Source organism: Salmo salar, chromosome ssa02 (assembly GCF_905237065.1).
Source record: "Salmo salar chromosome ssa02, Ssal_v3.1, whole genome shotgun sequence".
Taxonomy (NCBI): Eukaryota; Metazoa; Chordata; class Actinopteri; order Salmoniformes; family Salmonidae; genus Salmo; species Salmo salar.
The window spans coordinates 35554698-35626786 of NC_059443.1; the positions used below are offsets into that span (position 1 = coordinate 35554698).

At 41.7% G+C, this 72089-nt stretch overlaps 2 protein-coding genes, 1 long non-coding RNA gene and 1 pseudogene across 12 annotated transcripts; all 4 read right to left on the reverse strand.

The window, feature by feature from the left end:
• Nucleotides 1-9597: 9597 nt before the first annotated feature.
• LOC106580622 (protein rapunzel) lies at nucleotides 9598-29904 on the reverse strand. Of its 9 annotated transcripts, none has more exons than XM_045703089.1 (4): nucleotides 29479-29855; nucleotides 13205-13325; nucleotides 12901-12930; nucleotides 9598-12782 (listed from the first exon to the last, which is right to left on the reverse strand). In XM_045703089.1, the coding sequence occupies exon 4, from the start codon at nucleotides 12730-12732 to the stop codon at nucleotides 11557-11559; it is 1176 nt and encodes a 391-aa protein (XP_045559045.1). In that variant the 5' UTR covers nucleotides 12733-12782; nucleotides 12901-12930; nucleotides 13205-13325; nucleotides 29479-29855; the 3' UTR covers nucleotides 9598-11556. The 9 variants fall into 9 exon arrangements, with proteins under 9 accessions (XP_045559045.1, XP_045559040.1, XP_014017381.1 ...); XM_045703084.1 differs by having other exon boundaries at nucleotides 13236-13325; nucleotides 29479-29848; XM_014161906.2 differs by lacking the exon at nucleotides 29479-29855 and adding an exon at nucleotides 24224-24364 and having other exon boundaries at nucleotides 13236-13325.
• Nucleotides 29905-38721: 8817 nt separating this feature from the next.
• LOC106581409 (uncharacterized) lies at nucleotides 38722-58458 on the reverse strand. Its single transcript, XR_006760885.1, has 3 exons — nucleotides 58321-58458; nucleotides 52107-52280; nucleotides 38722-38767 (listed from the first exon to the last, which is right to left on the reverse strand). It is a non-coding gene; the product is annotated as an uncharacterized lncRNA (long non-coding RNA).
• LOC123723691 (protein rapunzel-like) lies at nucleotides 40370-45498 on the reverse strand (annotated as a pseudogene).
• Nucleotides 58459-60093: 1635 nt separating the features above from the next.
• On the reverse strand, nucleotides 60094-68932 carry LOC106581398 (uncharacterized). 2 transcript variants are annotated; one of them, XM_014163443.2, is made up of 3 exons: nucleotides 68801-68932; nucleotides 68457-68495; nucleotides 60094-61827 (listed from the first exon to the last, which is right to left on the reverse strand). In XM_014163443.2, exon 3 carries the CDS (start codon nucleotides 61750-61752, stop codon nucleotides 60586-60588), a length of 1167 nt encoding a protein of 388 aa, XP_014018918.1. In that variant the 5' UTR covers nucleotides 61753-61827; nucleotides 68457-68495; nucleotides 68801-68932; the 3' UTR covers nucleotides 60094-60585. The 2 variants fall into 2 exon arrangements, with proteins under 2 accessions (XP_014018918.1, XP_014018925.1); XM_014163450.2 differs by lacking the exon at nucleotides 68801-68932 and adding an exon at nucleotides 68591-68736.
• Nucleotides 68933-72089: the final 3157 nt, after the last annotated feature.

Sequence of the window (72089 nt, forward strand, 5' to 3'; positions counted from 1 at the left end):
AGACTCCTCTGGTCTTCTAAAGCCTTCCTGAGACGTTGTGCATTATACTGTATGTCCATTGCGCTGCACACAATTGAAACTTAGTCTTGAATGATGCATGCCAAGATATACCAGAGATAAAGGACTGTTGATATTGCACCACACAACTCAAACACCGGTTCACCAGTATGAAGAAAATCGCAAACCAATTTTTTTATTTGTGCCCTCAACAACTGTTGTCCGCTGAAGAAGATAATCTGTTTGCATCTGCCAATTTATTGGTTCTCCAGTATCCAGATGACCTGTCCCTGAGCTTCCTATACAGTTAATCTCTTTCTGCAACGTGTTGAAGCCACAATTAAAGAGAATAAGAGGCTCTATTAAAGATGTTGCAGAACTGCTATATTTGAAGAACCACTCCCTTTTGCCCAGTTTACCTGATGTTGCTAAGGCAATAAAGCTGTTTTTAACCATCCCTGTAACTGTGGAGGGGTGTCCGGTACGCCAAAGGTCCTATATCTGAGAAATATAAGAAAACATATAAATAAAACAATCTGGACTCATGTTTGTTCATGTTATTCGTGGCACATTTTACCCCCTATGCACTTTGCCATTTTTACAGCCCTTGCACTGTATTGCACTGTACAAAACATCAACTGTTTAAACAACCATAATGCATATACAGTTGAAGTCGGAAGTTTACATACACTTAGGTTGGAGTCATTAAAACTAGTTTTTCAACCACTCCACAAATTTCTTGTTAACAAACTATAGTTTTGGAAAGTCGTTTAGGACATCTACGTTATTCATGACACAAGTCATTTTTCCAACAATTGGCACAATTGTGGAGGTCTCCAATTATTTTCTGAGGTCTTGGCTGATTTCTTTTGATTTTCCCATGATGTCAAGCAAAGAGGCACTGAGTTTGAAGGTAGGCCTTGAAATACATCCACAGGTACACCTCCAATTGACTCAAATGATGTCAATTAGCCTATCAGAAGCTTCTAAAGCCATGACATCATTTTCGGGAATTTTCCAAGCTGTTTAAAGTCACAGTCAACTTAGTGTATGTAAACTTCTGACCCACTGGAATTGTGATACAGTGAATTATAGGTGATATAATCTGTCTGTAAACAATTGTTGGAAAAATGACTTGTGTCATGCACAAAGTAGATGTCCTAACTGACTTGCCAAAACTATAGTTTGTTAACAAGAAACTTTGTGGAGTGGTTGAAAAATGAGTTTTAATGACTCCAACCTAAGTGTATGTAAACTTCCGACTTCAACTGTAGCTAGGGGCACACTCCAACACTCAGACATAATTTACAAACAAAGCATTTGTGCTTAGTGAGTCTGCCAGATCAGAGGCAGTAGGGATGACCAGGGATGTTCTACTGATAAGTGTGTGAATTGGACTATTTTCCTGTCAAAATATAACGAGTACTTTTGGGTGTCAGGGAAAATGTATGGAGTAAAAAGTACATTATTTAGGAATGTAGTGAAGTAAAAGTAAAAGTTGAGAAAACTATAAATAGTAAAGTAAAGTACAGATACCTAAAAAACTAGTACTTTACACCATCGGGGGTTTTACGGTAAGTGGTACGCTGTTCAGCTAAAATTGTGAAAACATCTTTAATCAATGTAATTACATTTGACATGATCACTTCAATTTGAACTCACAACCTCTGTATTTGTGGTACGCTTAGCATACTGAACTCCATTACATGGTGAATTAAATTTCTGATGAACTTCCCCAATGACGTGGAGCCGAGACCAGGCTTTGTGGAATCTAGCTCCGATTACATCGATTCAATACTTAAAAAACATGGATTTAATTTACTTATTTAAACAATTTGAGGGTTTTCTGTATAGTTGTCTAATGTTGCCCTTACAAAAAATGTAAAATATCTATTTTAACATGTTGAGCTTAAATTTCATGTATTACATTTAGAGTTCACTATAAATAGTAAAGAGAACAGGTCCCAATACTGACCCCTGCAGTACACCTTTTGTAATATCCAAGAAACTAGACTTGACACCATCAGAAATCATGCATTCTGTCCTATCTGACTGATAATTCTCAAACCACATGCAAGAAGCCTGATCCAGGCCTATTTCAGTCAGCCTTTGAATGAGAATGTAATGACCAACAGTGTCAAAGACCTTGGAAAGGTCTATGAATAAGGCAGCACAATGGTTTTTATGATCTAAGCTATTTAACACATAATCTAGAACAAGCGCAGCAGCTGAAACGGTGCTATCGCCAGGTCTAAAACTAGATTGGTGCACATTTAGAATAGAATGAGAAGAGAAAAAAGTTATTAGCTGAAACTTGACCAGGGATTCTAAAACTTTGGAAAGGCAAGATAACTTGGAAATTAGAAGGTAGTTATGTTGTTTCAGAGATTTGACTACTTTCCAGAAGTTCGCTGGATTCCCACCATTCTCAGATACACAGTTCAAAAAGTATATTGACTTTACTTTTCTAACCAGACATCTATTTCTCGAACGTCTGAAGGGCTGCCAGTCAGACATAGTATCACCCAATCTAGTCTTAGCCCAAGTGACATTTCTTTCCTGTAAATTTTTTGACAATTCATGCGTGAACCAAGGGTTTGATCTATCCGTTACTCTTAGTTTTTTTTATGGAGCATGTTTATCTGCAACAGTGTTAATAAACAAAGGGGCCTGATCTGAGTCAGAGATAGTAGATATTAAAATGTGAAAATGCACATGTTAAAGTGTAGCGGACATGAGTTGGCCATGGTTGCTCATGGTCATGTAATGAGGTAGCCCCACCTGCGAATAAAAAATGAGTGTAGGCCCTCTTGGTCTAATGATGCTGGCTTCTCCTGTGGGTGAAATGGGTTCTAATCCTGACAGTTACAAAAGCACACATGACATTTTTAATATCACAATGTAAATGTTGGGAAAGGACCTGATGTTTTTCACGTGATTTGTTTAAAAAATATTAATGTGAAACATCAAATGTGTCCGAAAACCACGTGTCTGACTTGTGAACATTTTCAGGTGATTTGTTCAAGTGTGTTCACATGTCTGAAAACTACTCGTTTTTTTACGTGTTCTTTTCAGATGTGATTTTTTTTAATGTTTTTTTTTTTTGTAACTGGGGTGGGCCTTTTTATTATGTTTTGATGTTACTCCTGAATCACTATGATAAATATAATACTGTATTTTTAACAAAGCTGGTATTTACTTTGAAGTCCAAAGTATAGGAATAGAGGTGAAATCAGTTATTGACACAGACATGGTAGCGTAGCAGGAAGATCAGAATGCCCTGAACCGAGAGGTTGTGAGTTCAAGACGAGAACATGTTGAATAATAATTACTGTATGAATAAACATGCATAATGTATGTCAAATATGTAATTTGAAGACTGTGTGACATTCCAGGGACCTCCTGGTGACTCCTTTTTGTGAAACTTCATGTGAAATATCCTCATATGTGAAGTGTTCCAAAACCCCATGGTTTCACATGATTTCACGTGAAAGGTTAAGTGATCACGTGAACATCCACATGTGAAACTTCATGTGAAATATCATCACATGTGAAGTGTTCCAAAATCACATGGTTTCACAAGTGAAATAAAATGTTACATGTGCAAATCATAACACTGAAACTCTGAAGATCTTCTTCAGTCCTTTTCAAATCAGGTGTGCAGAGTTAAATCACATTTTAAGTTTGATGACAACAACAGTTGCAAGCCTGAAAATATATGGACCTTGTGCAGAAAACATGCTGCACATCATTTTGCAAAACAATCTTACTACCTCAAAGAAGCATTGGCAGAAAAAGAGAGCAAAAAAAAGGAAAAAAGACCGCAATCAATGAGTGAAGGATTGGAGGATAATGACTCTATATTCTGTAAGCATGTTGTAATGTTCAAAGGATAGACTGTAACTTAGGTAAACTTACATTTAAATTAGTTCCCTTTGAAGCTTCTCACATGGATTATCCATAGATTATCTGTATTCCTCCTTACATAAATAGACTGTCAGGTTCCTCATAGTGAAAATTCAATATATTCTCTGCAAATGGTTTAAACCTGGCTGTACTTAGTCTCATAACCTTGTGATACATCTCAGAAATCCTTAACTTCCTAGTTTCTCTATGCAGTACCTCTGTGAGGGCCTTGTGATGCTGCCAGTGAATTTCTGGAGCCCACCATCTGATAACCATTCAGTTATTTCCTAGGAGACAAGATTAAACAAGAGACAGGCTGACATTAAGGTGATAAGTGCCAGTACAATGTATCCCTGCATGGCGGACATATCTTTTCGTTGCATCGTGATGTTTTTCTGCGTTCCTGAGGTCACCTGATGGGCCGACTGTGTGGACAAATCATATTTATGGAAGAGTACTTTTGGTCTGATTGAAAGCATCTCTCAGCCTATTCACCAGTCTTGCATGGTTAGCCCCCTCCTGAGTATAGACAAAGTCTAGCCTGAGAGTGGAGCCATCCCATGAATGCAAAGGACACTTTGTGTAAGGTCAGGGATGGGCAACTCCAGACCTCAGGGGCCTGATCGGTGTCACACTTTTGACCCAGCTAACACACTTGTCTCCAATAATCAGCTAATCATGATATTCAGTTTAGAATGCAATTAGTTTAATCAGTTGTGTTTGCTAGGGACGGGGGAAAAATCCACCACTCTGGCCCCCAAGGACTGTAGTTGCCCATCCCATTGTTACCTAAAGATTTTAAACCAAAAAAGAATGGCAGATGTCCGCAGAATATTGCGTCACAATTAAATTCAGATTGGTCAAAAAGTTGTTGAAGAAGCGATGACCATGGTGTCACAATATGGACACTGAAATCAAAAGGCAGGCATTAAGTCAGTCTAATCAACAATGTTCTTGATTTCAGATGGTTTATGACAAGGAGAAATGAACAATGAGTCTAGAGGTAGACACAAAACGGTCTCAAGACTGCTAGGACAGAAAGTAAAAAAGTCAAGTCTGATCAATAGAGAATAGTCAAAATTACTTTCTAACAGGTAAAAGAGAAATTAACCAGGATTCAGAGGGGAAAGAGATGGGCCTTCCACAGAACCCTGAGGGGCTCCAGAATCTCCATCATGATATTACATTAAGCAAATAATGATCATTCTGCACAATTCCCCCCATTTAGACAGGCCCACTGGCTTAAGATGAACCCGCCCATTTGGCATTTACCCAAACTGTCAGGTTCTGACACATACCCACATTTGGATTATTCCTATCAAAGAATTTCATGACCAAACGTCTTAATGTGTTCATTATTAGCCTGTCTGCAAGTCTGTCTCTGATTTGGCCAAAAACGTCAATGATGCTGTGAAGCATTGCTGAATTCTAGAGACTATTTGTACCCATGCTTAATCATGGAAATGTTTTAATGAAAATAAACTTCACAGCAAGGTTATTATACACTGCTCAAAAAAATAAAGGGAACACTTAAACAACACAATGTAACTCCAAGTCAATCACACTTCTGTGAAATCAAACTGTCCACTTAGGAAGCAACACTGATTGACAATAAATTTCACATGCTGTTGTGCAAATGGAACAGACAACAGGTGGAAATTATAGGCAATTAGCAAGACACCCCCAATAAAGGAGTGGTTCTGCAGGTGGGGACCACAGACCACTTCTCAGTTCCTATGCTTCCTGGCTGATGTTTTGGTCACTTTATAATGCTGCCGGTGCTTTCACTCTAGTGGTAGCATGAGACGAAGTCTACAACCCACACAAGTGGCTCAGGTAGTGCAGCTCATCCAGGATGGCACATCAATGCGAGCTGTGGCAAGAAGGTTTGCTGTATCTGTCAGCGTAGTGTCCAGGGCATGGAGGCGCTACCAGGAGACAGGCCAGTACATCAGGAGACGTGGAGGAGGCCGTAGGAGGGCAACAACCCAGCAGCAGGACCGCTACCTCTACCTTTGTGCAAGGAGGAGCAGGAGAAGCACTGCCAGAGCCCTGCAAAATGACCTCCAGCAGGCCACAAATGTGCATGTGTCTGCTCAAACGGTCAGAAACAGACTCCATGAGGGTGGTATGAGGGCCCGACGTCCACAGGTGGGGGTTGTGCTTACAGCCCAACACCTTGCAGGACGTTTGGCATTTGCCAGAGAACACCAAGATTGGCAAATTTGCCACTGGCGCCCTGTGCTCTTCACAGATGAAAGCAGGTTCACACTGAGCACGTGACAGACGTGACAGAGTCTGGAGACGCCGTGGAGAACGTTCTGCTGCCTGCAACATCCTCCAGCATGACCGGTTTGGCGGTGGGTCAGTCATGGTGTGGGGTGGCATTTCTTTGGGGGGCCGCACCATCCTCCATGTGCTCGCCAGAGGTAGCCTGACTGCCATTAGGTACCGAGATGAGATCCTTAGACCCCTTGTGAGACCATACGCTGGTGTGGTTGGCCCTGGGTTCCTCCTAATGCAAGACAATGCTAGACCTCATGTGGCTGGAGTGTGTCAGCAGTTCCTGCAAGAGGAAGGCATTGATGCTATGGACCGCCCGTTCCCCAGACCTGAATCCAATTGAGCACATCTGGGACATCATGTCTCACTCCATCTACCAACGCCACGTTGCACCACAGACTGTCCAGGAGTTGGCGGATGCTTTAGTCCAGGTCTGGGAGGAGATCCCTCAGGAGACCATCCGCCACCTCATCAGGAGCATGCCCAGGCGTTGTAGGGAGGTCATACAGGCACGTGGAGGCCACACACACTACTGAGCCTCATTTTGACTTGTTTTAAGGACATTACATCAAAGTTGGATCAGCCTGTAGTGTGGTTTTCCACTTTAATTTTGAGTGTGACTCCAAATCCAGACCTCCATGGGTTGATAAATTGGATTTGCATTGATTATTTTTGTGTGATTTTGTTGTCAGCACATTCAACTATGTAAAGAAAAAAGTATTTAATAAGATTATTTATTTCATTCAGATCTAGGATGTGTTGTTTAAGTGTTCCCTTAATTTTTTTGAGCAGTATAGTTTTGTGATTTTCTATGTTTTATTTCTATAAATTTTTAACATTTTAATTAGAAATTCTGTTTAGTTTCAGTTAGTTTTCAGACTTGGATTTACTAGTTTTTATTTAGTTTGAGTTTTATAAAATAACTTCTATTTTGTTTTGTATTATTTATTTTCAGTTTTAGTGTTAGGGACAGAAAATAGCCTTATGTGTGGGAGGCTAGGAGCCATTCATGTGTTGTAGGCCTATAGTTTGTGTTTTTTGGGGATGTCACTTCTTGCCACTGGGGATCAATAATACATAAGGTCAAGGCATAGGTTTGATTATGTGTAAATTATGAATCAATCTTAATATGACGTGGATTTAAAATGATAATCGTCAGTGCACCACTCAGATTCAGACATTTCTGTCGCGCCATTAAAGCTATTGCTAGCTCTGGTTGATGTTGGTCATGGATATTATCTTGCATGTTCTGTAACAGCTTGATAGCCTTGACTATGTTTGCCCCGTTGTCAGTTATCACGAGTAGGATCTTCTCTTCTCGTATGTCCCATGCGTCCATTTGCAAAGCAATCAACCCGTTTACTCTAGCAACGACAGGAGTTTTACATTTGGGATCAAGTGTTTGGTTGAATTTTCTGAAGGCTGGTTCATCGCACAGTCTCGTGGACTTGCCAGACTGAATGAATAAATTAACCAGTGCTGCTTCTCTTTTTCTTTACTCAATTAATTAGGTTGCCATATTTCTGCTCTTTTCATGAAAAACGCTAAAGTTGGTTGTCCTAGCAATGCCGTTGACGTGCAGCTACTAATAAGTGGTGGCTGTCTCACCTTGTCTTTATCCTGAAATTGTTTGTAGGATTCTTTGTGGGCGCTGTTCAGATGAACTTTGAGGTTGGTTGGGTTTTCCAATTCATCTCTGTTCCACACACGCTGCTGACACTACAATACATTTGCTTTTGTCTTTTCCAGCAATGAACTCAAAACAATCCCATACAGGGCTTTACCTTTTGCTGCCGCCATTGTTCACGCTCACAGTCAGCGATCGCCCTCTGATTTCTTCCCTGTTAGCTAGATAGCTAGTGATAGTGATGCACAAGCTAGGCCTATTTGAAACATCGCCCTATACTGGCAGCATTTATCCCCCAGATTCAAAGCTTGAAAACCCCATCAGAAAGAAACTTGAAGACCCCATTGTAGAAGGAATACAATTACAGCTAAAGATAATTGATGATGGTTTGTACTTTATTTTTGTTTGTCTTGCAGTCAAAGATAAGTTTCACTAAAGTTCACTAAAGTTTTTCAAATGTTTTTCTTAATTATTTTATTTCAGTTTACTACATAGTTTTTTATAGTTTTTATTTTAGTTTCAGTTTTTGTTTACTATAACAACCTTGCTTCACAGGATTTGCAAATATTAAACATAGAAAGTAAAACATTTTATGTGAGTTAGTTATTACACTATAGATATAGTAGTTTATATAACATAATAACAGTTTATGATACATTCGTTTCATAGTTATGCTAGGAAGATGTGAACTAGCTAGCTGGTGTGCTAGTAGTAGCCATTGTGCAATAACTTCACATCCCCTGAGACCTAAAGTGGTGTCGCTTCCAATCTACCACAACCATGGGTTGAGTGTACAAACATTAGGAACACCTTCCTAATATTGAGTTGCACCCCCCCTTTTCCCTCAGAACAGCCTCAATTCATCAAGGCATGGACTACAAGGTATCGAAAGTGTTCCACAGGGATGCTAGCCCATGTTGACTCCAATGCTTCCCACAGTTGTGTCAAGTTGGCTGGATGTCCTTTGGGTGGTGGACCATTCTTGATACACATGGATAACTGTTATGCGTGAAAAGCCCAGCAGCATTGCAGTTCTTGACACACTCAAACCGGTGCGCCTGGCACCTACTACCATACCCTGTTCAAAGGCACTTAAATCTTTTGTCTTGCCCATTCACCCACTGAATGGCACACATAAACAATCCATGTCTCAATTGTCTCGAGGCTTACAAATCGTTCTTTAACCTGTCTTCTCCCCTTCGTCTACACTGACAGCAGTGGAATTAACAGGTGACATCAATAAGGGATCATAGCTTTCACCTGGAGACACCTGGTCAGTCTATGTTATGGAAAGAGGTCGTGTTCCTAATGTTTTGTACAGTTAATGTTTCTACAGTCACTGTAGATTTGAGAGTACAAAGTGTAGTGTGAGCTTGCATCCCAGGTCGGTCAAACTAAAACTCCAATACAGTTTCCTAATAATATAGTCTAATTTTCATGTAGAACACATAATTTGTATCAACAAAACAGAAACATTTCTATCAGTTTATTCATCATGAGAATATTTAAGACCCTGCTCTTTCCAAAGAGGGGATGTGCAAGTTCTGTGCCTAAGATATTAAAGCCACATGGCCACAAAATTACAGAGCACGTTGGGTGTTTTCAAACTATAATGCCATAGCCACAGCTTCTGTCCCTCAGATAGCCCTGCCCTGTGACACCGATTGTTTTGCAATGTCATTGAATATATATATCACATTGAGTACAATTAATTTTTCCGATCTGTAACTCCTCACCTTTCCTCAAACATACTATACTGTGGTAACCAAAGACAGCAAACCAAATAAATCAAGATCATTTATTTTAACATAGTAATATCCATCTTTGTTTTTATTTGATTCAGTAAATTGTGTGATAAGAGTAAGGCATATTGACAGAGATACTAGAACAAAATAATAATTCCTTTAATATCAGAGAAAACATCTTGAACATTTTATTCCCCTCATTATCTAAAGAAAACCACACAAACATGCTACTCTGTATGATGCGATGATAGTGCCTTGTATATTAATTATATTATCATTTGTGTTGTTTAGGGCTCATATACTCCTATGTTGACAAAGTAATATAGACATGGTTTAAAATTATGCAATAAGGCCCAAGGGGGTGCAGTATATGGCCAATATACCATGGCTAAGGGCTGTTTTTTGCATGACGCAAAGCGGAGTGCCTGGATACAGCCCTTAGCCGTGGTATATTGGCCACATACCACCAACCCCTGAGGTGCCTTATTGCTATTATAAACTGGTTCTCAATGTAATTAGAGCAGTAAAAATGTATGTTTCGTCATACCCGTGGTATACTGTCTGATATACTGTAGCTGTCAGCCAATCAGCATTCAGGGCACAAACCACCCAGTTTATAATGTTGAATATGGAGTCCTTGTTACTTAGTTTAACAGGGTGCAATGACTTGTGTTCTTTTCATCCCCTTTAAAAAGGTTTAAGTTATTGCTAATGGCTAGTTTGTAATACGCAGGCCATAGACAACAAACCACCACTTCATAATCATTCATATATTGCATTTACAGTACCAGTCAAAAGTTGACTGGTACTGTATATAGCGCCTTTCCTGATGCTCAAAGCGCTGTAAGGAGGGTGTGGGGGGAACTCACCTCATCCACCACCAATGTGAAGCACCCACTTCAGATCAACATGTTTTGTAAAATAAAATATATAAAAGTAGTAAAATTACTCAGAAAATAAAAGGTGCAAACGAGAGTGAATGCAAGGAAAGTGGAATGGGTTAAACATTATGATAAATGTAAATAGGGTTGTGGAAATATGGACTGAGTCGAGATGACCTGTGATACCAACATTTCTGTTGCACATCACAACAGGTAAAGATGTGACGAGCATATCTATGCTAGGCATTCATGAGCACATCTTCACAGCAATAATATGTCTTAGCATGCCTTTGTAGAGGGTTGGTTGATCAAATTACATGGAATGGGAGCAGGTTCACTGAAGCAGTGTGTGCCAAAATAACAGAGACAGGAATAACAAAACACAATGTCAGATGAGTTGTTGTCATCACAGGAGGTTGGTGGCACCTTAATTGGGGAAAACAGGCTTGTGGTAATGGCTGGAATGGAATGAGTAGAATAGTGTCAAATACATTCCGTTTGCGCCGTTCCAGCCCTTTCTATGAGACGTCACCCCCTCGGCAGCCTCTACTATGTCATATGAATGTAAATTGCAGCAGCTGAAACTGAGTCAAAGGTGCTTTTTTTAAAATATATATATATATATATATAAAGTGGAAATACAATTATAGTTATGTAAACTATTGAGGGATTTTTTTTACAGACAAACATTAGGCTTTTATATTTACACACTTCATAAATATTATGCGATTTGGTCAATATAGAATATGTATCAAGACAAAGTTTAATTTATATTCTCAGAAGCATAGATCATGACTATCACAGTTATTATGTGTGGTTTATTTGAAAATGTAAAGCAGAAATTAGATTTTATTTACACTATTTTAGTAGGGTGGATACATAAAAGAAAAACATCACAAAGAATAGATTAACAGGTAAAACAGTCTTTGGTAAGTATCATGCTTTATAATAAATGTTAGCCTATGTTCCTCCTCATTAGTATAGCTGGGGATCAGAACTCAACTGAGAAAGAGGGAAAGTACTTGGCAATGTCAGTCTTAGTGTAAAGACCAAATTGGACTGAATATAACATTGGGAGCTATGGCTAATTATTCATACATTTTTAAGTAAGAAAACGTCAATTGTAGTGAACACAAACATAGAAGTTCTTGTGCTCCTCCCAGTAGTGTAGCTCTTCGGCAAAGCTCCAGACACAGGTCAGGTCTTTGCAAGTCTTGACCGTGTGGACTGCACAGGGACCTGGCAACTGCTCAAACAGGAGCTCAGCTGTACCCACTACAGTGAGTTTCTTCTGACCCTGGATCAGCTGCTGGATGTGGGCCTTGTTCAGAGGCTCGGGCGAGGCACTGTAGGACACCATGACGTTCAGCTTCTCATCTGTTGCTGCCACCTGAAAGCGATTTTTTCCTGTGGGGCACTGGATGTCTTTTTTGTTGGAGAACAGGCCCGAAGGGGAGCTGAATATACGGACAGACCAGCACACCCAGTCATACTTTCTTTTCAGCTTCTCCAAAATGGCGTCTGCCAGCTGCTGGTTGCTCAGGTCAGAGTGGTCCCTAACCAACCTCCGGGTATCCAGTTCAGCCTGCTTGGGGAAGCTGGTGATGCAGTCCTCAATGACAGCATTCATTTTCACCTGTACATCCTTCATCTTTTCTCCCCAGTCTTGAAGAAGCTTCTCTTCATCATCGCAGTCCTTTAGAGCAGTGTAGCCCATCAGAGAGATGAGGCCTATGCAAAAGAGTTTCTTCAACCTGGCACAGAAGTCTTCCATTGTGCGTCGACTTTTCTCCTCATAGTTAAGAGTAATTTCCAACACTGACTCTCCAGAGAAGTTGGCTCCCATCACGGCACTATAGAGGGTGTGTAGGTTTTTGTCACCACCTGTTTTGACAAAATGCTCCATGAACAGCTTCTTCTTGACCTCACGAAACTTGGGTTTGGCATTGAGGATGTCCATGTACTTGCGGAACTGGTTGGAGATGTTCTCCTCTACAGAAAAGTAGGCTGCGTCCGCTCCGCTCTTCTTGATCTCCTCGTTAATACGCTGCATCTCCTCTGAAACCACCTCCAGGCGTTCGCGAACTTTCAGGAACTGCTCCTTCATGAACGCAGCTTCCTTGCTCTCCACATTGTCGAGGGCCAATTTCACGATGGGAGCAGCGATGGCGAAAACAGGGAAGAGGTCACCTGCGATACTGGCCACCACCTCAGCTCCCTGTTCAAACACTTCCATTACAGTCTCTACCACGTTCTTCTTCTCTGCTACGATCTTCTGTAGCTGGCCGGCCATCTTTGCTGGTATTGATATTATTCAGTGCACAACAAATAACAGTATAAAATCTGAAAAAAAGAGCATAAGGACATGGTCAAAAGGATGTTTGAACTCTTTTATTTACATTAGACATGATAAAGTCTATGGTCTACAGAATGACTCGACTAAAATAAGAGCACAGTTTACCAAAGTCAGTCCTGGGGCAGCACTACACAGCTGAGGAAAAAAACAGAAAAAAAAAAAGTTGGTTATTTGAATCAGCGGTGTAGTGCTGATTCAAACTGAGTTTGTGAAACCCTGGTGTCTATAGAATTACTCTTGAGAAAGTAGAAAGGTTTCTGTCTGACACTTAACTAAAGCATTATTGAAGAACCATTTAAAATATAGACAACCAATCATCCCCCAGTTCAAGCCCTTAGTTAAAATGGAGGAAAAGTTCAACAGCAATACCAAAGTCTTAACAGTTAGGCCCATATAGTTATTTACCTACCTTCCTACAGTATATTAGTTTCTGAACTTACGTAGAGCTGTTCTGGTATTGTTGGACTGTGGTCTGCTTCCTTGCTCAAACTCTCAACTAGAGTGAATCCCTGCTGGCCTCACAGTGAGAACTGATAAAGAGAGAGAGAGAGAGAGGGAGCAGAGTAAATTGCAGTACACAAGCAAAGCCTACTGGGATTACAGCTGGACAAACCCAGTGAGCAATGAGGCAACAATGCAAAGAGAATTCATCAGTGAGGGAAGACACGTAGGGGTAGATACTCTATGGAATTTCAAATGTGTACTTCAAGGCAGTGTTTTAATGGTTTTATGGTATAGAAATGTTTTAAGTATTTACCATTTACTGTCTGCATTATACACTCAATTCAAGTGTGTTGTATATCACATCAACAAAGTGCCAAATGAGGAAAAAAACAACGAAGATCTGAAATACGGTATGAAGTATGCACAGCAAGCCAATTAGTAATTGTTACACAAGAAGTGACAGAACATTTATTATACCGCATTTAAAAAAAGAATATTATACAGTATAACGTATACACCTCTGCTGCAATAAATCATTGCAAATTGTATTTGACAACTGGCATGAAATTACTTTCAGGTCAAAGTACAATGTTATAAACTCAGTTTATTATTAAAAACCTAATCCATTCTCCCTTGGCCCTTCAACTACCACCACCATCCCCACCACGGTCGCTTGTCAGCCAGTCCAGTCAATGCCACGGAGAGTGTGGGAGTGATAAACTGTCTGTTGGAGATTAAACTTGCTGAGCAGGAGTGCATTTTCCACAGAAATGCAAGTAACCACAGCAACAAGACAACGGAAACTATTCTGTCAGCGTCTCAGTCTGCCTTTCTCTGCTGCTGAGGTCTGGCCCAAGGGAGTTTACACTGCAAAAGATCAGGGAAGATGTCACCCTCATTTCTCAACCTGATCTATCACCTACATCTACAGCTGTCAAGGGAGGCACAGCCTTTATGGCCGTAGAGAACAGCGACTACTAAGACAGACTTGTCTAAGAAAATCCAAGAACTCTAGAACAATCTCAATACAGCCAAAGCTGACAACTCTCACGCATTTGACCCTCTTCTCACACCACACCTCATATCTCGCATTGAAAAGTACTGATTTAATTTTTCGAATTAGTTAGTGCGTTAACATTTCAACTGTGCTCTAAATTGTTTTGAAATTGGAGAATCTGCGCCACTGAGGTATAATAAGAACTGGAGAATGCGTCCAAGATGTCTGACCGTCGTTTTCAAGGTAAACCTACTCAAGTTTACATACGTCGATTCATGTACCGTTAATATCCAGGTGGCATCCGGTTTATACGGACAAACATCACATGCGCACAGGGAGCAGTGTCGATGTCATACAAACCCATGGCAGACATTGGATGAATATAAAAATGTTCATATCTTCAGCTGAGTAAAAAAACTAAACTCGGCCTCAGCAACAATTATTTGAATAATTCAATGGATGTTTTGTGCTCAAAGGTGATGACTAAAGTGTCTTATTATGAATTCTCAAATCTGACTTCTCTATGTTTTCGACCCCGAGTGGCAGAGCTGTCTAAGACACTGCATCACAGTGTTTGAGGCATCACTACAGACCCTGGTTCGATACCGGGCAGTATCACAACCGGCCGTGATCGAGAGTCCCATAGGGCGGCACACAATTGGCCCAGCGCTGTCCAGATTAGGGGAGGGTTTGGCCGGGGTAGGCTGTCATTGTAAATAAGAATTTGTTCTTAAATGACTTGCCTGGTTAATTAAAATACAAAAAAAATAAAAAATGTGGCAGTGTATGGAAAATTGTCTTTCTGGGCTGGGCATCAGCTAAACTGCAGTACCGAAGCAAACCTCTAGGAGCAGTAGAAACCGTGCTTCTAGACCCGAACCCTGGCCCCTTGATCTGCGTCTGCAATTTAACATCACAAGTGGAACCTCTGTCATTGAGGGGGTTCGATTAATCTCGCCTGGGTGCGCAGGTAACCGTGTTTTGCATGGGCTGAATGTTGATTGCATTTGATTTGGAATCAGGATGCCTTCCGGGCGTGAGCCAGGTGCCCCGTTCAAAGCCCAGGATTAACCTGTTAGGGCTAGGGGGCAGTATTTACACGGCCGGATAAAAAACGTACCCGATTTAATCTGGTTATTACTACTGCCCAGAAACTAGAATATGCATATAATTATTGGCTTTGGATAGAAAACACCCTAAAGTTTCTAAAACTGTTTGAATGGTGTCTGTGAGTATAACAGAACTCATATGGCAGGCAAAAACCTGAGAAGATTCTGTACAGGAAGTGCCCTCTCTGACCATTCCTTGGGCTTCTTGACTCTTTTTATTCAAAACTTAGGATCTTTGCTGTAACGTGACACTTCCTACGGCTCCCATAGGCTCTCAGAACCCGGGAAAAAGCTGAATGATGTCGAGGCAGCCCCTGGCTGAAAAACATTAGCGCCTTTGGTAAGTGGTCTATCAGAGAACAATGAGACTGAGGCGCGTGCACGAGGCGACCCCATGTTTTTATTTTCTCTCTCTTTGTACTAAAACACAGATTCCCGGTCGGAATATTATCGCTTTTTTACGAGAAAAATTGTATAAAAATAGATTTTAAACAGCGGTTGACATGCTTCGAAGTACGGTAATGGAATATTTAGAATTTTTTTGTCACGAAATGCGCCATGCCCGTCACCCTTATTTACCCTTTCGGATAGTGTCTGGAACGCACGAACAAAAAACGCCGCTATTTGGATATAACAATGGATTATTTGGGACCAAACCAACATTTGTTAATGAAGTAGAAGTCCTGGGAGTGCATTCTGACGAAGAACACCAAAGGTAATAACATTTTTCTTATAGTAAATCTGACTTTGGTGAGGGCTAAACTTGCAGGGTGTCTAAATAGCTAGCCCTGTGATGCCGGGCTATCTACTTAGAATATTGCAAAATGTGCTTTCACCGAAAAGCTATTTTAAAAATCGGACATATCGAGTGCATAGAGGAGTTCTGTATCTATAATTCTTAAAATAATTGTTATGCTTTTTGTGAATGTTTATCGTGAGAAATTTTGTAAATTCACCGGAAGTTTGCGGGGGGTATGCTAGTTCTGAACGTCACATGCTAATGTAAAAAGCTGTTTTTTGATATAAATATGAACTTGATTGAACAAAACATGCATGTATTGTATAACATAATGTCCTAGGTGTGTCATCTGATGAAGATCATCAAAGGTTAGTGCTGCATTTAGCTGTCTTCTGGGTTTTTGTGACATTATATGCTAGCTTGAAAAATGGGTGTCTGATTATTTCTGGCTGGGTACTCTGCTGACATAATCTAATGTTTTGCTTTCGTTGTAAAGCCTTTTTGAAATCGGACAGTGTGGTTAGATTAACGAGAGTCTTGTCTTTAAAATGGTGTAAAATAGTCATATGTTTGAGAAATTGAAGTAATAGCATTTCTAAGGTATTTGAATATCGCGCCACGGGATTCCACTGGCTGTTACGTAGGTGGGACGATTTCGTCCCGCCGGCCCTAGAGAAGTTAACAGTGTCCAAAGAAGGGCCAGATGTATACAGAATGGTGTCGTCTGCGTAGAGGTGGATCAGAGAATCACTCACAGCAAGAGTGACATAATTGATATATACAGAGAAAAGAGTCGTCCCGAGAATTAAACCCTGTGGCACCCCCATAGAGACTGACAGAGGTCCGGACAACAGGCCCTCCGATTTGACACACCGAACTCTGAGAAGTAGTTAGTGAACCAGGTGAGGCAGTCATTAGAGAAACCAAGGCTATTGAGTCTGCCGATAAGAATACGGTGATTGACAGAGTCGAAAGCCTTGGCCAGGTAGATGAAGATGGCTGCACAGTACTGTTTATTATCGACGGTAGTTATGATATTGTTTAGGTCCTTGAGCGTGGCTGAGGTGCACCCGTGACCAGCTTGGAAATCGGATTGCATAGCAGAGAAAGTACAGTGTGATTCGAGATAGATCATTGACCGTTTGTTCACTTTGTTCTCAAAGACTTTAGAAAGGCAGGGCAGGATGGATGGATGTAGTTCTGTAACAGTTTGGGTCTAGAGTGTCTCGCCCTTTGAAGAGGGCGATGATTGTGGTCACGTTCCAATCTTTAGGAATCTCAGACAATACGAAAGAGGGATTGAACAGACTGGGAATAGGGGTTGCGCCAATGGCGGCGGATACTTTTAGGATGAGAGGGTCCAAATTGTCTAGCCCAGTTGATTTGTAGGGATCCAGATTCTGCAGCTCTTTCAGAACATCAGCTGTCTGGATTTGGGTGAAGGAGAAGCGGGGGGGAGCCAGGTGGAAAGAGTGTCCAGCCGTAGAGAAATGCTTATTGAAATTCTTGATTATCGTGGATTTATCGGTGGTGACAGTGTTTCCTAGCCTCAGTGCAGTGGGCAGCTGAGAGGAGGTGCTCTTATTCTCTATGGACTTTACAGTGTCCCAAAACCTTTGGGAGTTAGTGCTGCAGGATGGAAATTTCTGTTTCCTAACTGACTGTATATTGGCTCCTGACTTCCCTGAATATTTGCATATCGCGGGGAATATTCTAAGCTAGTGCAGTGCGCCACAGGATGTTTTTGTGCTAGTCAAGGGCAGTCAAGTCTGGAGTGAACCAAGGGCTATCTGTTCTTAGTTCAAAATGTTTTGAACTAAGAACAGATAGTGAGGAAGGCACTTTTCAAGAACAACCAGGCATCCCCTACTGACGGGATGAGGTCAATATCCTTCCAGGATACCCGGGCCAGGTTGATTAGAAAGGCCTGCTTGCAGAAGTGTTTTAGGGACCGTTTGACAGTGATGAGGGGTGGTCGTTTTACCGCGGACCCATAAAGAACGCAGGAAATGAGGCAGTGATCGCTGAGATCCTGGTTGAAAACAGCAGAGGTGTTCTTAGAGGGGAAGTTTGTCAGGATGATATCTATGAGGGTGCCCATGTTTATGGATTTGGGGTTGTACCTGGTAGGTTCCTTGATCATTTGTGTGAGATTGAGGGCATCTAGCTTAGATTGAAGGACGGCCGGGGTGTTAACCTCTCTAGGGTATGTGGGACGAAATCGTCCCACCTACTCAACAGCCAGTGGAATCCCGTGGCGCGATATTCAAATACCTTAGAAATGCTATTACTTCAATTTCTCAAACATATGACTATTTTATACCATTTTAAAGACAAGACTCTCGTTAATCTAACCACACTGTCCGATTTCAAAAAGGCTTTACAACGAAAGCAAAACATTAGATTATGTCAGCAGAGTACCCAGCCAGAAATAATCAGACACCCATTTTTCAAGCTAGCATATAATGTCACATAAACCCAAACCACAGCTAAATGCAGCACTAACCTTTGATGATCTTCACCAGATGACACTCCTAGGACATTATGTTATACAATACATGCATGTTTTGTTCAATCAAGTTCATATTTATATCAAAAACCAGCTTTTTACATTAGCATGTGACGTTCAGAACTAGCATACCCACCGCAAACTTCCGGTGAATTTACTAAATTACTCACGATAAACGTTCACAAAAAACATAACAATTATTTTAAGAATTATAGATACAGAACTCCTTTATGCAATCGCTATGTCCGATTTTAAAATAGGTTTTCGGCAAAAGCACATTTTGCAATATTCTGAGTAGATAGCTCGCCATCACGGGCTAGCTATTTTGACACCCACCAAGTTTGGCACTCACCAAACTCAGATTTAGTATAAGGAAAATTGGATTACCTTTGCTGTTCTTCGTTAGAATGCACTCCCAGGACTTCTACTTCAATAACAAATGTTGGTTTGGTTCAAAATAATCCATAGTTATGTTAAAATATCCTCTGTTTTGTTTGTGCGTTCAAGACACTATCCGAAGGGTAATGAAGGGTGACGCGCCGGCGCGTATCGTGACAAAAAAATTCGAAATATTCCATTACCATACTTCGAAGCATGTCAAACGCTGTTTAAAATCTATTTTTATGCGATTTTTCTCGTAAAAAAGCGATAATATTCCGACCGGGAAACCCTGTTTTCGTTCAAAGACTAAAAATCTAAAATTGACTCTTCTCGTGCACGCACGCGCCAGTCTCATTGTTCTCTGATCGACCACTTACCAAATGCGCTACTGTTTTTCAGCCATGGCCTGCAGTCATCATTCAACGTTCTGCCGCCTTCTGAGAGCCTATGGGAGCCGTAGGAAGTGTCACGTTACAGCAGAGATCCTCAGTTTTCAATAAAGAGAGTGTAGAAGGCCAAGAAATGGTCAGAGAGGGCACTTCCTGTAAGGAATCTTCTCAGGTTTTTGCCTGCCATATGAGTTCTGTTATACTCACAGACATCATTCAAACAGTTTTAGAAACTTTAGGGTGTTTTCTATCCAAATCAAACAATTATATGCATATTCTAGTTTCTGGGCAGTAGTAATAACCAGATTAAATCGGGTACGTTTTTTATCCGGCCGTGCAAATACTGCCCCCTACCCCAGAGAGGTTAAGCATATCCCAGTTTAGGTCATCTAACAGTACGAACTATGAAGATAATGGGGGTCAATCAATTCACATATGGTGTCCAGGGCACAGCTGGGAGCTGAGGGGGGTCTATAACAAGCGGCAACAGTGAGAGACTTATTTCTGGAGAGATGGATTTTTAAAAGTAGTAGCTCGAACTGTTTGGGCATAGACCTGGATAGTAGGACAGAACTCTGCAGGCTAACTCCGCCCCCTTTAGCAGTTCTATCTTGACGGAAAATGTTGTAATTGGGGATGGAAATTTCAGAATTATTGGTGGCCTTCCTAAACCAGGATTCAGACAAGGCTAGGACATCAGGGTTGGCGGAGTGATCTAAAGCAGTGAATAAAGCAAACTTAAGAGGGGGCTTTTGATGTTAACCTCTTGAGGATACCCTAGGATAGGGGGCGCCACAGCGCATTTTGAAAAGAATTCGTTCCCATTTTCAACGGCCTACTAATCAAACTCAGAAGCTAGGACATGCATATACTTATTATATATGGATAGAAAACACCCTAAAGTTTCTAAAACTGTTCAAATGGTGTCTGTGAGTATAACAGAACTCATATGGCAGTCAAAACCCCGAGACCGATTGAACCAGGAAGTGGAATTCTGAATTGTGGACTCAACTTCACGTCATCGCCTATAATTCACACCGTGAGATATCGTTTAGTGAGCACTTCCTATTGCTTCCACAAGATGTCGCCAGTCTTTTCACAGTGGTTTGAGCCTTCTACAGTCGAAACTCAGTGAATGAGACGCATTGGAAATTGGTCACAGGGGATGGGCCATCACCATTATGACGCCGGCGGCCCAGTCTACCCCCACCTTTGGAAACGTTTTAAAACACTCTGCAACCGTCCCCGTCAAATCTTATTGGCTCTCTTGGTGTTACAGGCCCTGAAGATTAATGTTTTACAACGTTTGAACGAACCTAAAGGAGGGAAAAATCTAATTTTCCGAAACTGCAGTCCTGCGCACATCGGAGCACTTGGAGACAGCCCTAGGACGCGCTACCAACAGCAGGCTAATGGAACATGAAGGATGGACTTTTTTGACCGAAAATACATCTGTTGTGGACCTGGGATTCCTGGAAGTGCTTTCTGATGAAGACAACTAAAGGTAGGCGATTATTGACAATATTATACAAGATCAGATGTGATTTGCCATTGTTCCAAGATGGCGCCGCGCTAGTTTTCCTAGCTCATTTTCTGAGTATCGCAAAGTGTGACTACCCAGTAAAGTTAATTTAAAATCTGGTATGACAGGTGTTCTCAAGAGATATTCATCTATAAATGTTAGATTGACAATATAAATTAAAAAAATTGTTTTCGAATAGTAATTTAGGGAATTGTAGCACTGTTTCCCGGCACGCATTTGAGGGGAAAATAGTTAGTCAACGTCAGACGCCGATGTAAAATGCTGTTTTTATATATAAATATGACCTTTATTGAACAAAAGAATGCATGCTGTGTGTAACATGATGTCCTAGGTGTGTCATCTGATGAAGTTTGTAAAAGGTTAGTGCTGCATTTAGCTGTTTTTTGGTTATTTGTGATGCAAGTGGTTGGTCGGAAAATGGCTATGTTGCTGCTTTTTACGATGGACTCATCTAACATAATCTAATGATTTGCTTTTCCTGTAAAACCTTTTTGAAATCAGATGACGTGGGTCGATTCAGGAGAGGTGTATCTATAAAAATATTGTAAAAAATTATGCTAATTGGCGATATGATTTTTCGCTGGATTTTGATCCCGCTGACGGGATGAGACGCTGATTAACATGCATGAACCCAAAGCGTTTCCGGTTACAGAAGTCAACAAATGAGAGCGCCTGGGGACACACAGGGCCTGGGTTAACCTCTACATCACCAGAGGAACAGAGGCGGAGTAGGATAAGGCTAAAGGCTATAAGAACTGGTCGTCTAGTGCATTCGGAACAGAGAGTAAAAAGAGCAGACTTCTGGGTGTGGTAGGATAGATTCAGGGCATAATGCACAAACAAGGGCATGGCAGGGTGCGAGTACAGTGGAGGTAAACCTAGGCATTGAGTGACGATGAGAGAGGCTGCTTCTCTGGAAGCGGCAGTTAAACTAGGTGCGGTCTCCGCATGTCTGGGGGCTGGGGCAAGGGAGCTAACCGAGGTCATGTAGAGCGGGACTTGGGGCTCCGCAGTAAAACAAAACAATAAGAGCTACCCTAAACAACAGTATACAAGGCATATTGACATAGGTAGAGTAAGATGATGGCAATGATTTTCAACTAGTAGGGTTAAACCACCTTAATATTGATATCTATTAGATTTTTCTTAAAGGTTGGTTGATTGAGAAATTAATTGTTATAACAAGAACATAGAGCAGGAGTTGCCAACCCTCCTAGAGTGCAAGCAGGATTTTCTTCCAGCCCTATTTGAAAGAGTACACCCAAATGACAAAACACAAAATGTTGGTGTCTTTAACTAGACTGCAATCTAGGATTTGGTTACCCACTGCCATCAACCATTAATATTAGAATTTCTTGTGCAGAGCATTTGTGTAGTGGTAACACTCCCGTCACGTGTCACATACAACTTTCCACCTGAGAACAGGTATCAATCCCTGCTTCCAACCTTCCCAATGTGCCTGTCTCCCCATCTCATTTCATTACTGTCTGAATAAAGTGTCAAACTACCCCAAAAATCTAAAAGTAACAAAGTCGTTGAATTTTGAGTGTTCATTTAATGTTCAAAGCATCCTGAATACACCTGACCTGTGGTTTTCATTTAAAAAAAATGTTCCACTCTTAGGCCTAAGCCATGTCCAAATACGTAGAATTGCAGGAAATGAGCTTTAAAACAGTACAATTTTCATGGGGGAGGACCCCCAGACCCCACGTCTAGGGGTTTGTGTTAGGGGGCAATGAAATTCGCATAGCAAATGTCTTGAAAGGTTGGCAGCCCTGTCAATGTAATTGATTAGAATGTATAATCCAGCAAACTAAATATAAACAGATGGTCTGATACTATTAGATCAGCAGCTATCATAAAACAGATGGTGCAAATGGCTTTGAAAAAGACACAGCTCTCATTGATACAACATCTGCATTAGAAGCCAGTTCAATGATGGAAGTGGAATGTCATGCATTAGGATAGAAAAACATCCATCTCATTTGATTTAGCCATCCACACTGCCATGCTAAAAAAAAATGAGACATTTCAGCTCTCCATTAAAACCTTAACTCCCAGGGGTTGTCTCATGGTCTGAGTGTATGTGAAGTATCTCTACCGCACTAAAGCAGACAAATTATCCAGGGTGAAGTGATGGTGATTGTACATTTTTAGATGTGCAAGAATTAGGTTTAGACACTAGCCAACACATAGGTTGAATCAAAGTCGTTTACACATCATTTCAATTAAATTACGTTGAACCAACGTGGAATAGACGTTGAATTTACGTCTTACAGACTCAAAAGTGCTATAGCTGTAGCTCGACAAGGGAGGCATATCTTAGGTCAAATAATTCACCAAATAACAAGCAGACCAGTCAACCTTAAAATGTACATTAACTGATGTCCACTGACGAGCAGTTAGGCCTACTTAAGTAATAATTGTCAACATCATAACTGATCCATTTGTATATCAATATCTGGCCATCAAGATAGACATTTTATAGTGTCTTCTTTTCATGGTTTGAATCCTAAATTAAATAAAAATCATTCAAAGCTGCAAGAATAAATGGCAACATTTGAGTGGCCCAAACAATCAGTAAGCTACAGCATCTATGTCGATTGAGGACTAGTTGAGGGAGGTTGCCAAATCATTCTGTGAAGCTTTCCCACATAAACACTGACCGGCCATGACTGGCTGCATTTAACAAATGGACATAGCTCTTTGCAATCCGAGAAGAGCAATCATATTACACTTGTTGTTAAAAGCTGTTCATGTGGCCTCTTAATGGGAAATGTATCGATTAGCTCGTTCAACAAGGGCTCTAATTGCTTTATTTCAGTACCTTGTTTAACTCCCTATACAGTCTGTATACCTCGTGGATTAATATGATAAGGCCTTGCAACAATATGTCAATTGATTAAATTCAGCACTGTTGCCACTGCAGTAGTACATGTATCGTGACAATATATAATTATGGCCACGAGAAACACTTCCTGGAAAAAGGCCTGCACATTATGTCACCGATTCTAGGCTACCAACGCCCAACTGTTTTGACAGAAGTTGTGCACATAGTTACATTGTGTGTTTTGCGCAACTTATAGTAAAACATAGGCTATTATTTAAATGCGCACATTACATTATAAAGTAATGTATTCAAAGATATCGTAGGATCTCAAAAAGTCATGACCAATTTTACCAGTCTCGTCGTTAAAGAACTGCGCAACTAATGAAAACAGCTGCGATAACTTTTGGAAAATATAGACAGAACTGTGTAAGCCTATTGAAGAAACATTTAAATGGTCATATGCAATTATGTTTGGCTAAAAACTCACCTTTTCATTCGCTTTAGTTTGAGGAAGAAAAGCAAATTATTTATCCGATCTGTTTTTCTCTTCCTATTGGTCATATGGTTCTCATATTACAGTTAAAGTGACACACCCATCGACAGTGAGCTAAACTTGGGTGGTGGTTAGACAAGTTGTTGAACAAATTATAGCATATTTTCCTGGTCAACATAGAAACTATAATAAATTACAGTCCTTTGACAAATAACTGACAAAAGTATTTTACCAAGACTATTATAACATTTGCTGATGACAATTGTGTTTATAGTGTGTGAGCTGATGTTTGTTTAGGGAGTAATGTAAATAAACTGTCATATATTATCCGTATCAATGTTTATGACTACATGTACCTCTGCTTAAACGTTTTACATACAGTACCCTCAAAAATTATGTTACATTTCCTCAGCTGTAGATAGAAATAGAACATAAACGTCCTAATTTACTATTGCATAAAATTCCTAATTTACTATTGCATAATGATGAGCAGCGATAACAATGTCCTTTATATTGTGGTTTATTATGAATAAAGAAGACCATAAACATGAGAAATTATAGCTCTATGAAGGATATAAAATGTGTGAATATAGACAGAGATGTAATGTTGTAAGGATATAGATATGGACAGTGTGATGCATCTATCAACAGCATTTTCCAAAGGAGCTTGAGTAAGTCCTCAGTACATTGATGAGGAGAAATGGTTGTTTGCTGATAGCTTACATAACACATAATTATGCTGGCTGGTGTGCTAATTTACAGTATGGTCATCATGAACTACTGGAATGCAGGTAAAATAAGGTATCTTACTATTCTATTTGGTAAGAGGAAGTACTAAGTTCTCATATGTTGTCATTGTTGTTGAGTAGATAGCCACAGCCTGGCATAAAATGTCTCATATATGTCCATTAATACACATATACAAATCCTGATAGTTTAAACCAGGAGTGTCAAACTCATTTTGCCCAGGGGACCGCATTCAGTCTTCAAAGAGATTGAGGCGCCGTACTGAAAATTGGTTATATTTCTTTGCCGTGAAATTTTGCATAAGACAGTCCACTATCCATCGTTTTACCCCAAAAAATCTGTCCCCTGCGGGCCATGTGTTTGACACCCCTGGTTTAAATTATCACAAACTACACAAAAATCTACAAGGCCAATAAACAAATATAAATGTTGCAGTCTGTAACAAGAGATTACATTTCACACAACCACTAGCGAAAGAATCAGCTAGGTTTGAGATATCAATAAAAACACCTCTAAACTCAGTTATAAACATTCATGAATTGTATTTGTAGTTTTCCCCATTATAACTACTCTATTTGTCATTGCACTGTGTAACAAAAGGCTACTCAGGATGAACGCATAGGTAAGCTTTTTTGTGTTTTCCATAGTAATAACAATCCTCTTGGAAGTTGTTGGACTCCACCACCTCCTTATAGTGGCTGACAGCATGCACCAAGCAGTTGGGGAGACTTCTGCTGAGGACCTGAGCCACATTCATCATGTTCCCCTTCAGTTTCTGCCCCTCAATCTCTTGCTGGATCTGACCCTTGTTGATAGGCTTAGGCTGAACACTGAAAGAGATCACCACTTTGATGTTGTTCTTGGTCAACACATCAAAGTAATTAGCTCCTCCTCTACTTCCATGGTACTTCTTTCCAGCTAGCCAGTTGAAAAAGAAAATGCGCTCCTTGTCATTGAAGACCCTGATAGACCAGCTCACCCAGTCATATTTCTTAATAAGGGTGTCTAATAGGGATTTGGTGAAGTCTAGGTCAACACTGCCAGGTTTCTCCTGAAGATGGTGTTCCATGTCCAGTTTCGCCTGATCGGCAAAGTTTTCAGTGCAATCGTCCACCGCTGCTTTCATGCGGTTCTCAACATCTTCCATACGCTCCTGCCACTTCTTCACCATCTCATCCCCCACAACCCCTTCCTTGAGGCTGGCATAACCCATGACAGCAATGATGCCCACCACAAAGAGCTTCTTAAGCCTGGCGCAGAACTCTTCTACCGCCCTTCTACTCCTTTGTTCTGTGGAAACCACTGTCTCCAGCATGGGGTCACCTGAGGTATTGTCCCCGGTAACAGCATTATAGAGCGCGTCCAGGTTCAAGTCCGCGTCCGTGTTCTCATAATGGCTGAGGAACTTCTCCATCTTCTTCTCTTTGAACTTGGGCTTGGCGTTGACAAAGTCCTGGAACTTTTCGTACTGGCTGAGCATTTGTGCCTCACGGTCAAAGTTCTGCTTATTCAAGGAGGTCCTCTGCAGCTCCAGGGCGATTTGGTCGATCTCAGCCTGGATGCCTTCCAGTTTCTGGTTGACCATGCTGAACTGCTCAGTCAGGTAGCGGGCGTCCTGCCCTTCCGGGTTGCTGAGGATCTCAGAGGAGGCTACGAACACGGCCTCAAGGACGGGATGGAGCTGGCCCACAGTGGCTGCCAGGACTGCGGAGGCCTGTCCCATGATCTCCACCCCCTTCTCGATCTTGCCCCTGTTCTGCACAAGCCATTCTGCCACACTGGTCATTTTGAGGGGTCTATCACAAAGTAACAATGGCCAACAAGGTCTTCAAAGAATCTCCGACTATGTTGATGTCTGAAAGAGAAAGAGGAACAAGAGGAACAAACCATAAAACTCTTGTGGAGGTTTGTTGAGGTGAAATAATACATTTGTTAAGGCAGCAAAATCAGATTTTGTGTATTTTTTTCTTCTTCTAAGGATTAGCTAGCTATTAGTTTGAAAAAGTTTGTTTCGGAGATGACTCGATCATCATCATCTCCAGTGGTGTAAAGTACTTAAGGAAAAATACTTCAATGTACTACTTAAGTAATTTTTGGGGGTATTTGTACTCTACTATTTATATTTTTGACAACTTTTACTTTACTACAATCCTAAATAATATAATGTACTTTTTACTCCATACATTTTCCCTGACACCCAAAAGTATTTGTTACATTTTGAATGCAGGACAGGAAAATGATCATAGAACATCCCTGGTCATCCCTACTGCCTCTGATCTGGTGGACTCACTAAACACACATGCTGTCACGACTTCCACTGAAGGTGGCTCCTCTCCCTGTTCGGGCGGCGCTCGGTGGTCGTCGTCGCCGGTCTACTAGCTGCCACCAATCCTTTTTTCTTTTTTGTTTGGTCATGTCTGTTTTGATTGTTCACCTGTGTCTTGTTAAGGTTGTTTATTTTGGGTATTTATTCTCGCCCTACCCACTTTTGTTTCGTACGGGTTTGTTAGCGTTTTTCCTGTCTGTGGTTTTGGGTGGCGTTTATTTTTGTTCATTTTTCCTATCAGGTGTTTTTCCCTAGACTTTGTTCTAGAGGATTTTTGTGGACTGCATTTTTGTCTGTGCCTGTAGTGTTTTGATGAACTGTAATAAATACGCTTTCTCCGTATTTACTCCTCTCCTGCGCCTGACTTCTACACCCACCTCTCATAGAGAGTTCTGACACATGCTGCATTTGTAAATTATGTCTGATGAAAAAATTAAAAATGGTGCCATCTGGCTTGCTTAATACAAGGAATTTGAAATGATTTATACTTTTACTTTTGATACTTAAGTATATTTTAGCAATTACATTTACTTTTTATACTTACATATTTTAAAAACCAAATACTTAGACTTTTACTCAAGTTGTATTTTACTGGGTGACTTTCACTTTTACTTGAGCCATTTTCTATTAAGGTATCTTTACTTTTACTCAAGTATGAAAATTGGGTACTTTTTCCACCACTGATCGTATCCAACACGGAAAACATGAACAGCGTCTAACACAGATTACATCAGACAGTTGGAGTCAAATAGAACAAGCTACTCTCAGCAATAAAACAAATGGAGAACATGTTGGGACATGCAAGAGTCTAGTTTCATGCCACACCCAGAGTCTCAGGTATATGACAGGACTCGATCACAGCTTCGGTGGCACTGACTCACTTCAAAACATGATTTAAAATAAACATACTGAATGTTTATGGCGACTCAGAGCAAACATCAAAAGCAGTGTGGGTACTCTTGCTTTATGATGTGGAGAGTTGCGCAACATTGCAGTGCTGGCTTTTTGGAGTTGAATTGACAAGCCTAACAATAGCCAAGACCCAAATCAAACACAGATGTCCACAACCTGGGAAAAAAGGGGATTTACTTTGTGAACATATGATTTTCAATGTAAAATACACAAAAGAGATGAGCTCACACATATCTCATTCCCCTGAGACAATATCCACTACAGAAAAAAGGCACACCCAGAAGGAAAAAAATTCACCATTGCACTTGTTCTGTAATGAAAAACACACTTTTCTCCCACACACTAAAATGTAAGTTAATTGAAATGCAATTGGGTCATTGAATTCACAGCAACTCCATGTACAATGTAGCATCAGTCATTTACATTTATGAAAAACACGAAATACAGATTCATATCTACACCCATAGACCATGGGCTTACCAGTAATTGCTGATGGCAAGATGAATGGTGTCATTTTACATGCTTTCCCAAGGACTACCACTGTACTAATTACGTCAGTCCTATTAAATAAGCTAACATCACCAGTTATTGCTATCCCATTTTTAAGTTACACAATGTCCAAAAAATTGTGTTAAGAGTATATTAAATAATTGGAATTGTGATGTATTTTGTAGAATTCACTTGTGACTCATCACCACATTGAACTGAAAGCATTTTAACAAAAAATAATAGTGAAGAAAAATACTTACTGAGAAATTGTCCTGGTGTAGGATATGTCAAGTCTTCACTTGTAAAACAAAAATAGTTGACTGTGAGAATGCTAATGCAAGGGTACAATTAAGAGGAAGAAAAAGGCGAGCCCCAAACTATTTTTGTAACCAACAGGAGGTATTTTGCCTTCTTTTCAATATCACTCAACTTCTCTCAAATCCTTTGAACATAGGAGTGCTGAATAAAATCTTAAGAACTCTTATTGAGACCACATCCTTGAGTCATGAGATACCAGCAAAACCACATCCATTAACAATGATATCCCAACATCTCAAATTGCACTTGAATTTCACCTGTTTGTCTTGTCAGTGCACAAACAAAGTGGATCTTTCAAAACCAGTTCCTCACTTTTTCATATGTAGCCTATACTTCTCAAACAAGATCAGTTTGTCAAAGAATAGAACATTTGGGTAAATAAAACTTGACACCCTTGATGGTAATTCAAACTGTCCAGCGAGATAGAGCACGATAAAGAAAAGAGGAAGAAACTCACCTCTGATAGTCCAATAAAGTATACAGGGGGGTGCAGTCCAGTTATCCAACAGTCCAACTGTGCCTCTGAGCACCAGCCTCCTAGTGTTGGGATGTATATGTAGTCTGTCTCTCTCTCTCTCTCTGTCTCTCTCTCTCGTCACTCCCCCGTTGGAACTCCTCCATCCCCTCTCTGCATTCCAACAGGAACCCACTCTGAGGGATGAGGGTCAGGCACTGAGACAGATAACATCCTGTAAACATTGCCCATGCAAGGACACCACTGCCATTCACACAGGGTGTGAAGGATTGTGTGTGTGTGTCTGTGTGTGTGTGCGTGTGTATGTCCAAGCGTTCAAGTGAGCAAAAGAGCCACAAACAAAACCCTGCTTGTTGTGTCTCCATTGAGGTTGCTATGGCCACTGCTTCTTGCCTCTTTTAACAGCGTGCCTGCTAAATGCCACTGAGTTCTGTAAAGTAAGCATGATGTTTTACAGCTAAGAAAGTGCAGTTCCCTAAACAGAGGCAGTTCTTAGTATTTTCAAAATAGCGGATATGTTTCGCAGGGACTCAACGGTATGTGGCGTGATGGGTGGTATTGACTGACGCTGGGAAACATGCTGACTAGGAGGTGTCAGTATGATGAAGCAAAGCTTACTTCCTGAATCCTACTTCCCAAAAATTCCACATTACGTAATTTGAGATGTCCCATATCCTGTCAAAAATTACAGTTCACTATCCAGTGTGCTAAAATCCTAAATCATTCATCCATTACCCATTTACCAGCCGGTTTTGTGGTTCATTTTTGAAGAAAAGAGAACTGAAAACTACAGATTGGAAACTTCAGAAAGATTCCATCTCATGTAAAATGTTTTCAATGGAAAATAGGGCCTCATTTAAATAAACATGGCCTTTGAAGGGGATTTAAGCATACACGGTGGAACAATTGTAAAGTCATTAAAATAATGACAACTATGTGAACAAGGTGTGCCAGATAGGTCAATGTATTTTTAGCTGATGTTTTGTCTGGTTTTACTCAGCTAATAGCCATATCAACTTAACATTCCTGTTCAACAACTTTAATGTTAATAAACAGGTGGAATACGCATTGTTTCTCTTATTATTTTATGTGCATAGTGAATCTGCAGACATTATGGCACACTTTGAACCTCGTCTTCTCTTTTATGATCCTTGTATGCCGGTTTAGTCTATATAACTAAAATCTTAACAGAATCTCATGATTGATGGCGAGGCACAGAGGCACATGTCCAAATGCTTATGCTGCTATCCCTAATAATTCCACACTTGATTAGGATGTACAGTATATTTCCTCAAATGAAAGTGTAAGGGAAATGTTAATGTTTGTGCTATTTCTGTGTTCTATTCATGTGCTGTTCTAAATAACCAATTTCTGTGTTCATGCAAGTGGCTGACTGTACAAATCCTCACTATTAGTAGCTGCAATTTGGCAGTACGCCCAGATCTTGTTTTGAGAACGAACAAGAAATCTCAGTTTCAAGGTCTCAGCTTAGAGAGAAAGAAGCCTCGTGAAGTATTGGTCTGTCACATGTAATGAACCAGTATTGGTCTGTCACATGGATTAAACAAAACGGTAAGGATTAATGAATTATGCTAAATTATGCAAATATAACTTGTCTGTGTATAGCCGTATATAAGACAACTGCTGGGTCTGCCCAGGCAGAGCTCCTGATTGACATGTTTACTATGGTGCATTGAGTCGGCTGGAACCTCTCCAGCGCTCTGACAATAAACAATGATTCATTAAGATTGACCCCTATGTAAGAATTTCCACGACAAAAGGTTATAGAAGAAGAGGGGGTAAAGTTGATGCAAGGCTGTGTTTGGGCAATAAATATACATATTTTTGCATAATGGGGATAGACATGATGTCCTTGGTCTATAATTTGTTAATGTTAAGAGAGGACTTAGCACCCGTCATTCCTGGATTTGAGCAACTCCCATGGGAAAACAAATGTGGGTTGGAATGACAGTTTACTAGAAAAAGGGTTGAGCAATAAAAATGAAAGTGCTTCTCAGGCATAGTGGGTGCTATGAGACGTGAGATACAGCCAGAGGCTCCAAGGTTGGGTCACAGCCAGATACTGTAGGTGCATCAACATCACGTCTGTATCATCAACATATGTAAGTGCTAATATGAGCATAAACTGTAATACCACAATATAATATCACTTCATGGCATGGTATACTGCTTAGTTATTAGGTCACTTATGTCATGTACAGGTGTGGTATCTTAATTTGATCACTCTGTTGTCGCTGAGAATTTTCCTGCACCGCATTCAAATGAGCCTCGGGATTTACACAAATTCACTGAAAACCCACAGTTTTCCTTCTCTCTCGCTCGATCAAACGCTAAAGCACCAGACAGAATAAATGTCCTACTACTGTAGATCCTACGACTGCAACATTTAAATGTACGAAAATGTAACTGAATTGCAGCCATACACAATAAAAACCATTGTTTTATATAGCTTAATAAGACAAAATAGATATTGGTCTCCACAACATACATGTATATCTGAAATGCAGCTGTAGGCTACACCTAAACTATGGCCTACTGTATCATATTAAAACTAATTTCCCGTTACAAATCATCACTTCCTGCTGCAGGATTATTTTATACCTGAGATGGAACTGGACAAATTAAGATCCTATACCCCACTGGGCATAACTTGTTGAATCAACGTTGTTTCAAGGTAATTTGTCAAGGTATTGTGACATGGACATTTCAACCACAGGATTATGTCATCATGGTAACCAAATTCCAACATAGACAAATATGTTGAATTTGTACCTTACTGTATATCCACTATCAGAAAACAAAAACAATAAACTGGTCAGCAGCTACTGGAGATTTGATCTACTTACAGATATTAATTTGGTCTCTCATCCAAGATTATAACCAAGCCCTGCTTATATTTGTCACTGACTATTACCAAATAGATTCCCTGTTGCTATCAAAGTCATTTCAAAGGGTAGGTTTAACAGACCAAATTAAATGTAACCATACTTTCTAAGTCATATATCATCAATATTTAGGCCTATGTAGCATTTGCGAAGTCATCAACAGCTATTGTTTCAATTTAACCCAGGGTTCAACAAAAAATAGACAATAGGCTACATACACTGAGTATAACAAACATTAGGAACACCTTCCTAATATTGAGCGGTGTGTGGACTTGATTAGCATGTATAGTATATTTCCTTAAATGAACGTTTATCAAAGACGGTTGTGTCTTATCATGTTGAATGGCTGTTGAAATAGAAGATTACCTCAATGCTATTGACTTTACTTGATCTTTCTGACCTTGGCCTCTAGCTATAGTGTTTCCTCTTTGCCACAAGATGTCACTTTAGTTCACTGGAAAGCCCCCCAGTGTCTCATCCAAGACAGAATGAACCACTTTGCAGGAGAGGGGGTAAAATTGATGCAGGGTGGTGTTTGGGCAATAAATATACAATTTATTTTTGCATAATGTGGATAGACATGATGTACTTGTTCTATAAATAGTTTGTCCTGAATATGGTTGGGTGAGGGAAAACTGGAAGTCTTTCATGTCATGATGAGAGGTGTGTGAATTTCACACTACCCCCTAATTGACACAATAGTCTAGTTTGTGGATTACTGTTGCAACTGACTTCACTGGTATTCCATTTGCAGGCAATTTAGAAAGATTATACAGTAATTTACTATGACTTAGTAGCCTTTGACAAACACATGAAAATACAGTTACAGGTCAAAACTGTTTGCTGTTTATATAAAAGAAACCATCCTTTATTCCGCATGACGACAGTTGTGTTACTTGGAATGAGGGATTGCTATGCAAACAAAAAGTTGTTACTTTTAAGAGAGGATTTAGCACCCGTCATCCCGGATATGAGCAACTCCAATGGGAAAACAAATGTGGGTTGGAATGACAGTCCGTTAGAAAAGTGCTTCTCAGGCATAGTGAGTGCTATGAGACGTGAGATACAGCCGGAGGCTCCAAGGTTGGGTCACAGCCAGATACTGTAGCTGCATCAACTGTGTAATCAACATACATCACCTTCAGAAAGTATTCACACCCCTTGACGTTGTCCACATTTTGTTGTGTTACAGCCTGAATTTAAAATTGATAAAATTTCGATTTTTTTGGTCACTGGCCTAAACATAATACCCCATAATGTCAAAGTGAAATTATATTTTTTGAATTTTTTACTAATTAATACAAAATTAAAAAGCTGAAATGTCTTGAGTCAATAAATATTCAACCACTCATTTATGGCAAGCCTAAATAAGTTCAGGAGTAAAAATTTGCTTAACAAGTCACACAATAACCTGCATGGAATCTGTACCCCACACATACAATTATCTGTAAGGTCCCTCAGTCGAGCAGTGAATTTCAAACACAGATTCAACCATAAAGACCAGGGAGGTTTTCCAATGCCTCGCAAAGAAGGGCACCTATTGATAGATGGTAAAAAAAGCAGCATTGAATATCCATTTGAGCATGGTGAAGTTATTCATTACACGTTGGATGGTGTATCAATACACACAGTCACTACAAAGATACAGGCATCCTTCCTAACTCAGTTGCTGGAGAGGAAGGAAACCGCTCAAGGATTTCACCATGATGCCAATCATGACTTTAAAACAGTTACAGACTTTAATGACTGTGATAGGAGAAAACTGATAATGGGTCAACAACATTATAGTTAGATACAGTTATACTTGAACCAGTGTTGTGTTTGTTTTACAGACAGACAATCTTACACCATACAAGTTGCAAAGGTGGAACTTGCAATGGTATCATTCTCAAAGGACAAGGTAAGAAACTGAAACAATTTGACGGATATGTATTGTATTTTATCACTGCTAAAGTTCTGGAGTGACTGGTTGTACATACAGTATATGTGCATGTAAGAGAGTGAGAGGTGAGTGTGTGTGGGGTGAGTGAGAGTAAAGAGAGAGAGAGAGAGAGAGAGAGAGAGAGAGAGAGAGCTAAAGTGAGAAAAAAGTGAAAAAGAGAGAACAGAGAGAGCGAACCGAGAGAACACACGTTTTACAGAGCACATATCAATATACAGATTACAACTTTAATTTGCTAATGGTTTTGTGGACAGACAAATAAAAGGAAGCCCGGGGGACTATTTATAGTCCTGCTACAGGGAACCACCCAGACTGAGGTTGAAGCTGGTTCGCTATTGTACATGTGACAATTTCCCTGAAAGTCTACTGTCAAATTAGGAATCCACACAGCCAGTTATAATGTGGATTGTTTAGATGGGGATTCTATGTAGATTCCAAACTATTACTTCCTGTGTGTTGACGATCATAGATCGCTGCTGTGTGGTTTCGTGATTTCCCTTCCTCCATTTCCTCTTTCTCATGCTTTCTCTCACGCCCTATACTCCCCGGGGGGAAGGCCTCTCAGTACAAAAGTGGAACTACTCTGTGTGTAGTTTGGGGAGGAGGGTAAGTGTGGGGCAGGAGAGTAAACAAGAAGTTCTGGCTCTTATCTCCTAGAGAGAGAGAAAGAGAGAACTTTTGTGAGTGTAATGTTAAATGTTCATTTTTTATTGTTTATTTCACTTTTGTATATTATCTATTTAACTTGCTTTGGCAATGTAAACATGTGATTACAATAAAGCCCATTGAATTTAATTTAATTGAGAGAGAGAGAGAGAGAGAGAGAGAGAGAGAGAGAGAGAGAGAGTGCACACTGCCCACAAAATGAGGTGGAAACTGAGCTGCACTTCCTAACCTCCTGCCAAATGTATGACCATATTAGAGACACATATTTCCCTCAGATTACACAGATCCACAAAGAATTCGAAAACAAACCCAATTTTGATAAACTCCCAAATCTACTGGGTGAAATACCACAGTGTCATACCACAGCAGCAAGATTTGTGATCTGTTGCCACAAGAAAAGGTCAACCAGTGAAGAACAAACACCATTGTAAATACAACCCATATTTATGTTCACTTATTTTCTCTTTTGTGCTTCAACTATTTGCACATCGTTACAACACTGTATATAGACATTATATGACATTTGAAATGTATTTATTATTTTGGAACTTCTGTGAGTGTAATGTTTACTGTTAATTTGTATTGTTTATTTCACTTTTGTTTGTTTTCTACTTCACTTGCTTTGGCAATGTTAACATATGTTTCCCATGCCAATAAAGCCCTTGAATTGAATTGAATTGAATTGAATTGAATTGAGAGAGAGAGAGAGAGAGAGAGAGAGAGAGAGAGAGAGAGAGAGAGCATAGAGAAAGAGAGAGAGAGAGAGAGAGGGCATAGAGAGACAGCCATGACACAGACAAATCTGCTGAGATTCTTGGCTGCTGACGTGATGTATGAACCGCTATGAGGAGAGGAAATTGGCTGGGGGAAATCTATTCTATACTACTAACACAAACTTCATGGGGCCTTGAGGGGAGAGCACTGGGGGCTTGAGGGGAGACTGGAAGCGTTGCCCAACATCAGGGAACTGTTTGAGGCAGTGCAGATGGTGAAAACACATGTTTTATATTCCCTGGACACACTTTCTCTATGGTATTTCACCATAAAGATGTGTTCTACAGACATTCCATACACTATTTCATAGAGTCCCATATACCACTACTCCTAGCTGAACACTCACAAGACTACAGCCCCAACCTCTAAATGCAGATCCTCCACACAGGAGAGAGACCTTTTAGAGAGTTGATCCTGAGTGCTGGGCTGGACCTGCAGCTGTGTGTCACTGAACAAATGTTTTAATGCTTTTTATTGGATTAGCCCACTTAAAGAGCAGTGGGCTGGTCGATGGTCCACTCCGATGGGTAATAACATTATCCTGGCTGGGATTGGCAGAGCCAGCCAGGCAGAGCCATCCTGCCATTGATCCAGACCCTACAGGGCCACTCTGATGCTGCCCTCCATCAAATCACTCATTTGTTTATGAAATATTGATATTGGCTGCGATCTCTTCCTGAAGACGGGTAAACGTGGCTAGTAAGGGAATAACATGTCTCTGAACAGGCCTTGGATTAAAATATTAAGTCGAACAAACCTGTTGCTGATTTTTCGCTAATGTCTCCTAACATTCGGGGGCTCAGCTATTCTGTGCAAACAACATGATGAATTTTGTTTCCTGTCTACTCAATGCTGATTGTCACAGAGTGGAAGTGTATAGGCATAGATTCCAATGGAAATGTCAGCCGTTGCTTCTTTTCTATTTCATCTGTATCTAGGGGAAATTTGGAGATGGAAGACAGGGATCAATACTCTGATTTTCAATAGTGCCACTGCTTACATCAACTACATGTGGTCCTGTTGAATTATGTGAATCTTCAAATTCTATATGAAAGTGAAATTAAAAATCAAGCATTTTCAGGTTTTGAAAGGTTTAACATTTGACCACATTTTGCAAATAATCTGGTATTAAAAGTCAAACATAGTCATGCGCAATATATGTTAAATAGCCTCAAATTGTAATCGCTAACTACTTTGAGACAGCTGTAGATTGTGGAGAATCACCATGCAAAACCTGTAATTCTGAGTCTTAGAGAAGACTGTTGATCTGTTTGTTGATAGCGCCCTCTGTCGTCAGAGTAGCACTTCTCATTCATGATGGAGAAATCCAGATAATCTTTTTAACCAGATGAACAAGGTAACCTTGGCTCCTTCCCCACAACGCAGATTCCCTCAATAGACCAGGCTGGCAAACAGATGCTTTTGTCGTTCCATACTGGCAGTTGGAATTGACGTGCTATCACAGGGAAAGCTCTTTATACAGGAGTAGAGCTCCATGGATCAATAGATGTTACCCAGGAAAAGCCCACAGAACCACTAATGAATACAAGAGGTTCCATGGGCTTATGCTGTATGGTTTCTGCAATAAGATCTGAACTAACCACCAACCTACAGTAGAGATAAACAGACCATGGACAGTAACAACATGGCTCCAATCCTGTATTAAAAAACATCAACAAAAAAAACACAAACTCAAATAACCTATGAATTGAGAAGTTGCAATTATTTCAATACTTACAGTGCCTTCGGAAAGTATTCAGACCTCATGATTTTTTCCACATTTTGTTACGTTACAGCTTTATTCTAAAATGTATTAAATTGTTTTCCTCATCAATCTACACACAATACCCCATAATGACACAGTGAAAATATCACATTTACATAAGTATTCAGACCCTTTAATCAGTACTTTGTTGAAGCACCTTTGGCAGCGATTATGGCCTTGAGTCTTCTTGGGTATGATGCTACATGCTTGGCACACCTGTATTTGGGGAGTTTCTCCCATACTTCTCTGCAGATCCTCTTAAGCTCTGTCAGGTTGGATGGGGAGCGTGCTGCAAAGCTATTTTCAGATCTCTCCAGAGTTGTTAGATCAGGTTTAGTCAGGGCTCTGGCTGGCCTACTCAAGGACATTCAGAGACTTGTCCTTAAGCCACTCCTGCGTTATCTTGGCTGTGTGCTTAGGGTCCTGTTGGAAGGTGAACCTTCGCCCTAGTCAGAGGTCCTGAGCGCACTGGAGCAGGTTTTCATCAAGGATGTCTGTGTACATTGCTCCGTTCATCTTTGCCTTGATCCTGACTAGTCTCCCAGTCCCTGCCCCTGAAAAACATTCCCACAGCATGATGCTGCCACCACCATGCTTCACCATAGGGATGGTGCCAGGTTTCCTCCAGACGTGGCGCTTGGCATTCAAATCAAATCAGATCAAATTGATTCATATAGCCCTTCTTACATCAGCTGATATCTCAAAGTGCTGTACAGAAACCCAGCCTAAAACCCCAAACTGCAATTAATGCAGGTGTAGAAGCACGGTGGCTAGGAAAAACTCCGTAGAAAGGCCAAAACCTAGGAAGAAACCTAGAGAGGAACCAGGCTATGAGGGGTGGCCAGTCCTCTTCTGGCTGTGCCGGGTGGAGATTATAACAGAACATGGCCAAGATGTTCAAATGTTCATAAGTGACCAGCATGGTCAAATAATAATAATCACAGTAGTTGTCGAGAGTGCAACAGGTCAGCACCTCAGGAGTAAATGTCAGTTGGTTTTTCATAGCCGATCATTGAGAGTATCTCTACCGCTCCTGCTGTCTCTAGAGAGTTGAAAACAGCAGGTCTGGGACAGGTAGCACGTTTGGTGAATAGGTCAGGGTTCCATAGCCGCAGGCAGAAGAGTTGAAACTGGAGCAGCAGCATGGCCAGGTGGACTGGGGACAGCAAGGAGTCATCATGCCAGGTAGACCTGAGGCATGGTCCTAGGGCTCAGGTCCTCCAAGAGAGAGAAAGAAAGAAAGAGAGAAAGAAAGAAAGAAAGAGAGAATTAGTGAGAGCATACTTAAATTCACACAGGACACCGGATAAGACAGGAGAAATACTCCAGATATAGCCCCCTGACACATAAACTACTGCAGCATAAATACTGGAGGCTGAGACAGGAAGGGTCAGGAGACACTGTGGCCCCATCCGATGATACCCCCAGACAGGGCCAAACAGGCAGGATATAACCCTACCCACTTTGCCAAAGCACAGCCCACACACCACTAGAGAGATATCTTCACCCACCAACTTACGATCCTGAGACAAGGCCGAGTATAGCCCACAAAGATCTCCGCCACGGCACAGGGCTGGTTTCAAGGTTTTGCTGCTAATCTACAAAGCATTACATGGGCTTGCTCCTACCTATCTTTCCGATTTGGTCCTGCTGTACATACCTACACGTACACTACGGTCACAACTCTTGAGATGTGTCTTCAGTAAAGACTTAAAGGTTGAGACTGAGTCTGCGTCTCTCACATGGGTAGGCAGACTATTCCATAAAAATTGAGCTCTATAGGAGAAAGCCCTACCTCCAGCTGTTTGCTTAGAAATTCTAGGGACAATTAGGAGGCCCGCATCTTGTGACCATAGCGTACGTGTAGGTATGTACGGCAGGACCAAATCGGAAAGATAGGTAGGAGCAAGCCCATGTAATGCTTTGTAGATTAGCAGTAAAACCTTGAAAACCAGCCCTTGCCTTAACAGGAAGCCAGTGTAGGGAGGCTAGCACTGGAGTAATATGCTAATTTTTTTTGGTTCTAGTCAGGATTATAGCAGCCGTATTTAGCACTAACCGAAGTTTATTTAGTGCTTTATCCGTCCGGGTAGCCGGAAAGTAGAGCATTGCAGTAGTCAGGCCAAAGAGTCCAATCAAAGTTTCATCAGACCAGATAATCTTTTATCTCATGGTCTGAGAGTTTTTAGGTGTCTTTTGGCAAACTCCAAGCGGGCTGTCATGTGGCTTTTACAGAGGAGTGGCTTCCGTCTGGCCACTATACCATAAAGGTCTGATTGGTGGAGTGCTACAGAGATCGTTGTCCTTTTGGAAGGTTCTCCCATCTCCACAGAGGTCCACTGGAGCCCTGTCAGAGTGACCATCGGGTTCTTGGTCACCTCCCTGACCAAGGCCCTTCCCCCCCAATTGCTCAGTTTGGCTGGACATACAGCTCTAGGAAGAGTCTTGGTGGCTCCAAACTTCTTCCATTTAAGAATGATGAAGGCCACTGTGTTCTTGGGGACCTTAAATGCTGCAGAAATGTTTTGGTACCCTTCCCCAGATGTGTGCCTCGGCACAATCCTGACTCGGAACTCTACGGACAATTCCGCGAACTCATGGCTTGGTTTTTGCTCTGACATGCAGTGTCAACTATGGGACCTTATATGTATGTATGTATGTATGTATGTATGTATGTATGTATGTATGTATGTATGTATGTGTGTGTGTGTATGTGTTTATGTGTGTGTGTGTGTGTGTGTGCCTTTCAAAATCATGTCCATTCAATTGAATTCAAGTTGTAGAAACATCTCAAGGATGATCAATGGAAACAGGATGCACCTGAGCTCAATTTCGAGTCCAGTAGCAAAGTGTCTGAATAGTTATGTAGAGAAGGTATTTCTAAAAACCTATTTTCACTGTGTCATTATGGGGTATTTTGAGTAGATTGCTAAGGATTTTTGAATGTCATCCATTTTAGAATAAGGCTATAACATCTCAAAATGTGGAAAAAGTCAAGGGGTCTGAATACTTTCCGAAGGCACTGTATATACTATAGCAAGCTATGCTAGGCTGCATGAAGAGCAAAATTACGTTCAGGGATGCACTGTTTACCCCAATTTCCCATCCTCCTGAGGAAAAGTTGCTAATGCATTTCAACTTTTTTGCATTGCATTTCACCAGTAGTCTGCAGGACAGGTTTGTGGTGTGTTTGAAGATAAGTGCTCTTTTATGGTGACTATTTAACACACCCTTTGGTCTGCAGCATTTGATCTCTTTTCAACACACCACCTGTTTTTTAGTGGTGGTAAATGTATGATCAATGAGACCCTTCTTATGGAACTCTGTCACGTCCTGACCAGTAAAAGGCGTTATTTGTCATTGTAGTTTCGTCAGGGCGTGGCAGGGGGTGTTTGTTTTGTGTGTTTCGGTGTTTTTGGTTCAGGTTCTATGTTTTCTATTTCTATGTGTATATCGAGTTTTCTATTTCTATGTTGGGTTTTTGGCAATGACCTCCAATTAGAGGCAGCTGGTTGTCGTTGTCTCTAATTGGAGGCCATATTTAGTTGTGTGTGTTTCACTTGTGTTTTGTGGGTGGTTATTTTCTGTATAGCCTGTGTGCATTGTGGAACTGTTTTTTTGTCGTTTGTTTATTTTGTTCAAGTGTTATCTTTAAATAAAGTAAGTATGAGCACTTTACCCGCTGCGCCTTGGTCCTATCCTTACGACGCCTATGACAACCTCATACCCTTGACTATGAAACTCAACCTTCAGAGTAGAGCAATGTTATCCCATAAAGCCACCCTAGTAAACAACAAGTAAACAACAAGAAATATCCTAACTCCTGTTTTCCTCACACAGCCCATAGACACATTAAGAAAGGGTGCATGGAAGACAAGAGGATGATTAAAATAGATATCTTTCCTACTGCATTGTATATTACAGACTGCACTCAATGAATTTTGACAGGCTTGATTTACGATAGTGTAGCACTGAGGCTAAAGCCCTAGCAGAACCATATAGCTACTCCACTGACCCAGAACTGCTGGCCGTCTCCACCGCTCTCCACCTCCAACACGGCTAGTGAGTGATTCCATCATGCTGATCCAAGCACTTTGGAGCTCGTCCTCAGGATATTAGCGCAGCCAAAGATTATTCATAGACTATCAAACCAAAGCTGTGGACAGGAAACGCTGACTTATGTGCAAATATCAATTCAATTAGTAGAGGCCCCGATGAGTGCGGGTGCACTAGCTTGCTTTAATGGAAATAGACGTCAACATGTTTACACAAGACAGACAAGACACACATATATACATCCAATAACAGCTGATGTGTTGCTGTTTATTGTCACGAAGCATAATGCCAAATGTTGTTTTTATTATGACTGAATTGGTATGAATTAGAAAGATTTGTCAATTAAACATCACTTCACATCCATGCTGTGACAACTGGCATGAATAATCTGTTCACAAATAGGCACAGCTCGGGAGGTAATACCATTAAAGTTCTGCTACTGCAGCATGCTTGATATGAGTTCAGAAGCAAGAGTTTGAGTGTATTGTGAAGACAAGGCACAGTGGAGAACACTGAGTGCCAAGTTGTTTTCCCGGATGGCAGAACAGCTTCCATGCTCTCTTTTATTACAATGTAGGCCAGCCTGTGTTGTAGAGAGACAAAATGAGAGCACAGCTCACCAGCTGCAATCTCAGCAAAATCATCTCTTTGGAATTGTGGGCAGCAAGGTTATTTCTCACATAAACTGTGAGTATTTGGCAGTAGGGTAAGATGCATTGAGTTAAGCTATTTAACTATGAGAGAATATTGAGTAAAATGTGGTCATAAGCTATGGTAGGAGTTAGTCACTTATAATAATAAAATGCATATACAGTTAATTAAATACTCTGCAAACACTTGGCTATGTAACACTGCCTCAAATTAGCAATACATTCAGATTTCATTACAGTGAATCTAATTGCAACCAAAGTTTATTGCTAGGACAAACTGCATGGTGTATTCACAAAACGTCATCACCATTTACCTTAATTACGCACACATCCTCTTTAAGGTGGTCAAATAGGAACCTTAAAGAGAATAACCCCTCAGGGGTGATTTAGAATAACCCCTCAGGTTGATAACATAATGATCCCTATTTGTCTGACTTGTTGCACCTCTATCAGCATCACTCTGAGTGTATGCACAGTGCCACGTTCTTGTGCCTTTCCCAGTAGTGGCAGTCCTCAGGGAAGCTCCAGTTGGCCTCACTCTTTTTATGGTTACTGACAGCATGCACCACGAACCCCTCCAGCTGCTTCTCCAGGGCCTCCGCCATGGCCTGGGCACCGCCCTTCTTCTCTAGCCCCTCCATCAGTTGCTGGATGCAGTCGCGGGACACCGGTTGGGGACTGGTGCTGTAGGAAACCAGCAGGTTGGTATCGTTCTCTTGCAGCACTTCAAACCAGTTCTGACCGGCCATGTGTTGGAAGTGGTACCCCGGCACGCCAGTTACGATAGCTGCTGCCAGAGGGGTTGACCACTCGAACCGACCAGCTCATCCAGTCGTATTTCCTGGTGAGGAATTCCTGTAATTCCTGAGCCGTGTCCTGACGATTGCGTTCCTGTTTTTCCTGGAGAAGATGCCGGGGGCCAAGGCAGGCCTGTTCAGGGAAGGCTGCTACGCAGGCCTCGATGCATGCCTTCATCTTTGATTCCATTTGTTTAATTTTGCTGCTCCAGTCATGGATGGTTTTCTGTTCCTCATCGGAGCCCTTGGTGAGGGCACAGTGGCCCAGCAGGGCAATCAGGCCCAGGTAGAAGAGCTCCTTCATCCTCACACAGAAGTACTCCAGTACACACCTGTTTCTCGCCTCATACCTGAGACAGATGGAGAACCAACCACTCAGCTGTTGTGAATAACAATAAAATTAATCATCCTATTTACCATAATCACAAGTTAACAGTTCAAATTCATGTGTTCTCAAACTAAAATACTCAACAAACACCATGCTCCACAGATGCATAAAGGTACATTTAGCATGGTTAAGAACACTTTACCTCTCCACCACCTCCAAGACTCCCCAAAGCTGTTGGTGCCTATCAGAGCATCATACAGCACATACAGGTTCTTCTCCCCTCCGGTCTTGGAGAAGTGCTCCAAAAACAGCCTCTTCTTGACCTCCTGAAACTGTGGCTTGGCCTCCAGAATGTCCATGTACTTACGGAACTGGTTCCTGATGTTCACCTCCACCGAGAAGTACTGGGAATCCAGCCGGCCCTTCTTAATCTCACAGTCAATGTCCTCCAGCTGGATGGACAGTATGTCCAGCTTGTTCCTCACCTCCAGGAACTGCTCTTTGACATAGAAGACCTCTTTGCTTTTCACGGTGTCCAGGGCTAGTCGTAGGAAAGGGGCGGCTGGCTTACAGAGAGGGAAGAGCTCCGCTACTGTGCTGGCCAACACCTCAGCCCTTCACCTCAAAACTCTCCATCACAGCCTCGATGGCATCTTTCTTCTGGCCTAACACCTTCTCCAGAGGACTTGCCATGCTCTGGAGGGAGAATCAATATAAAGTTGAACTTTGTATCAATGCCCGTTTAAGTGTGCCGGTCTTCAGAAATCATGCTCAAAATCAGGACGGAAAAGCTGCACATTGCTCTCAAGTAAAGTGGTTGAATGCCCTATAATAACAATTTACATTCAACCCCTTATGGGGGCACAGTCTGTGAGTTTTCCCTGCAGAGTAACACAGATAAAATTATAAATTCGGATATTGCTATTGGACATTTACAAATTAGATTGATAACCTTGTTAAAGACCAAAACACACATTTATGAGCCACATCACTATTACATCTTAAAGAGGCAATTAGCAGTTCCTACATACATTTTTTGGACTTATAAAGTAATGATATGTATCCATTGATTCTTAAATAATATAACTTATAAATTGAAACTTAGCCTCATAAGCTAAGTTCAACTGTTGTACATCATCAGAACGTAAAATATAAGCTTGTTTTACTTCAATGTTTTTCAACAAAGTAAATGTAAACAAACACTTTAAAGCCTCAAAACTTGGTTAAATTATAATTATTATATTATGGATGGTCATTCCTTACATCCATATATCTGTTTATGATTTTTATTTTCATGTCACATTTCTCCAGCCCCATCCCTCAGTTTTTTACCAAAACAGTGGTGGGGAAAACAGTGGTCAGTGGTCCTTGTTGTTGTCTCCACCCCCTCCAGGTGTCGCTTGTTTTTGCCAGTGTATTTATCCCTGTGTTTCCTGTCTCTCTGTGCCAGTTCATCTTGCATGTTCCATGTCAGCCAGAGTTTTTCCCTGTACTCCTGCCTTTGCAATTTTCCTTTTTCTAGTCCTCCTGGTTTAGACCATTGCCCGTTCTGGACTCTGTACCCGCCTGCCTGACCATTTTGCCTGCCTTGACCTCGAGCCTGTCTGCCACTCTGTACCTCCTGGACTCTGAACTGGTTTTGCCCTTTTGCCTGTCCACGACCATTCTCTTGCCTACTCCTTTTTGGATTATTAAACATCTTAAAGGTGTAGTTTAGAGAAACTAACAAGGTTAGCTAGCCAGCTATATTCGTTCGCAGCGACGCCGTTTTCCAAACAAACTCAACACCACAGCCACTGCTAGCTAGCCAACTTTACCAACTAGCAGTACTGTAGAAACTAAATACATTACAACGGAACGATTTGATTAGTGTAATGTTATCTAGCTACATAGTTGTCTTTGTATCAAAGATAAAAGTGTAGTACAGAGAAACTATCGAGATTAGCTAGCCAGCTACATTTTCAAACAAAGTCAACAACGCAGCCACTGCTAGCTGGCCAACTTTACCAGCTAGCAGTACTGTATCATTTTAGTCAATAAGATTTTTGCAACGTAAGCTTAACTTTCTGAACATTCGAGATGTGTAGTCCACTTGTGTAGCTAGCAGGACTGACTTTGTGTTAGCTAGCCAACGTTTAATTACTTCTGCGTTATGAAAGGAACTAGATACGGACACGAATGATCCATTGGTAGTTTGTTGTAACCAAGTATTGGTGCTAACCGTGTGTTATTGGATGCTAGCATGCTAGTTAGCTACGGCGTCATAGGATACGGTGCACTGGTGTAACGCCCTGGCCATAGAGAGGGGTTTTTGTTCTTTATTTTGGTTAGGCCAGGGCGTTCTATGTTCTTTTTCTATGTTTTTGTATTTCTTTGTTTTGGGCCGTGTCTGGCTCCCAATCAGGCACAGCTGAAGTTCGTTGTTGTTGATTGGGATTCACACATAAGTGCATGTTTTTCCATTTGGGTTTTGTGGGTAATTGTTTCTGTCATTGTGTTTCACCTGACAGGACTGTTTGGCTGTCAGTTTCTTGTTTTGTTTTGTATAGTGTTCTTTCTATAATTAAATATGATGAACACTAACTCCGCTGCATTTTGGTCCACTCTATCTCAAGACAGCCGTTACAGAATTACCCACCAAACAAGGACCAAGCAGCAGAGGAAGGAGCAGCACCAGGAGAGCAGCATGATGGACTCATGGACGTGGGAACAAATACTGGATGGAGAGGGACCATGGACTCAGGCTGGGGAGTATCGCCTCCCGCAATGGGAGATTGAAGCGGCGAGAGCGGAGAGGCGATGGTATGAGGAGAGGGAGCGCAACAGGCACGAGAGGCAGCCCCAAGATTTTTTTTTGGGGGGGCACACGGGACAGTCGGCGGTGCTGAGGTCGGAACCAGAGCCAGTCGGGTTGACGTTGGAGGTGAGCGAAGGGTGCAAAGCAGAGACAGTAAGGAGTTGATGGGGAGATTGGAGGAGAGAGAGATGAGAGACCTGCTGGTTTGGTGCATAAGGCACGGCATTCGCCCTACGGAGCGTGTCAGTGAATTGATGTCACCTGAGTCAGTTCTCCATACTCGTCCTGAGGTGCGTGCTGGCCGTCTGTTGAAGACTGTGCCTGCGCCCAGAAACAGGCCTCCTGCATGTCTTCCCAGCCCTGCACGTCCTGTGCCTACGCCCAGAAACAGGCCTCCTGCATGTCTTCCCAGCCCTGCACGTCCTGTGCATACGCCCAGAACCAGGCCTCCTGCAAGTCTTCCCATCCTGGTCAGTCCTGTGCCTCCTCCTAGGACCAGGCCACCAGTGGGTCTCCCCATCCTGGTCTGTCCTGTGCCTGCTCCACGGACCAGGCCTCCAGTGGGTCTCCCCATCCTGGTCAAGCCCGTGCCTCCTCCTCGGACCAGTCCTCCAGTGGGTTTCCCCATCTTGGTTAAGCCTGTGCCTCCTCCTTGGACCAGGCCTCCAGTAGGTCTCCCCATCCTGGTTAAGCCTGTGCCTCCTCCTCGGACCAGGCCTCCAGTGGGTCTCCCCATTCTGGTCTGTGCTGTGCCTGCTCCACGGACCAGGCCTCCAGTGGGTCTCCCCATCCTGGTCAGTCCTGTGCCTCCTCCTAGGACCAGGCCACCAGTGGGTCTCCCCATCCTGGTCCGTCCTGTGCCACCTCCCAGGACTAGGCCTCCAGTGGGTCTCGCCAGTCCGGAGCCGCCAGAGCGGCCCGCCTGTTCGGAGCCGCCAGAGCGGCCCGCCTGTCCGGAGCCGCCAGAGCGGCCCGCCTGTCCGGAGCCGCCAGAGCGGCCCGCCTGTCCGGATCCGCCAGAGCGGCCCGCCTGTCCGGATCCGCCAGAGCGGCCCGCCTGTCCGGATCTGCCAGAATGGCCCGCCAGCCGGGCGCAGCCATCGCCGCCCGCCAGCCGGGCGCAGCAAGGGTCATCCGCCAGTCGGGCGCAGCCATCGCCGCCCGCCAGCCGGGCGCAGCAAGGGACACCCGCCAGCCGGGCGCAGCCATCGCCGCCCGCCAACCGGGTGCAGCCAGGGTCGTCCGCCAGCCGGGCACAACAAGGGTCGCCCGCTAGCCGGGCGAAGTCAGGGTCGGCCACCAGACCTTCGGCGCGGCCAGGTGCGCCACCTAAGTGGCCGACGCCAAGGGTGGAACAGAGGCCACGTCCCGCACCTGAGCCGCCGCCGTAAGAAGGCCCACCCGAACCCTCCCCTACAGTGTCAGGTTTTGCGGCCGGAGTCCGCACCTTGGGGGAGGGGGGTACTGTAATGCCCTGGCCATAGAGAGGGGTTTTTGTTCTTTATTTTGGTTAGGCCAGGGTGTTACATTGGGTGGGCGTTCTATGTTCTTTTTCTATGTTTTTGTATTTCTTTGTTTTGGGCCGTGTGTGGCTCCCAATCAGGCACAGCTGAAGTTCGTTGTTGTTGATTGGGAGTCACATATAAGTGCATGTTTTTCTGTTGGGGTTTTGTGGGTAATTGTTTCTGTCATTGTGTTTCACCTGACAGGACTGTTTGGCTGTCAGTTTCTTGTTTTGTTTTGTAGAGTGTTCTTTCTATAATTAAATATGATGAACACTAACTCCACTGCGTTTTGGTCCACTCTCTCTCACGACAGCCGTTACAACTGGGTGGGTTTCACGGAAGAATACTGTACCAAATTATCTAGCTGAATAAACTAAGTTTGAGCCTATTCCTGGAAACATTGAACCACTGTAGTTTACATCAATTATAATTTCTGAAGTGGAAGTTGGAAGAGTTATATTTGAGTGTATCAGTGAAAGGTTAGTGAGGGAGGCCCTGCTCTCTCGCTTCCCCAGTTGTTTAGTTAATTTTCATTCCAATCTACTTTGCATTAGCATAGCCTCTTCTGTAGCCTGTCAACTATGTGTCTGTCTATCCCTGTTCTCTCCTCTCTGCACAAGCCATACAAATGCTTCACACCGCGTGGCTGCTGCCACTCTAACCTGGTGGTCCCAGCGTGTACGACCCACGTGGAGCTCCAGGTCTCCGGAAGCCTCTGGAACTGCCGGTCTGCGGCCAACAAGGCAGAGTTCATCTCAGCCTATGCTACCCTCCAGTCCCTCGACTTCTTGGCGCTGACGGAAACATGGATTACCACAGAAAACACTGCTACTCCTACTGCTCTCTCCTCGTCTGACCACGTGTTCTCGCATACCCCGAGAGCATCTCGTCAGCGGGGTGGTGGCACTGGAATCCTCATCTCTCCCAAGTGGACATTCTCTCTTTCTCCCCTGACCCATCTGTCTATCTCCTCCTTTGAATTCCATGCTGTCACAGTCACTAGCCCATTCAAGCTTAACATCCTTATCATTTATCGCCCTCCAGGTTCCCTTGGAGAGTTCATCAATGAGCTTGACGCCTTGATAAGTTCCTTTCCTGAGGATGGCTCACCCCTCAAAGTTCTGGGTGACTTTAACCTCCCTACGTTTACGTTTGACTCATTTCTCTCTGCCTCCTTTCCACTCCTCTCCTCTTTTGACCTCACCCTCTCACCGTCCCCCCCTACTCAAAAGGCAGGCAATACGCTTGACCTCATCTTTACTAGATGCTGTTCTTCTACTAATCTCACTGCAACTCCCCTCCAAGTCTCCGACCACTACCTTGTATCCTTTTCCCTCTTGCTCTCCTCCAACAATACTTACTCTGCCCCTACTCAGATGGTATTGCGCCGTCGCAACCTTCACTCTCTCTCTCCTGCTACTCTCTCCTCTTCCATCCTGTCATCTCTTCCCTCTGCTCAATCCTACTCTAACCTATCTCCTGATTCTGCCTCCTCAACCCTCCTCTCCTCCCTTTCTGCATCCTTTGACTCTCTATGTCCCCTATCCTCCCGGCCGGCTCGGTCCTCCCCTCCTGCTCCGTGGCTTGACGACTCATTGCGAGCTCACAGAACAGGGCTCCGGGCAGCCGAGCGGAAATGGAGGAAAACTAGCCTCCCTGCGGACCTGGCATCTTTTCACTCCCTCCTCTCTACATTTTCTTCCTCTGTTTCTGCTGCTAAAGCCACTTTCTACCACTCTAAATTCCAAGCATCTGCCTCTAACCCTAGGAAGCTCTTTGCCACCTTCTCCTCCCTCCTGAATCCTCCTCCCCCTCCCCCTCCTCCCTCTCTGCGGATGACTTCGTCAACCATTTTGAAAAGAAGGTTGACAACATCCAATCCTCATTTGTTAAGTCAAACGACACCGCTGGTCCTGCTCACATTGCCCTACCCTATGCTTTGACCTCTTTCTCCCCTCTCTCTCCAGATGAAATCTTGCGACTTGTGATGGCCGGCCGCCCAACAACCTGCCCGCTTGACCCTATCCCCTCCTCTCTTCTCCAGACCATTTCCAGAGACCTTCTCCCTTACCTCACCTCGCTCATCAACTCATCCTTGACCGCTGGCTACGTCCCTTCCGTCTTCAAGAGAGCGAGAGTTGCACCCCTTCTCAAAAAACCTACACTCGATCCCTCCGATGTCAACAACTACAGACCAGTATCCCTTCTTTATTTTCTCTCCAAAACTCTTGATAGTGCCTTCCTTGGCCAGCTCTCTTGCTATCTCTCTCAGAATGACCTTCTTGATCCAAATCAGTCAGGTTTCAAGACTGGTCATTCAACTGAGACTGCTCTTCTCTGTGTAATGGAGGCTCTCCGCACTGCTAAAGCTAACTCTCTCTCCTCTGCTCTCATCCTTCTAGACCTATCTGCTGCCTTTGATACTGTGAACCATCAGATCCTCCTCTCCACCCTCTCCGAGTTGGGCATCTCTGGCGTGGCTCACTCTTGGATTGCGTCCTACCTGACAGGTCGCTCCTACCAGGTGGCGTGGTGAGAATCTGTCTCCGGACCACGTACTCTCACCACTGGTGTCCCCCAGTGCTCAGTTCTAGGCCCTCTCCTATTCTTGCTATACACCAAGTCACTTGGCTCTGTCATATCCTCACATGGTCTCTCCTATCATTGCTACGCAGATGACACACAATTCATCTTCTCCTTTCCCCCCTCTGATAACCAGGTGGCGAATCGCATCTCTGCATGTCTGGCAGACATATCAGTGTGGATGACGGATCACCACCTCAAGCTGAACCTCGGCAAGACGGAGCTGCTCTTCCTCCCAGGGAAGGACTGCCCGTTCCATGATCTCGCCATCACGGTTGACAACTCCATTGTGTCCTCCTCCGAGAGTGCTAAGAGCCTTGGCGTGACCCTGGACAATACCCTGTCATTCTCCGCTAACATCAAGGCGGTGACCCGATCCTGTAGGTTCATGCTCTACAACATTCGCAGAGTACGACCCTGCCTTACACAGGAAGCAGCGCAGGTCCTAATCCAGGCACTTGTCATCTCCCGTCTGGATTACTGCAACTCGCTGTTGGCTGGGCTCCCTGCCTTTGCCATTAAACCCCTACAACTCATCCAGAACGCCGCAGCCCGTCTGGTGTTCAACGTTCCCAAGTTCTCTCACGTCACCCCGCTCCTCCGCACACTCCACTGGCTTCCAGTTGAAGCTCGCATCTGCTACAAGACCATGGTGCTTGCCTACGGAGCTGTGAGGGGAACGGCACCTCCGTACCTTCAGGCTCTGATCAGTCCCTACACTCAAACAAGGGCACTGCGTTCATCCACCTCTGGCCTGCTGGCCCCCCTACCTCTGCGGAAGCACAGTTCCCGCTCAGCCCAGTCAAAGTGGTTGTTCCACTGGATATCATAATTTGTAAGTCGCTCTGGATAAGAGCGTCTGCTAAATGACGTAAATGTAAATGTTAAACTCCAACCATCTGCCTCCTGTGTCTGCATCTGGGTCTCGCCTTGTGTCGTTATAGTAATAGTTTCTACTGCTGATTGCCCCTTTAATGATTGACAGTCAGTAAAAAGAAAAACATTGAATTTCATAATTTAATCAATAAAATGCAGTAGTCAGTTAGCAAGTGTAATCACTGGCCTGGAATGCCATTATTTACAGACATGTTTTATAGATGCTTGTATACAAGAGCTACATTATTATGTCTGATATTGTGAAGGTTGAAGGTACAAATCTGTATAATATTGAATGAGATGCAACATTTGCATGTAAAACAAATGACAATCTAAAGCCAAAAGGGGATGATACATTTATCATGTCATAAAATTACTGAAATAGACAGAGGTGTGAGCAGCCCTTCACTGGGTCTGTTTATGCCTCATTTGGTTTCAGAACGACCAAGTCCAAGCAATAGATATAAAAAAATCCCCTTTCATCCATTGTCTGCAAACTCTAATAGGCTAAATTATTACGCCCTTGATCAATCCACAATCTGTCGAGGATGGACGGTCATACATACAGACATTTTCAAATACCTGATGTCCAATTAACCAAGCCTTAATAAATTAACACCAATTGTATGTGTTTTATTTGAATATCTTGGATTATATTTTTAAGAACAGTCTGTGTTGTAATTTCCAATGTTTGAAAAAAAAGATGATCAATTTACAGCAAATTCTGAAACTGACTTTATTTTACTTTTAACAATTAATAACTATTGCAGTTGGGTAGGTTGAATAATATAATAATTCAGTGTTTGCATTCATGCCCATGTTTGATGGAGACGCACTGTATGGGTACATTTACACATGCATTTAGCTAAGTCCCATGAGAAACATTGGGCACATCTTGCAGTCTTTACCCCTGTCTTGTTGTTAGAGAAACCCATTCCTCTTACAACAGCATAGTGTTACTTTACCTGGTAGTGGCTTGACTTGTCCTTTACGCCCAATCAGCCCCAACAGCTGCAGTTAAGATTTTTTTTCTCACGTTTTCTCAAATATTCCAAAGACTCTCTCTTCGCTGTGATGTTGAGGATAAGTCCTAAACGAGAGGAGGAATCACCACCACGCATTAAATATCTGCAGTTTGCCTTGTGGAGACAAAGAGAGAGAGGGGGAGAGAGAGAGAGAGAGAGCGTGAGGGAGAGAGAGATACAACCCATATTTATGTTAATTTCTTTTTCTTTTTATACTTTAACTATTTGCACATTGTTACAACACTGTATGTACCCATAATATAACATTTGATATGACTCTATTCCTTTGGAACTTTTGTGAGTGTAATGTTAACTGTTCATTTTTTATTTTTTATTTCACTTTTGTATATTATCTATTTAACTTGCTTTGGCAATGTAAAAATGTGTTTACAATAAAGCCCATTGAATTCAATTTAATTTCATAGAGAGAGAGAGAGAGAGGAGCGCACACTATGCGGTGGAATATTTTTGGATTCCCTCTCCCCTGTCTCAACCGTCAGTGCTTACATGAAGAGGATTTTGGTAAGATCTTATGAGAGAGGGAAAGACAGATGTGACTTTAATTTTCACTGATTCTCAGGTACAGGCATTTGGCTGAAGATCTTGTAAGAGACTATTGCGCACTTTGTGTGAAAGAGTCAGCTCTTGAAAATGGGTGCGGGATGTGCACACATTGTATATTCTGAAATGATTAAAAAAAACTCAGTAAGTACAGCACGTTTGTATAAATGTGTGACAGTGTAACATGTTTTAGCGGTTAAGACATTGATCGATGGCTGAGACGTCAATACCTTTTACCGAGTCCATCTCCCCGACAGGGAAAGCTTTACTCTGCTACCTATAGCACATACAATATTTTCTAGCCTAGTGTTTTTGTACAACCAGCATTGTATTCAAGATTTGACTTATTGAAATCCAATTAATGAGGTCTAGTGCACAATTTGGGAATGTGCATGACTGTTACATGTAGAAAATAACTAAAGCTTTCGACCTCATAATCAAAATAATATTGTGCCATATTGTGCCTATAATATTGTATAGGCCTATATGACAGTTAAATTACATTGATAATATTGGTCCATTTTTACAGGTTTTTTTTTACAATGAAATTAAAAACCTCCCTAGTGTCTAAAACAATGAATTGCATCAGTTTTAATATCTCTGTCTCTCTCTCTCTCTCTCTCTCTCCTCGAGTGCGCGCCATAGACTCATTAACTACTCCCCATCCCCGTATGATCAGAAATCATAATTTATAAATCATCATAATCTGATTATAAATTTCCTGAATGAACAATTGCACCTTTTTTATTAATTTAAATGTTATGAAACTGATTACACAACACAATAGAATTTGGCATTTATTTGCAGTTGAATAAAACAAATATCCTATTTTTAGATGTCTTTGAAGCATGCAGCAGCCAGTCTCAAAAGATTACTTCTGACTGATGCATAAAGTTGTGGGAGCTGCACACATAGGCCAATTTCACATAAAACAAGTGCTTCCAACACGTCATGAAGTTATGCAGGTAAGACAATATCTTATGTCTCAGACAGTTGGCCTACTCGTCTTAATACATTTCAGTTTTGATCCACTGACGCAGGGGACAGGGTGTGGGGGGAAACCTATTTTTCTGACTGGTATGGGCACGCATATCACAGAGGTGAAGCCTATATCTGTGTGTGCTGTCTCGATGTCTCCTCTTTAACAGTGCAGTGGCCTAAAAACAAAAGCAGACGCTTAAGTAAGCCTACTCTCATAGTAACATATTTGACCAAATAATGTATTTTTCATTTAGGCCCACCATGAGGCTTATCAAAACGGCCCATAGGCCTATACATTGATTTACTAATACAGTGAGGTAAACACCAGGCCCTCTGGTGGAAATATACACTCTTAGAAAAAAGGATTCCAAAAGGGTTCTTCGGCTGTCCCCATAGGAGAACCATTTTGGTTCCATGTCGAACCCTCTGTAGAAACGGTTTCAACTGGAAACAATAAAGGGTTCTTCAAACGGTTCTCCTACTGTATGGGGACAGCCAAAGAACCCCCTAAATATTACCTTTTTTCAAGAAGTGCAGGCACAACATCTTCACAGTATTACATTCACTTATATGGCATCATGTGTGGGTGCCCACAGTAGCACAGTGTTACCAAATGTTTACTTATCAGGATTCTACGTCTATTCTGACACCTAGAGGTATGAAATAATACTACAGCAGGGGTCTCCAACCCTGTTCCTGTAGAGCTACCCTCCTGTAGGTTTTCGCTTCAACCCCAGTTGTAACTAACCTGGTTCAGTTTATCAATCAGCTAATTATTAGAATCAGGTGTGCTAGATTAGGGTTGGAAAACCTGCAGGAAGGTTGCTCTACAGGAACAGAGATGGAGAGACATGTACTACAGCCACTACCAGATTGGCTTTATTCAACACATGGGTCCAATCCCAAAAGGACCCCTAGACCCTATACTATACCCTATGCATTTGTGGAGATCTGATCATATTAGACATCTGCAATCAATATAGTAATAGCTCCACCTTGCCTTCTGATAGGCTAAGTGGAAGTTTCACCATATTGCTTATAAGCCTTAAACAAATCAAATCATCTCAGATCTTCGCAAGTGCATAGGGTCTGGAGGTCCATTTGGGAAAGGAGCAAAGCTCAGGTAAAAAGTTAGATGTAAACCCGCCTCAGTCTTCTGAAAACCTAACGCTGGGATAGAGTTTTATTTTTCAGCGAGACAATTACACACATTTTAATTCCCAAGGCACACCAGAATGGCTTTCCAAGAGGTGTTGCTTAATGGTCTAGTCTCAGTGCTTGAGCAATTTTGACAAAAACACTGGATATATGTTGACGCAAGAGTTGTGCAAAGTTGTTGTTTCCTCCAAGTATTAACTAAGGGGGTAGAGACTTATCCAAGTATGATTTTTCTGTTTATTTTGTATTTGTTTTGAAACATTTCTTTAACTTTTTTCACTTTGAAAATGTAGAGTAGGTTGTGTAGATATGTAGGGGAAAAAATCAGGTGTGCTTCTAGATATGAATTGAATCCCTTTTTAGATACAATTTTAAGGCATCAAGATGTTAACTTCCTATTCCATGCTCAAAAAAATGTCAATTATTATGTTTTATACTAATACAATTGCTTAGAGAAAGAGATTGTCTCAAAATATATGGTAAAAAAATATTGATAGCCCTGTTTTCAATTCTCAGCCTCCCTTTGATTATTTTTCTAATTATATTATATTGTCTTTTTTTTATTTTTATCAAAGTACAAATAATTTTAGACCTGAATGTATGTATTGCCCCTCATCATCATTTTGAGATAAACCAAGTTAAAATGATGATACTATTTTGAATGCCTCAAGATATTTTAATGCATAAAATCAACCTAATATAAGTGATATTGCCTTCTCTGTGGCTCAGTTGGTAGAGCATGGTGTTTGCAACGCCAGCATGGTGTGTGCAACGCCAGGGTTGTGGGTTTGATTCCCACGGGGGGCCAGTACAAAAAAATTAAAAACAAAAAAAATGCATGAAATTAAATGTATGCATTCACTACTGTAAGTCGCTCTGGATAAGAGCGTCTGCTAAATGACTAAAATGTAAAATGTAAATATTGAACTTCAATCTTTATTGATAGTGCTGCGAAGTACAACCAGGCAACAAAGAACAACATAATAAAATTAGGCTATGATGTTTAGATGAGGAGCATATATTTTCAGGAAGCCCTATAGAGGTAAATATATTCCCATCTATTCATTTTAATAGTGCAGAATTATAACTATTTAACAGCTATACATATCGGTTGTAACAATATTAGAGACAGGGACTGGTACCACAGAATAGCAATTCCATTGAATATAGGGTAATGAATCACAGATATGGAGAGCTCTCTTGGATCTGTGATCATAGAAATGGAACCATGAATACTGGAAATCTGAGTAGTGGGGTTAATAGCACAGAAAAGATCAAATCAAACTGCAGTGCTTTAGAGCACAAGAACAAATGAAGTAAAGAACAGAGAACAGCACTTTGTGAACCCTTTCTTAGGCAAAGACACAGTAAGGGGACACGGAATATGGACCACACTGTTGGTTGATGAGAGGATACTGATCAAAATCAAAACTATTATGGCAAAACATCTAGAAAAAATCCACATAATATATTTTAGAGTAATGTTTTATTACTTTTGGTGTAAATTGCTTCAAAATATGAAAAATATATAATAGATTACGTAAAAAGAAAGATATGTGCAGAGTTACCAGAATTACCAGCCTCAAAAATTACTGCCCAAATAAATGTTTCACGGAGTTCAAGTTCAACACATCTCAACGTCAACTGTTCAGAGGAAAATGTGTGAATCAGGCCTTTATGGTCGAATTTCTGAAAAGAAACCACTACTAAAGGACAACAATAAGAAGAAGAGACTTGCTTGGGCCAAGAAACACGAGCAATTGACATCAGACTGGTGGAAATCTGTCTGATTACTCAAAATCTGCTGTGTCTTTGTGAGACGCCATCTTTCCTTAGAGTTGTCATATTAGTTAGCAGGCCAATCCGTGCTGACGCTACAGACCTTTTTGTGAGAATAACAATTTTCGGGATGTCTCCTGGTCTGACTAACAGTGCTGTAGCTCTGCCACTTTCCACCGCAGATGCGGAAGGGCAACATAGGTGGATACGGAGGATTGAGACGCAGCCCTTGCAAAAAAAAGATATCTGGTGTGTTTACGGACATATTCAATCACTCCCTATTCCAGTCTGCTGTCCTCACATGCTTAAAGATGGCCACCATTGTTCCTGTACCGAAGAAGGCAAAGAGAACATAACTAAATGACTATTGCCCTGTAGCACGCACTTATGTCATCATGAAGTGCTTCGAGAGACTAGTCAAGGATCATATCACCTCCACCTTACTTGCCACTCTAGACCCATTTCAGTTTGCATACTGCACCAACAGGTCCACAGACAATGCAATCGCCATCACACTGCACACTGCCCTATCCCATCTGGACAAGAGGAATACCTATGTAAGAATGCTGTTCATTGACTACAGCTCAGCATTCAACACCATAGTACCCTCCAAGCTCATCATTAAGCTTAAGGCCCTGTGCAATTGTGTCCTGGACTTTCTGACAGGTCACCCCCAGGTGGTGAGGGTAGGAAACAACATCTCCACTTGGCTGATCCTCAACACTGGGGCCACACAAGAGTGCCTGCTCAGCCCCCTCTTGTACTCCCTGTTCACCCATGACTGCGTGGCCATGCACGCCTCCAACTCAATCATGAAGTTTGCAGACGACACAACAGTAGTGGGCTTGATTACCAACAACGATGAGACAGCCTACAGGGAGGAGGTGAGGGCACTTAGAGCGTGGTGTCAGGTGTAATTCAGATGTTGGCCACTAGATGGCAGCAGTGCATGTGTAAAGTTTTAGACTGATCCAATGCATTTCCATTCAAAATGTTGTATCAAGACCGCCCAAATGTGCCTAATTTGTTTTAATAACTTTTCATGTTCAAAATTGTGCACTCTCCTCAGATAATAGCATGGTATTCTTTCACTAAACTAACAACTGTAAATTGGACAGTGCAGTTAGATTAACAAGAATTTAAGCTTTTTGCCAATATCAGATATGTCTATGTCCTGGGAAATGTGTTACTTTCAACCTAATGCTAATCGCATTATCCCACATTAGCTCAACCGTGCCGTGGAAGGGACGCTGATCCTGAAGAAGTTTTTAATGTTCTACTAGAATGAGGAGTGACAATGACAAAGCGCAGAAATTATTGTTCCAAAATTGGAGAGCACATTGGGAGGGATCTTTTACAGTGTTTTCAGAAAGTATTGACACCCCTTCACTTTTTACAGATTTTGTTGTGTTACAGCCTGAATTTAAAATTGGTTAAATTTAGATTTTGTGTCACTGATCTACAAATACCTCATAATGTCAAAGTACAATTTTGTTCATAGAAAATGATAGAAATTAATAAAAAATGTAAAGCTGAAATGTCTTCAGTCAGTAATTATTCAACCCCTTTGCTTTGGCAAGGCTAAATAAGTTCAGGAGTAAAAATGTGCTTAATAAAACACATAACATGTTGCAGGTACTCATTCCGTGTTCAATAAACAAGATTTTTTACTGACCTCTCCATTCCTGTACTCCACACATACAATTATCTTTACTTTCCCTCAATCGAGTAGTGAATTTCAAGCACAAAAAACAGGGTTTTTTTCAATGCCTCACAAAAAATGGCACCGATTGGTAGATGTGTAAAAAAAAACAGACACTGAATATGCCCTTGAGCATGGTAAAGTTATTTATTAGGCTTTGGATGGTGACTCATGCCTACACGATGCTGATTGGGTTACAGGGAATCCACTTTCGATTGGCTCACAATCCCACGGCCAGTGTAGAACATAGTTGCAATCCAATTTATTTTAAGTGATGCCAACTTCCATGGAAATCTGTTGTTAAGACCGGACGTGAGAGAGAGAACAATAGCTGAACATGGGCTTAAACTTGCGACGCTCCTACCCCTTGACCCCCCGGAATGTGGCCAACTCCTCAGTAAGAAAGTAGCTATTGGCTGTCCTAAAAGTCGATAGAAGTCTCTAAATTACATCACCTAATTTGCATAATTGGCCATGTGCATGTAATTGTGATGGACGTTGTAGGAGAGAGGAATAACGTTGTGGGAGAGACAAAAAGTAAGTAAAAAACACCCTAAATATATTTAGAACTACAAATGAACTTTCTTCTGTCGATTCTTGTTTTTTTTATGTCACAATTCCAACCCTCCTCCTTTGTCGGGCTCCTTTGTCGGGCTTGGGACCGACAAAAGTGACCCAAAAGAGACACTCTGGTGGAGTTACTTTGTTTATTATTATATATATTTTTAAGTTTAGTTTTCTTAATTTGGTTTGGTTTTTAACCTCATGGTCCACTTAGGAGCCTACAACAAGTCACAGTAAAACATGAACATTTTTAACCATAACATTTTTGTTATTTTTTTTGTATACAATCTACATTAACAATCTAAATAGACCAAAAAGAGACAATAGAAAAAACTGTCAATGGAAAATTATGGTAACTAGTCTGGCCCTAATTCAGGTTAATTGAATTTTTTAATGTAAGCCAGGGCGGGATTAGCCAGCGGTGGCTTCCGCATGCGCAATTCATTTGCAGTCTGGACGCGTAGGGGTGAACATCTCCTGCTCTGACTGCAGCTGGGAGGGACCGCTGCGCGAGGACTGGGCCGCCTGTGAGTGCCTTGGAACGGGGGTGGGGCCCACGGCAGCACCCGCTGCTCGTTGAGAAGAGTAAGAACGATACGTGCTTTCACGTCAGAGTCTCCAAAAGTCTCCAATAACACCAGAAAAAGTTGCACGATTTGTCGCTAGTCGATTTTTTTGAAAACGTGTCACCAGAGGGGTCTGAATACTCGCTAAATATAGCGACAAAGTCGCTAAGTTGGCAATACTCCCCCACTCTACCGCTTTCTTGGATTCCTCTTCGGACCTGCTTACCCAGCCCCAACTCCCCTCGCTCCAGCCTCAGCCTCAGCACCTGGCTCCCTGCAACCCGCCCAAGCTTCCCCTGGCCTGCACCCCATCTTCCCTCTGTTTTTTAATACATACCTTGGTTACCTTATCCCAGTCTCCTCGTCTGAGTCTGCTCTTGGGTTAACCTGCTCCGCTCCGCGTAACAGAATGTAAGCAATAAACTGTCACATAGTATCAGTATTAATGTTGATGACTGCATGTACCAGCTGGGTAGTAATAGAACACAAAAGTCCTATTTTACAACTGCGTAATAATGACCATCACAATGTCCTTTATATTGTGATTTATGAATGAAGACAATAAAAATGACAAATGATAGCTGTAAAAAGGAATGTATGACTATAGACAGAGATGTCATGTTTTAAGGCTCTTTTAATAGTCTTTGCTTTAGATCTGCACAGTGTGGTGGATCTATAAACTGCAATTTCAAAATAAGCTTGATTAGGTCCTCAGTACACATTATTACGTTGATTGGTGTGCTAATTTATAGTATGGTCATAATGAAATACTGGAATGCAGGTAAAATAAGTTATTCTATTCTCTTTGGTAGAAGGAAGTATCACATTCTCATACTTTGTCACTGTTCAGTAGATACCCACAGCCTGACATAAAATGACTCATATACATTCTTATACAGATACAAATCCTGATAGTTTAAACTATTACAAACTACACAAACCTACAAAGCCGATGAACAAATAAACAAGAGATTACATTTCCCACAATCACCAGTTAAACCATCAGCTATGTTTGAGATATCAATAAAAACACCTAAAGTTAATGATTTTATTTGTAGTTTTAATCATTATAACTGCTCTATTTTCCGTTGCCCTGTGAAACAAAAGCCTAATCAGCATGAATGTATAGGCGCACTTTTTGGTGTATTCCATAGTAGAAACAATCCTTTTGGAAGTTGTTGGACTCCACCACTTCTTTATAGTAGCTGACAGCATGCACCTGGTAGTTGGGGAGACTTCTGCTGAGGACCTGAGCCACATCCATCATGTTCCTCTTCAGCTTCTGCCCCTCAATCTCTTGCTGGATCTGAACCTCGTTGATAGGCTTAGGCTGAACACTGAAAGAGATCATCACTTTGATGTTGTTCTTGGTCATCACTTCAAAGTAATTAGCTCCTCCCTCACTGCCATGGTACTTCTTTCCAACTAGGCAGTTGAAACAGAAAAGGCGCTCCTTGTCATTGAAGACCCTGACAGACCAGCTCACCCAGTCATATTTCTCTTCAAGGGTTTTCAATATCGATTTAGTGAATTCAAGGTCAACACTGCCAGGTTTCTCCTTAAGCTGGTCGTCCATATCCTTTTTGGCTCTTTTGTGTAAATTTACAATGTAATCATCCAACACTGCTTTCATGCGGTTCTCAACATCATCCCAACGCTCCAGCCACTTCTTCACTATCTCATCCACCATAAACCCTTTCTTGAGGCTGGCGTAACCAATGACAGCAATGATGCCCGCCACAAAGAGCTTCTTAAGCTTGGCACAGAACTTTTCTACTGCCTTTCTACTCCATTGTTCTGTGGAAACCAGCATGGGCTTACCTGAGATATTGTCCCCAGTAAGATCATTGTAGAGGGCGTCCAGGTTCAAGTCTGCGTCCGTGTTCTCATAATGGCTGAGGAACTTCTCCATCTTCTTCTCTTTTGACTCGGGTTTGGCGTTGACAAAGTCCTGGTACTTCTCATGCTGGCTGAGAATTTTAGCCTCACGGTCAAAGTTCTGCTTATTCATGGAGATCTTCTCTAGCTCCACAGCAATTTGGTTGTTTTCAGCCTGGATGTCTTTCAGTTTCTGGTTGACCATGCTGAACTGATTAGTCAGATAGCGGGCGTCCTCTCCTTCTGGGTTGCTGAAGATCGCATTGGATACTAAGAATACAGCCTCCAGGATGGGATGGAGCTGGCCCACAGTGTCTGCCAGAATCGCAGAGGCCTGTCCCATGAGCTCCACCGCCTTCTCGATCTTGTCCTTGTTCTGCATGAGCCATTCTGCCATACTGGTAATTTTGAGGGCTCTGTCACAGACTAAGGTCCAACTAGGTCTTCAAAGGATCTTGAAATATGTTAATGTCTGAAAGAGAAAGAGGAACAAACCTAAAAACCAAACACCTGCAGACACCTGGCCCTCCATGGAATGAGTTTGTCACCCCTGGTGTAGAAAATTGTACCGTCTAAACCGCTGTGAAATACATTTTCCATAACCCAAAATATTATATATTCAGCTGTTTGAAGCTGGTGTTCAAAACCGGAAGTAAAAGATGCAAAAAGGAAACTTCAAAACGTGAAGCATAGAAATAGCACACAAATAACAGACATACCGCTTCTTAGACTTGCTTTCAATGGGAAAGATTTTTAACTCACATTTCTATGTGAATTTGGTCACCAAAAAAAGTTACATATTGTAGCTTTAAGAATACATTAAATCATTGGAATTTGTAGAAGTGTTTTGTAGATTTAATAAACATTTTGTAGATTTTTATTTTATTTTTAGACAACATTTCACAGGACTAGACGTAACATTGGGTGGGACTTAATGCCCAACCTTCACCAATTCAACAAACATTAATGACATCATACCTACAGTGCTTTCAGAAAGTATTCATCCCCCTGAACTCAAAATGGATTAAGTATTTTATTTTCTCACCCATCTACACACAGTACCCCATAATGACAAAGTTAATGACAGCTGAGCCTTTCTGGGTAAGTCTAAGAACTTTGCCCATGTGGATTGTACATGTGGATTGCAACTCCAGTGTATATTTGGCCTTATGTTTTAGGTTATTGACCTGCTAAAAGGTGAACTTGTATCCCAGTGTCTGTTGGAAAGCAGACTGAACTGGGTTTTCCTCTAGGATTTAGCATGTGTGCTTATCTGTAACCCGTTTCTTTTAACCTAAAAAAAACTCCCTAGTCCTTGCCGATGACAACCATACCTATAAAGTGATAGAGCCACCACCATGCTTAAAAATATGAGTGGTACTTCGTGATGTATTGTGTTGGATCTGCCCCAAATATGACACTTTGTATTCAGGATCAAAAAGTGAATTGCTTTGTCAATTATTTTGCAGTATTACAAGATAAATGTTTAGGAATAGTTATATTATGTACAGGCTTCCTCCTTTTCACTCTGTCAACTAGGTTAGTGTTGTGGAGTAACTACAATGTTGTTGATCCATCCTCAGTTTCTCCTATCACAGCCATTAAACTGTTGTAAAGTCACCATTGGCCTCATGGTGAAATCCCTGAGTGGTTTGCTTTCATCTCTGGCATCTGAGTAAGGAAGGACGCCTGTATCTTTGTAGTGACTGGGTGTATTGATACACCATCCATAGTGTAATTAATAACCTCATCATGTTCAAAGGGATATTCATTGTTATAGTTTTTCGACACCACACTCCACAAAGCCAGCCCTGCAGGTTCTAGTTTTTTTGCTTAGCATGATTATTGTCCAATCATATATGACCGACTGGCTCAAATCGGTCTTATGTAGCAGAATTTGATATTGTGTTTTTTACATTGGATAAAAGTAGAGACTCAGAACTACCAAATGGTACTTCATACACTACAGTTGAGAAACACTGGGAAAGTCATTTTGCTTTGAAAGTTGAAACTTGTACATTCACTTTTGAGAAAATGGCCTTTGACGTTTTGGTACTACTATTGGAGAGCCCTTCTTTGTCTACACCCATTCAGCATCGTTCACACCCTCTTAAGCTTTAGCCCCACCCATCTCTTTAAGGGTTGATCCGAATGTACTAACAACAGCAGTCAAGCACCCAAGCTAATTTGCTATCTACTTCCAGACATCTAAGTGAGATCGACAGCTCACTGAACATTACTCGGCCTAGCGGAGCTGGTTAGGCTGTTATCTTCTTATGGCTTGGGGGGCGCTATTTTCACGACCGGATGAAAAGTGTGCCCAGAGTAAACTGCCTGCTACTCAGGCCCAGAAGCTACGATATGCATATTATGAGTAGATTTGGATAGAAAACACTCAGAAGTTTCTAAAACAGAACTCATATGGCAGGCAAGAACCTGAGAAAAAATCCAACCAGGAAGTGGGAGATCTGAGGTTTGTAGTTTTTCAAGTGATTGCCTATCCAATATACAGTGTCTGTGGGGTCATATTGCACTTCCTAAGGCTTCCACTAGATGTCAACAGTCTTTAAAACATTGTTTCAGGCTTCTACTGTAACGGGGGAGAGAATAAGAGCTGTTTGAACCAGGTGTCTGGCAGAATGCCATTAGCTAAATCACGCGCGCGGCCATGAGCGTGAGCTGCGTTCCCTTTCATTTCTAAAGACAAAGGAATTGTCTGGTTGGAATATTATTGAAGATTTATGATAAAAACATCCTAAAGATTGATTCTATACATCGTCTGACATGTTTCTATGAACGTTAATGGAACTTTTTTGACTTTTCGTCTGGACTTAGTGCCTGCACATTGTGCATTTGGATACTGTACTAAACGCGCGAACAAAAAGGAGGTATTTGGACATAAATGATGGACTTTATCGAACAAAACAAACATTTATTGTGGAACTGGGATTCCTGGGAGTGCATTCCAATGAAGATCATCAAAGGTAAGTGAATATTTATAATGCTATTTCTGACTTTTGTTGACTCAACAACATGGGGGGTATCTGTATGGCTTGTTTTGGTGGCTGAGCGCTGTACTCAGATTATCGCATGGTGTGCTTTTGCCGTAAAGCTTTTTTGAAATCTGACACAGTGGTTGCATTAAGGAGAATGGAGAATTCTATGTAAAACACTTGTATATTTCATCCACGTTTATGATGAGTATTTCTGTATATTGATGTGGCTCCCTGCAAAATCACTGGATGTTTTGGAGGCAAAACATTACTGAACATAGCGCGCCAATGTAAACTGAGATTTTTGGATATAAATATGAACTTTATCGAACAAAACATACATGTATTGTGTAACATGAAGTCCTATGAGTGTCATCTGATGAAGATCATCAAAGGTTAGTGATACATTTTATCTCTATTTCTGCTTTTTGTGACTCCTCTCTTTGGCTGGAAAATGGCTGTGTGGTTTTTTTGTGTGACTAGGTGCTGACCTAACATAATCGTATGGTGTGCTTTCGCTGTAAAGCCTTTTTGAAATCGGACACTGTGGTTGCATTAACAACAAGTTTATCTTTAAAATGGTGTATAATACTTGTATGTTTGAGGATTTTTTATCATCGAGATTTCTGTTGTTTGAATTTGGCGCCCTGCACTTTCACTGGCTGTTTACAAATCAATCCCGTTAACGGAGCCCTAAGAAGTTATGTTATCCAGAGTGTTGATGACTGCAAATGTGCTTTCAGATTGTCCATGTCACGACATCGACGGAAGGTGGCGCCCCTCCTCGCCCGGGTGGCGATCGACGGTCGTTGTCGCCAGCCTACTAGCTGCCACCGATCCTCTGTTTCACTTTCTGTTGGTTAGGTCTAGGTTAGGCATGCACCTGTTTTGTATTAGTTGTTTAGTGGGGGGGGGGGGGGGGGATTTAGTCCTGCTATGTAGGCTTGTTGTTTGTGCGTGATTGTTTGATGTCAGGACGATTCTCGTCTGAGGAATAGGTGTTTCCCTCTGCCTGTGGTTTCGCAAAGTTTATTGTGGGCTGCGTCCCTGCATTGTGTGTGGGCTGGTATTTTGGGCATTTGTTTTATGCGCCCCTGCCCTACCTAGTTTTTGGACTGAGTGGATACCTATTAAACGTGTGTTCACGGATTTGTGTCTCCTGCGCTTGACTTCACCCCTCCTGCTTCCTTGAGCCGCCTGACAGTCCAGTCATAAATTCAGAGCGTTTCGCTTTCAGAGCGCACAGCGGACGCTCGGGCCGATGGGTTTACTGACACCAGCCATATTCATCTGGTGTTGACCTATCATAAATTCATCAGTTATTCTGTGCTCTCTGGCACACTCAGATGATAGTACTCTGAAATCAGAGAAGATGGCCAGACTGAATTTACGACCGCACCCGAAATGGTTACTTGCATAGTTCAGTCTTTTGTTAAGACATGTAGCTAGCTAAGAAAATAGCTCTGAGATACAAATAATCAGGTCATACACGTAACCTTAGCTAGTGAGCCAGCCAGCTAACATTAGTTAGCTAGAAAGGTAAACAATGAATCATAATCACAACTCATGACGTTACTAACCTGCATGAATCTGTAGGTAAATAACCAACCAGGTTCAATGTTAGCTAGCTAACATTAGGCTATTGCAAGCCAAGTAAATGGCTCTTTCTGTCAAAATTAGAAACATGTAATATCTGATCATGTAGCTAGCCAGACTATCTAGATTATATTATACTATATTATAATGTAGCTAGTCTGGCTAGCTACATTATCAGATATTACATGTTTCTAATTTTGACAGATCTACCAATAGGTTCCCTTCTTTGCGAGGCATTGGAAAACTTGCCTGGTCTTTGTAGTTGAATCTGTGGTTGAAATTCACTGCTAGATTGAAGGACCTTACTGATAATTTTATATTTGGGGTATAGAGGTAGTCATTAAAAAATCATGTTAAAACACTCTTATTGCAGGCTGTGTCGCAGCCGTCCGCGACCGGGAGACCCATGAGGCGGCGCACAATTGGCCCAGCGTTGTCCGGGTTAGGGGAGGGTTTGGTTGGACGGGTTGTCCTTGTCCCACAGTCTAGTGACTCCATTTGCGGGCCGGGCGCAATGCACGCTGACATGGTCGCCAGGTGTATGGTGTTTCCTCCAACACATTGCTGAGGCTGGCTTCCGGGTTAAGCGAGCATTGTGTCAAGAAGCAGTGCGGCTTGGCGGGGTCTCGTTACGAAGGACGCACGGCTCTCGACCTTCGCCTCTACCGAGTCCATACGGGAGTTGCAGCAATGGGACAAGACTAACTACCAATTGGATATCACAACATTGGGGAGAAGGGGTGAAAAAAATATTATAATAATAAATTAATAAAAATACGTATTATTGCTCACAGAGTGAGACCATGTAATGTATTATGTGACCTTTTTAAGCAAAGTTTTACTCTTTAACTTATTTAGGCTTGCCACATCAAAAGGGTTGAATACTTATTGACTCCATTTTTTTGTAATTTGTTAAACATTTTGTGATGGAAAATGTTATCCTGTTAAGAGACACCCTTGAAAATGTTCAATGGGGGGGGGCGACATGACCCCCTCCTTAGTGCTATCTGGCAAAACGCCCAGAATATGCTCTATAAGTTAAAATAGGAGACAGTGCCAGACACATGCCAGAACCAACCCTATGTACTATGACTATGTAATGTGTCTGTAACCAGTATATAAGAGATCTAACGGGACTGCCCCGACAGGAGCTCACTTGAGACTGGTACTTTAGGCATCTACGTTTGACTTTGACCACTCCAGCATGCTGTTAATAAACAATGATTAATTCAAGATTGACTTCGAGTGTCCCTGTGTAGAATTTCCACAACAATTTCTAAAAACATAATTCCTGTTTGACATTCTGGGGTACAGTGTGTAGGCCAGTGAGACAAAATCTCAAATTAATTTTAAAATCAGGCTGTAACACAACAAAATGTGGAAAAAGTCAAGGTGTGTGAATACCTTCCCACCGTATACAGATATTTCTGGATTGTGTAATACTTTCTGCCATATGGCTTTAAATTGTGGTATTTTGTTTCTGTCTTTAGCCCACATGTTTTTAATAAGAATGCATTTGATTCACCCAAGTAAAAGCTTTGGGTGTCGATTTGATACAATTCCAAGTCTGGAAGGTGAAAACCACCCTCGTACTTAGGGAGATGTAATACTCTTTTTTCTATTAGTTTTATTTGACAATATATGACTGAGTATACCTTTTTAAAGATTGTCTTCAGTGGAGTAATTTGGGAGCCATGCCATTCTAAAGAAGTTTATTCTACCTGTCAGATTTATGGGAATATTGCTGCATTTAATTAAATCTGCTTTCATGTTATTGAGTAATGGGATGAAGTTATCTTTATATATTTGTTATTTGTTGTCACTTATGAAGCATTATTAAGTTATTGATCGTGAGTTATTCTCTTTTCTCCTATTGCCATTATTTCAGTTATTTTCCACATTCATTTTAAATCCTTAGATTTTCTAGTATTCTAAAAATGTTTGTAACAAATGGGGGCATTGAGTTTTCAATATTAGTCAGCTATATCAGGAGATCATCAGCAAATTAGTTTAGTTTATATTCATGTTTACAAATACTGATACCTGTTATGTTTAGGTCCTGTGTAATTCTTTCTGCAAGTGGTTAAATTGCCAGTGCCAACAGGAGTATGGAGAGAGGACATCCCTGTCTTCTGCCCCCTTATAAAGCAAATTCATCAGATAATGTATTTTTATTCTTAGTGATTATTTTTGGTCTGCTGATAGTTGCTTCAGTGTTGTTGAGTCTAAGAAGGCTTTAGGATCAGTCCAACTGTTGTTTCATTCTGATGTATATAGATTTTTATAGAAGCTTTTCAAATTGTCATTAATAGTGTTGTTGTTTCTAATGAAAGCATTTGTATCCTTATCTTTTAAAATTATAACTGGTTTGGTGTGTATTTGTTTTGTGAGAGCTGTGAGGTGTTTACCAGGTTTATTTGCTATGAAATAGTATGCTTTATTTAGTAGAATTCACTTGTTAGTCATCACAACATTTAACTGAAGGCGTTCTAATAAAAAAAAAAAAACTTACTGAGAAATTTTCCTGGTTTGGGATATGTGAAGTCTTCACCTGTAAAACAAAAACAGTTGACTCTGAGAATCATAATCCAAGGTTACAATTAAGAGAAGGAAAAAGGCTAGCCAAAAAGTATTTTTGTAACCTACAAGAGGTATTTTGTCCCTTTGGATCTTTCAATATCAGTTCCTCACATTTTCATATAGGTCTCAGATGTGCCCTATACTTCTCAAACAAGATGAGTTCATCAAAGAATAGAACATCTGGGTAAACAAAACTTGACAGGCTTGATGGTAATTCAAACTGCCCAGATAGTTAAACAAAATGGAGAACGGTAAAGAAAAGAGGAAGAAACTCACCTCTGATGGTCCAATAAAGTATACAGGTGGGGGCAGTCCAGTTAACCAACTGTCCAGGTGTGCCTCTGAACACCAGCCTCCTAGTGTTGGGATGTATATGTAGTCTCTCTCTCTCTCTCCCCTCTCTCTCTCTCTCTCTCTCTCTCTCTCTCATATATATATCACTCCCCCTTTGGAACTGCTCTATCCCCTCTGAGCATTCCAACAGGAACCCATTCAGAGGGATGAGGGGCAGGCACTGAGACAGATAACACCCTATAAACACCGCCCATGCAAGGACACCACACTGCCATTCCCACAGGGTCTGGAGGGTTGTGTGCGTGTGCATGCCTGCAAGAGAGCAAAACAGGGAAAGTCAAGCAGCCCTTTACCACAAACACAGTACATTCGGAAAGTATAAAGACCCCTTGACTTTTTCCATATTTGTTACGTTACAGCCTTATTCTAAAATGGATAAAATAGTTTTTCATCAATCTACACACAATTCCCCATAATGACAAAGCAAAAACTTTTTTTTAGCAATTTTTGCATATTTGAAATAAAAAAATAATTACAAAAATCACATTTACATAAGAATTCAGACCCTTTACTCAGTACTTTGTTGAATCACCTTTTGCAGTGATTACAGACTCGAGTCTTCTTGGGTATGACGCTACAAGCTTGGCACAACTGTATTTGGAGACTTTCTCCCATTCTTCTCTGTAGATCGTCTCAAGCTTGGATGAGGAGCGTTGTTGCATAGCCATTTTCAGGTCTCTCCAGAGATGTTAGATCGGGTTCAAGTCCGGGCTCCGGCTGGGCCACTCAACGACATTCAGAGACTTGTCCCAAAGCTACTTCTGTGTTGTCTTGGCTGTGTGCCTGGGGTCATTGTCCTATTGGACCTTCACCCCAGTTTGAGGTCCTGAGCCCTCTGGAGCAGGTTTTCATCAAGAATCTCTCTGTACTTTGCTCCGTTAACCTTTCCCTCGATCCTGACTAGTCTCCCAGTCCCTGCCGCTGAAAAACATCCCCACAGCATGATGCTTCCACCACCATGCTTCACCGTAGGGATGGTGCCAGGTTTCCTCCAGACGTGACGATTGGCATTCAGGCCAAACAGTACAATCTTGGTTTCATCTGGCCAGAAAATGTTGTTTCTCATGGTCTGAGAGTCTTTAGGTCCATTTTGGGAAACTCCAAGCGGGCTGTCATGTGACTTTTACTGAGGAGTGTCTTCCGTCTGGCCACTCTACCATCAAGTTCTTATTTGTGGAGTGCTGCAGAGATGGTTGTCCTTCTGGAAGGTTCTCTCATCTCCACAGAGGAACTCTGGAGCTCTGTCAGAGTGACCATTGGGTCCTTGGTCACCTCCCTGACCAAGGCCCTTCTCCCCCGATTGCTCAATTTGGCCTGGCGGCCAGCTCTAGGAAGAGTCTTGGTGGTTCCAATCTTCTTCCATTTAAGAATGATGGAGGCCACTGTGTTCTTGGTGCTGCAGACATTTTTTGGTACCCTTCCCCAGATCTGTGCCTCAACACAATCCTGTCTCTGAGCTCTAAAGACAATTCCTTTGACCTCTTAATTTGGCTTTTGCTCTAACATACACTGTCAACTATGGGACCTTATTTGGCAGGTGTGTGCCTTTCCAAATCATGTCAAATCAATTGAATTTACCACAGGTGGACTCCAATCAAGTTGTAGAAACATCTCAAGGATGATCAATGGGAAAAGGATGCACCTGAGCTCAATTTCCCATAGTAAAGGGTCTGAATACTTATGTAAATAAGGTATTTGTTTTTTATTTTTTATAAATTTGCCAAAAAATCTTAACCTGTTTTCGCATTGTCAATAAGGGGTATTGTGTGTAGATTGATGAGGAACATTTTTTATTTAATCCATTTTAGAATAAGGCTGTAACGTAACAAAATGTGAAAAAGTCAAGGGTCTGAATACTTTCCGAATGCACTGTACAAGGGACATCAGAGATAAAGAATGTATGACACTTCTAATACCAACTGTGCACGTGCGTGTGTGCCACCGTGAGCCATCGTGTGCAAATTGATTTTGTCCCCCACACCAAACGAGATCACGACACGCAGGTTAAAATATCAAAACAAACTCTGAACCAATTTTATTAATTTGGGGACAGGTCGAAAAGCATTAAACATTTATGGCAATTTAGCTAGCTAGCTTGTTCTTGCTAGCTAATTTGTCCTATTTAGCTAGCTTGCTGTTGCAAGCTAATTTGTCCAGGGATATAAACATTGAGTTGTTATTTTACCTGAAATGCACAAGGTCCTCTACTCCGACAATGAATCCACACATAAAACAGATTGTTTATAGTCATCTCTCCTCCTTCCAAGCTTTTTCTTGTTTGAACTTATATGGTGATTGGTATCTAAACTTTCATAGTATTACCACGACGACCGACAACAGTTTGTCTTTCATTCCCCCACGTGGGTATAACCAATGAGGAGATGGCACGTGGGTATCTGCTTCTATAAACCAATGAGGAGATGGGAGAGGCAGGACTTGCAGCGCAATCATTGTCACAAATAGAACTGACTTCTATTTTAGCCCTTGGCAACGCAGACACTCGTTGACGCGTGCGAGCAGTGTTGGTACAATAATTGAATAATATATATTTCCAAATGTATTTTGCAACGCTCGTGCACACGACGTGAGCGGTGTTGTCAGCGTGTAACTCTTTTAACCTTGGAAATGCATTATCGTTGAAGGCAAGCTATCTGACATTTAGATTGAGGTGTAGTAATGGGGGTGAAATACACCCTGGAGCTGGAGTGACCAGTGCAGTGAAAAGACCTCTGTGTATCTGCATCCACACCATGGGAGGCAGAGCTCACCCACTGTCTTTGTGCTTCATCCTTGACCGAGACACACACTGTCTGATATGACCAACCAGTCCAGTTAACACGGGAGAGAAGAATATAGAGTATGATATACACTCTTTGAAAAAAAGGTGTTATCTAGAAGCTAAAAGGGTTCTTCGGCGGTTTCCATAGGAGAGCCCTTTCAAGAACCCTTTTAGTTCCAGGTAGAACCCGTTTTCGTTCCAAGTAATACCCTTTTGGGTTCAATGTAGAACCCTTTCCACAGAGGGTTTTACATCAAACCCAAAATTGCTCTACATGGAACCAAAAACGGTTCTACCTGGAACCAAAAAGGGTTCTCCTTTTAGGGGGGAACCCTGACTTAACTTCCCGGGCTATTCGGAGGGAGCCACGGAGGAAACCAGAGCCGATCGAGGAGTCAAGAGCGGATGACGACGCTGGATTCCGGAGAATGG

Coding starts and splice junctions, on each gene's coding strand:
- LOC106581398 (XM_014163443.2), bottom strand. CDS start 61,752: ATGGCAGAATGGCTCATGCAGAACAAGGACAAGATCGAGAAGGCGGTG.
- LOC106580622 (XM_014161885.2), bottom strand. CDS start 26,762: ATGACCAGTGTGGCAGAATGGCTTGTGCAGAACAGGGGCAAGATCGAG.